The 66633-nt window shown below is 35.9% G+C and overlaps 6 protein-coding genes and 1 long non-coding RNA gene across 8 annotated transcripts; 4 read left to right on the plus strand and 3 right to left on the minus strand.

The window, feature by feature from the left end:
- Positions 1–5946: 5946 nt before the first annotated feature.
- On the minus strand, positions 5947–6467 carry LOC137711341 (uncharacterized). The gene is made up of 3 exons (XR_011065049.1): positions 6329–6467; positions 6132–6236; positions 5947–6033 (listed from the first exon to the last, which is right to left on the minus strand). It is a non-coding gene; the product is annotated as an uncharacterized lncRNA (long non-coding RNA).
- A 3712-nt stretch (positions 6468–10179) lies between these two features.
- Positions 10180–11052, plus strand: LOC137710072 (putative pentatricopeptide repeat-containing protein At3g15130). The gene has a single exon (XM_068449028.1). The coding sequence runs from the start codon at positions 10180–10182 to the stop codon at positions 11050–11052; it is 873 nt and encodes a 290-aa protein (XP_068305129.1).
- A 588-nt stretch (positions 11053–11640) lies between these two features.
- On the plus strand, positions 11641–12102 carry LOC137710073 (pentatricopeptide repeat-containing protein At4g16470-like). Its single transcript, XM_068449029.1, has one exon. It carries the CDS (start codon positions 11641–11643, stop codon positions 12100–12102), a length of 462 nt encoding a protein of 153 aa, XP_068305130.1.
- A 5-nt stretch (positions 12103–12107) lies between these two features.
- LOC137710074 (pentatricopeptide repeat-containing protein At3g49170, chloroplastic-like) lies at positions 12108–12578 on the plus strand. Its single transcript, XM_068449030.1, has one exon. The coding sequence runs from the start codon at positions 12108–12110 to the stop codon at positions 12576–12578; it is 471 nt and encodes a 156-aa protein (XP_068305131.1).
- A 20710-nt stretch (positions 12579–33288) lies between these two features.
- Positions 33289–35371, minus strand: LOC137711109 (beta-carotene hydroxylase 2, chloroplastic-like). 2 transcript variants are annotated; one of them, XM_068450315.1, is made up of 7 exons: positions 34792–35360; positions 34641–34700; positions 34473–34544; positions 34217–34351; positions 33906–34031; positions 33769–33825; positions 33289–33679 (listed from the first exon to the last, which is right to left on the minus strand). In XM_068450315.1, the coding sequence occupies exons 1-7, from the start codon at positions 35182–35184 to the stop codon at positions 33605–33607; spliced, it is 918 nt and encodes a 305-aa protein (XP_068306416.1). In that variant the 5' UTR covers positions 35185–35360; the 3' UTR covers positions 33289–33604. The 2 variants fall into 2 exon arrangements, with proteins under 2 accessions (XP_068306416.1, XP_068306417.1); XM_068450316.1 differs by lacking the exon at positions 34217–34351 and having other exon boundaries at positions 34792–35371.
- A 9801-nt stretch (positions 35372–45172) lies between these two features.
- Positions 45173–45975, plus strand: LOC137709802 (protein SPIRAL1-like 5). The gene is made up of 2 exons (XM_068448785.1): positions 45173–45457; positions 45618–45975. Exons 1-2 carry the CDS (start codon positions 45215–45217, stop codon positions 45690–45692), a joined length of 318 nt encoding a protein of 105 aa, XP_068304886.1. The 5' UTR covers positions 45173–45214; the 3' UTR covers positions 45693–45975.
- Positions 45976–50541: 4566 nt separating this feature from the next.
- LOC137710075 (uncharacterized) lies at positions 50542–59070 on the minus strand. Its single transcript, XM_068449031.1, has 2 exons — positions 58833–59070; positions 50542–50858 (listed from the first exon to the last, which is right to left on the minus strand). The coding sequence occupies exons 1-2, from the start codon at positions 59068–59070 to the stop codon at positions 50542–50544; spliced, it is 555 nt and encodes a 184-aa protein (XP_068305132.1).
- Positions 59071–66633: the final 7563 nt, after the last annotated feature.

The following is a 66633-nucleotide window of genomic DNA, read 5'->3' on the forward strand; positions in this document are numbered from 1 at the left end:
ACGCCTACTCAATTCAATTTACTTCATGGTGAATCACAATATAGGTATTCCACATAAATTCTTCATTAGTCGTAGAACTTATGAAATAATGCAATATTAATGCAATTCATAATTTACATCCACAACTCAATAATATCGCATTATAAGGTAGGATCATTTGCTCTGATACCATTTGTAACGACCCAATTTCTTAATTCGGAAGATAATTACTATCGTAAACCCAAAGAAATTAAACCCTAAGATTTATTTTTAAATTAATCACCCAATTTCTTTTCTTAGACAAATTTTCAATAAAAGATTAATATCAGTTATTTTATGGTTGCATCTAACTTCTCGTTAGACTACCTGCGTACACTCAATAGGAATCAAGTCATTCGTAGTTCACCCTTCATTTTTAATCCATTTCCTAAAATATTCAAGTGGAGGAAATATTCAATACCATATTTAGCAATTGAAACACATCAAATGGATACCCAAAAATCACAAAATATTACAGACTTGTAGAACACAACAATGGAACAACTTTCATACCTGAGCTGAAGTCCAATTCGGCCGGGAAGACATCGGAAATTGCCTTGACTTATCAGAAATCCAGTTTTTCGGACTAACTCTAAAATTACCAAATTTTACAGGAAATTAGAGCTCAATGAAGGGAACAACTTTCATACCTAGGCCAAAGTTCAATTCGGCCGGGAAGTACCTGAAATTGGCCTCCCACCATCGGAAACCTTAGAAAGGGGTGTTCTTGATTCAACGCCAAAACGAACTTTGATGCTACAACCAATGCTTGGGCCTTTCTCCTGGGATTGAGGGGAGTCTATTGGTGGAGGGGATTGACAGTAATCATTGTCGGAATCACCAGAAAAGGGTGAAACCAGCTTGACAAATCGGAACTTTGTGGCTTCAATTTGTAAAATTGGGTTAGAAATTTAGAAATCTAACACTAGAAGGACGTTGGGCTCACCGAGAGCTTTCTATGGACACCAAGATCACCCAAAATGGAAGCTGGATGAGGGAGATACGGCCGAGTCAAGTCGGAAGTTCAAAAGGAAATCTGGTTCCATATTCCTCTTCTCCTTCATTTCCCCTCCTTTACTCCCTTCCTAATTGGCCATCCCCTCTCCTTTTCTCTCCTGCAACTCTCTTTTACCCTCTCTCCTGCTGCCATATGGCAGCTTCTTTTTTTTTTTTTTTTTTTTTCTCTCTTTTTCAACTAAAACATCTCTAACTTATTCATTATAACTCCAAATTACATTTTGTTTGCGCCCACTCATTTGTATTGACAAGTACTACCCAATTATATAAAGAAATCTGAAAAACCATGAAAGGATCAAATATGTCCATGAAGAATCTCGCTTAATACAATAAGGCCATTTTCATCTTTTTCACTCATCGATAAATTTTACGACATAAATTATAATAATTTCCATTAACAAAATTTTAAAATTTCTCGATTAAATTTTCATAACCATAAATTGATCTATTATCGATTTTCTCCGCATATTCATATATTTTAAAATTTCAAGGTATTACAATAAAGCTCCCTTCAGTTGGTTACCGGATACGAACCCAACATATCGCATCTGCGCATTTTTGGTTGTGTTGTTTATGTTCCGATTTTGCTGCCCTTATGTACAAAAATGGGGCCTCAGTGAAGGATAAGAATCTATGTCGGATATGATTCTCCTTCAATTATTCATTACTTAGAACCTTTGATAGGCAATATTTTCATCGCTCGTTTCGCTAATTGTCACTTCTATGAGACAGTCATCTTGTCGTTAAAGGGAGATAAGAACATCACCATTCCTAAGGAACAATGCAAATTATCATGGACGACTCCCACTTTGTCTCATTTAGATCCATACACAGCTCAGTTTGAAATTGAAGTGCAGCGATATTACATCTTCAGAGTGTAGCTCAGAATATGCCAAATGCTTTCACCGATTTAGCGCGAGTGACAATATCACATATTCTATATGCAAATGTGCCTATACAAATGGATGTACTAAATATACGATGGACTTCCCTCTTGGAGATTTGGGACGCCATTTTAGCCGATCCACGTAAAGGCTAGCCAATCTTTTGCCCCTACACATAAGTGTGGCATACCATTTGGTTCAAATGATTCACACCCTCGGAAGAGGAAACCCACAACACAGGCTCTTGTTGAGCCTATCATGAATCCGACTGTCGCTTACTCATTCTATCTAACTCATGAGAAAACTCTAAATTACGGAAGTGTCCTTGAAGAGACGAATCCACTTCCCGAGAATCAAGAGATTTCAATCCGTTATGTTAACTTGGATGATATTTGGTGTCGAAATGAGATGATCATCGACGATGCATCAGCATATGCAGTAGCTACTAAGATCATGTTGAGCGATGACATTGAACCATGTTCCGTTGATGAATGTTAATGTAGAACCGATTGGTCAAACTGCAAACAAGTAATCCAAGTCAAACTCGATTCGCTTGCGCAACGTAAGGTGTTTGGACCTGTAGCTCCTACTCCTCCACATGTGAAGCCCGTTGGCTACAAGTGGGTTTTCATTCGGAAGCGTAATGAGAACAAAGAAATTGTGCGTTACAAAGATCGTTTTATTACGCAAGGCTTCTCTCAACGCCCTGAGATTGACTATAATGAAACTTATTCACTCGTTATGGTTATGATTACTTTTCGCTACCTTCTCAGTTTGGTAGTTTTCGAAAAACTGATCAAATATTTCCAAACCCCCGAACATGCTCTTAATTTGGCTGAGGTGTTCACTCTACAGTTTGAAGTAATCTGGAAGAATGTGGTATAACCATTTGAGTAAGTATTTTACTAGTCAAGGATATGTGAACAATGAACTATGCCCTTGCGTGTTCATTAAGAAGTCACATTTCGGTTTTGTGATTATTGCAGTTTATGTCGATGACATGAACCTCATCGCAACTCTTGAAGAGATCGAGAAAACTATTGCGCACCCGAAGTCGGAATTTAAGATGAAAGATCTAGGAAAGACTCGATACTGTCTTGGTCTCGAGATATAGCATCGTTTAGATGTAATCTTAGTACATCAATCAAACTACACCCAGAAGGTGTTGCGCTGTTTTAGTGAGGATAAAGCGAAACCTTCGAGTACTCCCATGGTCGTTCAATCACTAGATGCAAAATGAGATCCCTTCCGTCTGAATGAGGATGATGAAGAGATTTTGAAACCAGAAGTTTGTGATATGCGCTTTATTGTACTTAACCGTTAATCTTTTGGCAAGATACAGTAATGCACCAACATGTAAACACTGGACTGGTGTTAATGACATCTTTCATTACCTTAAGAGTACCACGGATCTGGGCTTGTCTTATTACTATGGATCCTCGAGTGATCCCACACCCCCTTGTTTCGAGTCGACTTTCGCCTTATTGGTTATGATGACACATGATACTTATCTGATCCACATAAGGCGCGCTCTTAAATGGATTATGTCTATACCGTTGGAGGCACCGCAATCTCTTGGAGGTCAACTAAACAAACCTTAGTTGCCACTTCGTCTAACCATGCCGAAATTCTTAACCTACACAAAGCAACTCGAGAGTGCTTCTGGTTGAGAGCAGTTGTGGGCCATATTTAAAGCTCGTGTGATCTTTACCCCTTCGTTGACGTCCCAACGATGATCTATGAAGACAACGTAGAATGTATTGAACAGCTCAAGAAGGGTTACATCAAAGGAGACAACACCTAACACATTGCGCCGAAGTTCTTCTTTTCACATCAACAACAAAAACATCATAAGATTGAAGTCACGCAAATCCGTTCACAAGAAAATCTGGCCAGTCTCTTCACCAAATCACTACCAAAGGCGACGTTTTAAAAGCTTGTTCAAGGAATAAGTATGTGTAAACTTTCTGAGTTGTAACATAGTTAGTTATCCTTGGAATTACGTCAAACTCAGGGGAAGTATCTTCAAGTATACTTGCTTGATCTTAATGTACTCTTTTTCCCTATGATTAGGAGTATTTTTTCCACTGGGTTTTTGCTACCTAACGAGGTTTTGATGAGGCACCCACCTTGGGTTGATCATATCTTTGATGACGTCCTGTAGATGTTTCATTTGACTTTGCGTTTCTCATGCATTTTTCCTTAGACTATGGATTTTGTCCTTACTTGTGTTTTACCGTAGCCATTGGCTTTCTTTTGTGAGACTCAGTTCCATATGCAAGTTCTTACTTTACTTTGAAACTAGTGTGTTCCCAGAATTAATCCCGACAAGTCGACTTTCTCAATTCTACATGACACCGAATTTACTTGAGTATGTGTTGAACAACAAAAATATACAACATAAAAAAATAGAGTCCATACCAATTGGGTCAAACTACAAGGCAAAACAAAAATGTAATCCAGCCCAAAAGATGAGGATGGGCTTTTACATACAAATCAACATCCATAAATAAATAAAATAAAATAAATAAATGTGAATTTCTTCCTACAAAAAGGGGGAAGAAACGTGCAAAACAGGGTCTCCTATTTTTCTGCAAGCGTGGAAAAAAACTGCACAGTTGGTGGGAGAGGTTAAGAGAAAGTGATAGGAGGTCATGGCCTCCATCTCCCCAACGTAACAAACTCTAGAGCCTTCCTAGGATGCCCATAAATAGGCATCAGCTACAGCAAGAGAGAAAGACAAAAAAAAAGGGGATACTCTGCAGAAAATAAGAGAAACTTTGAGAGAAAATACCAAAAGCAACGAAGTGCTGCCAGAAAAGAGAACAAGGAATTCAACCATTCGTGCTTTCAAGTCAAGAACCAAAGAAGAATATCCATCACCAGGTATGAAACAGGTTCTGCTTAAATTAATCTTTTTCTCTTGTTTGATGTTATGTTGCAGAAAGAACAAAAGGAGAGCAACACAAAAAGCATGGCAGCAGAGACCACCGCAGAGAAACAAATAAAAAAAAAAGTAAAGAAAAGGGATCACAAGCAAAGGTCCACGACAAATTTTTCTCTAATCTTTCTTTTAGCCTTTTTGGCTTTTGTCTCTTTGCTTGGCATTCTCCTGCACCAAACAAATTGAGGTGGAGACTCTAAACAATCCACCGACTCCCCACTAACTGCAGCAGAAATAATCTCCAGAGCTTAGACCACCCCGTGAAGTTCCAACCAAGTCTAAATGGTCTATACCCCCTCGCTAGATTGTCAAGTGCAGTTTTAAAGTTCTAAGCTTAAGTCTATGAGAAGTAAGACAGCAAGGAAGCAATATATACAAAGATGCAACTCAAGAGGAAATAAATTATTCCGTTTGGTGTTTTCATTGCTACTCACGGGTACAAGATATGGAGGATGCCTTTGGCTAAAAATTCTACGAAAACCTATTGGGGATAAGAGTCCAAGGAAAAGGAGAAATTGGAAAAGAGGAAGTCTCCCTTTATACTCGTAAAGCTCCAGCAAAGTTGATGATGTTTGTACAAGTATTTCGAAGAAGGACCAAAATCAAAGAATGGGACTTTACAAAAAAAAGAAAGTTAAAGCATGGGTCAAAAATATTGACCAAAGGACATTGGATTGACAGATGCTACAAGACAAGAAGAAAGAAAGGAAATTTGCCAATAAATAGCTAGAAGATATATGTTTCTCTGCCATGGGAAGTTCTATTTGGACTTAAAAGAGTACAAGTTGTCACAAGTTCACAGAGAAGGAAAATCTTGCTGTCAAACTTCCCAAACTGATTGGGAAACTCATTCACATGGCAACCCTTGTATTAACACCCAAAGAACTAAAAGAAGTATCACTTTGTACAAGTGTTAATGAGAGAGGATGGGAAACATTGAAGACAAAACATGAATGGGAACACAAAAAGGGTGTCCAAATGCCCACTGTCAAGGCCAATCAAATAAATCTTTATGTGAAAACAGAAATGCCAGAGTGATAATTACACACTAACGCACCAAAAACTCAATCAAGTATGGCAGACATGAAGAGTGCATCAACACTTGTTTTCAAAGTACTGCAAAATAGTTTGTTCAACAACCAATCGAAGAGATATTGCTGCCAGAAACTCCTGCACGAAAGAATTGATAAGTTCATCGCAGTTAGAGTTTCATTCCACTCCAAATACATAAGCAAACCCGGAACATAAAGAAAACGAAAATCGGTAACCTGTTTGATTTCCCCCTCTCTTCGTTTTGAGTTTTCGATCCACAAAGGAAGCACACGAGCAAAAGAACAAGGCAGCAGAAAAAAAAAAAAAAGGGCTTTCGTGACCTGCATAAAAAAATAAAAAAACCTTTGTGATTTAGGAGGAAAAAAGGATAAGTGGGAACAATTCAAAAGAGTTTGAACTCCACCAATCTTACCCATCTTCGTTTGGAATTCAACGGCTAATAAACCCAAAAGGAATTTGCGAAATCAACGGGGAGCTCGAGTATATCGACATCGCTATTTGGAGGAATGAATACTGGAGCAGGGAAGATCTCTAAATGGGTTTTTGAGCTGTGCATCTCATGTGGGACTTGGAGTCCCGTTTTGTCTTCAAGTCTCAGCTACTGAAGGAAAAGAATTGTGCATCTCACGTGGGGCTGAGAGTCCCACTTTATGTCTTCAAATCCTAAGCCCCTTAAGGAAAAGACAAAATCAAAACTCCTATTTCACAAAGCCTATTAGGCAATTACCAAAGGTCATATATGGGCTTTAAATAAATCAAAATGGCTTCTCATTTTGCCAAAGTACTGAACACAAATTCAAATCAAATATTTCACGAACTACGCTGATTTGATTCCGTTAAAAATACTTAGGCAGTTTGATATCAAATTTTAGACACAACGATGATGCCAGAATGAATCATTAGTTTATATAAACTAAATTCACTTCTGCCATTTTGACCAAGTTATTACAAATTCTACAAAAAGTAAAAGAGAAGTCTGCATCTCACGTGGGATTGTTGCTCACGTGGAGAAGGAGAGAGGTTGCTGACGGTAAGAGGAATTTGGAAGCCAAAGTCCTATTTGAACACGGGACCCTAATCTCACAAAAACCATGTTTGAGATAAAAAAGGGAGGAGATAATGAAGCTCACTGTCAGATTAGAACGAAGCTTGGGTCTTGGGTCAAACGGGTTCAAAGTCCCACGTCAAATGGGTTTGAAAGTTCAAAAGAAAATTATAAAAAAAGGGGAGCTGCTTCTTTGGAATTCCATCAAAAGCCTTTTGTGCTAGGACTTCGACGCCACGTGACGTCCTATTTGGACTTGGAAAATTCAAGTGTACAAGGGAAAGAAATAAGAAGTTTGCCGTAAACAAAGTTCTCAAATTAATTGGGAATGTCGCTCGTGTGGGACCCTCGTGGAAAATGCATCAGAAGAAGTTGTGTCGATCAACCTTTCCCAAACTGTGTAGGATGAGTCTCGCCATATGAAAAACTCTTAAAACATGCCCGTCACTAAATCAACAGGCATGATCACTCACTTGTGCCCAATTACAAGCATACTAGAGGAAGGAAGGTATAGACAAAAAAAAAATGGTGAATTAAAATCCAACCATGGAAAATGGCTCTACAAAAAAATAGGCTCAATGCATTGATCCAAACTCACTCTTCAAGTTTTGATTGGTTATTTAAAAAATGTCCATCAAATTTTATTTAACGGCATGAAGCCACATCAAGATTCAAAAGGCATGAAGCCGTATATAAAAAAAATCAAATGGCACAAAGTCGCATCAAATTTCAAATGGCACGAAGCCGTATCAAATCTCAAATGGCATGAAGCCGAAGAAAAGTCTCAAATAGCATGAAGTCATGTCAAAATTCAAACGGCACAAAGCCGCTTCAAATAGCACGAAGCCATATCGAATATCAAATTGCATGAAGCCACATATTGCTCCAACGGCTTAAAGTCCTCATCCGCATGAGCTAAAACTGCACAAGGCATCAAACGCTCCAACGGTTTAAAGTCCTTGCCCGTACGAACTAAAACTGCAGAAGGCATCAAAGGCTCCAACGACTTAAAGTCTTCGTCTGCATGATCTAAAACTGCATAAGGCATCAAATACTCCAACGGCTCAAAGTCCTCGCCCGCAGGAGTTAAAACTACATAAGGCATCAAATGCTCCTTGTCTGCACGAGTTGAAACTGCACAAGGCATCAAATCCCAACAAATACATAAGGAATTTTGAGTGACTTGATCCCTCAACAAGGGTACGTAGGCAACCGATGGCTCTACCTACGTGCAGTCACAAAATCAAATAAACACCTAAATCCCCAAGTTACGATTTATTCATATTGGAGTATTCCTTTCCCAAAAGAAGGGTTGTAATTAATAGGTGTGTAGCCTAGAATGGGTTGAACTCAAGTTAATAAAACCCTCTTTGAAAAATGAACGAGGGTAAAATTGTGTCGAGTAAAATTATTTGTTTACATATTATGTACAATTTTTGCTCAACAGTATGTACACACTCAAGGGGGAGTGTTATAAACTTTGTATTTAAGTATGATTGTATAAATCCCAAATTAGATTTGATTCTAGTTATTGTTCTCTATTAGGATTTGTATTCCTTGGAGGAGAAAAATTCTTCTCTCCCTTATTACTATAAATAAAGACATTGCGCAAGAGGAATAAGACATCTTTTACACAGCCCTATAAACCCATCTCTCTCTACTCTCTCTCTACCGTGCCCCCTCACTCTCCCTGTCATATTAAAATAAGCCACAATACTATCATTTGTATTGGGGAAATATGTTGCAACCCCAACACGATGAAACGATGAAGCTCGAATTGCCGACAAAAGCCATGATTGATTTGATTAATTTGATTTAATGGTAAAGTCTAGAGATGATGGGGATTCATTTGATTAATTCGGTGAAAAAAAAATTGTCGGAGAAGATTGGAATTCTAGCAAAGCCATTGCTGAGAAGGCGGTCCATTTGAGGAGAGGACATTGGAGCTTGTCATGTGTCATTATTTAAATGAAGTGACATTTGAAAAATTGAATTTTTTTATCTATTTATATTAGGAGGTGAATTGCCAATTTAGACTCTGAATTATTACCTGAGTGAAAATTAGGTCTCTAAATTATTTTTTCAAAAAAAATCAATCATTGAATTATAAAAATTTGCCAATTACATCCCTAATGTTAGATTCGAAGTTACTATATTCAATTTTCTGTCAATTTAGATCATGTAACTTGCATTTAATACACATTAGAGAGTAGATTAATAATTTTTTATAAAAAAAATAGTGTATAGAGTTAATTTTGGAGGATAAATTAGACGTTAGGGGCTTATAGGCAAAAAAAAAAAAAAAAAAATTGATGATATTACACTATAAAGTATGTCAAGTAATTTAAGATAATGAAAAATTGAATAAAATAACTTTTATAATAGTATAGACGAAATTAAAATTGAATAAAATAACTTTGAATATAATAGTAGAGACGAAATTAACACTTTTTAATGAATTGAGGGACCTATTTCATTGAAAAAATAATTCAGGGACCTAATTTTCACTAAGGTAGTTCATGAACTAAATCAGCATTTCACCCTTTATATTATAGCATTTGATGTACCACCTGTATTCTTGGAAAAATTAAAATTTTCTAGAGTTCTATATTTGGGTGTTTCTTTGGCCCGATTTTAACATAATTTTTATCACGTCCGGTCATTCAATCTGACAGTTCTTATTTAGATATATAAATATGGTAATGCTAGGAGAATAATTTTGTAAACTAAATGACATGAAAGTTGATGATTGAATTAATACTTAAGCATTAATAAATGTGTTCATTCTGATTAACGACACATTATTTAATTTACAAATTTTCCTCAAATTTAATTTTTCTAACATTATCTATATAAATATCTGAATAATATTGTTTTTTTATTTATTATTTATTATTTTTTTGTATTTAAGGGAAAATGATTGCTCTTTTTTCTAGAGATGAGGGATCCTGTGATCATGACCGTTTACGATACATTTGTGCGATTAATTTCATTAGGTACTATTTATATTTAATTTAAAATTTAAAAATTTAAAATAATTTCTGATTGCATGAACAGTTACGAATCCTTACGAACCAGCAAAAAGATCTGGCGATATTCTTTTCCGTATTTAAGCAGCACTATAAAAATATGCCAGCAACGACTGACGATCTTACGAACACTTTTTCGCGCCAAAGTTTGGCCGCAAAACCAAAAGCTGGCTCCGTTTACAGCAAACCATGAATGAAGAGGTTAGCACAACAACCTATCAAAGCCTTAGCGCGTATATGTCTCTTCCAGAAACCCTAAAAGCCTCCACATCAAACTTCTCTCTCAGCCCCAACCTCACAGACCAAACCTACGCCCTTTTTCTCAGGTCCGGCCACCGCCTGGACCCCTTCCTCGCCTCCGTTCTCATTTCGAAAATTTCCAAGTCGGGTTACTTCTCCCACGCCCTCCGGTTCCTAAACGACGCTCCAGAACCCGATACAGTCTCCTACAACGCCCTCATTGCTGGATTGGCCCAGTTTGGACCACCCGGACCCATTTTTGGGCTATTCGATTGGTTGAGGCACGTGGGCTTAAGGCCTGATGGGTTTACAGTGAGTGCTCTGGTGAAAGCGTGTGATGGGTTGGAGGAGAATGAGGTTGCCCATGGGGTTTCTTTGAGATTGGGGTTTGGTTATGGGGGTTCTGTGGTTAGTGGGTTGGTGGAGAATTATATGAGGAATGGGGATGTTGGGTCGGCAGAGAATTGCTTTGGGGAGTGTTTGGTTGCGGACAATGTGGCTTGGACTGCTGTTATGATTTCTGGGTATGTTTGGGGCGGCGAGTTGGAGAAGAGTAAGGAGGTGTTTGGGGAGATGAGGAGGTTGGGTTTCGAGTTGAATGAGTTTAGCTTGACTGCTGTGCTGGGTGGATTGTGTGATGAGAAGGAAGGGGAACAGATTCATGGGGTTGCTGTAAAGATGGGATTTTTATGCGGGTTTTCGGTTCATTTGAGTAATGCAATTATGAATATGTACTCTGGGTGTGGGAGTACGCGGAGTGCGGTTAAGGTGTTTGATGAAATTACTGAACCAGATGTTGTTTCTTGGACTGAGAGGATATGAGCTGCTTATGATGATGTGGAAGCTTGGGAATTGTTTAGAGTTTTGCACTCTCGGGGTTTGGAGGTGAATGAGTATAGATTATTAATGTTTTGTCGGCTATTGGATGGCCGGGAATATTGACACCCGGTAAACAAATCCAAGCACTCTGTCAGAAACTGGGGTGCTTACAGGTGGTTTCTGTTGGCAATCTGTTGATATTCATGTATGGGAAATGTGGGCAAATTGGTGATGTTAGGCGTGTGTTTGATGATTTGCTTTGCTGAGATTCTGTTTCTTGGAATTCTTTGCTTGCTGGATATTCTGAGAACAGATTTGTCACACAGGCTTTTGAGGTTTTTTGGTGCATGCGTGATGTCTCATTACCACCTAATGGGTATACTCTGTCTAGCCTTCTTGAAGTTGCGTCCAACTTGAATTCTCCAAAGCTGGCAATGCAAATCCATTCACATGTAATCAAACTTGGGGTTCCTGTTGGATGATCTTGTGGTGTCTTGTTTGATGACAACGTATGGAAGATGCAATTGGATTGAAGAAGCAAAAAGGGCATTTTCTAATACTGACAAGATAAATTCGGTACTTCTTAATTCAATGGCAGCTAGTTTTGTCTGTGCCGGTTGTCATGCTGATGCTATCAATTTGTTCTATACTGCAAGGGGCTTGAAACTTGAAGTGGACTCTTCAACTTTCAGTACTGTCATTAAAGCTTGTGGTGCTATAACTGAGTTAGAACAGGGACTAGTGATTCACTCCCTAGCTCTCAAAACTGGATTGGATCAAGGGAGTTTTTTTGTTGAAAGTGCTATTGTTGACGTTTATTGCAAGTGCGGAAGCATAGGTGATGCAGAAAAGGCGTTTAAGAATGCTTCCACAAGTAATTTGGCTTCTTGGAATGCTATGGTGATGGGATACGCTCAACATGGTTTTCAACATGAACTGTCGGAACTATTCAACAAGATGTCTAAATTTGGAATAAAACCAGATCAGATAACAGATCTGGGACTTCTTACTTCATGTTGCCATGCAGGTCTTGTTAAAGAAGCTTTTACTTAAACTCAATGATTGAGCTTCATGAGCTAAAGCCACATATCGAACACTATTCTTGCTTGGTTGACCTACTTGGCCGACTTGGACTCTTAGAAGATGATGCTCATATATGGCAGATTCTTCTATCGGCCTGTAACATCCATAGAAACATTGATATGAGGAAAGTCGCAGCAAGGAAGCTTCTTGAACTGGAGCCTGAAAACAAAACTGCATATATTTTGCTTTCAAATCTCTATACCTCAGCTGGCACGTGGAGTGCTGTTGGAAAAGTGAGAAAGGAAATGAAGGAAAAAATCGTCTACAAGGAACCTGGTTCTAGTTGGCTTCAAGTTGGAGGATCGCTTCATTACTTTTTTGCTGATGACAAATTATATTCTGGGAATACAGAAATACATACTGAACTAATAAGGTTGTACCTGCAGATGTCGGTGACAACAAAATTGGAAAATGATGGTCCGAGTTTAATGATCTTTGACATATGACCACATCATTGTACATATTGAACCATTCACATTGTTTACTTGGCTACCGTCTAGGAACAGAAGTGGCATCCTTGCCATTGAGTGAAGACCTAGTCATCAGATGAGGTTCGTGTTCTATTTATGAAGTCCAGTCACATATGCTCTTGCATCAGTATTATACCATATTGCATTTGGAGGTTCTACTATAATATGACATTGGTCATCAACTTTTTATTTTGGTTTATGGACTGTTTAGATAATTATTTACCTGCTTTACAAGGTTATCTTCCATGGTCCAGTAGCTATGAGCATGACCGACAATATAACTGATAATATCGTTTTGTTCTGCTAAGTGCTAACATTGTGAGTTATGTTTAAAGCTATGACAGAAAGAATGTATGTTGGTTTCTATTGAATCATCTGCGAACTCATGAAGTTGAAAATTTCCTTGTTATTTTTATTTTTGACGTTCTGGGGTTTTTTCCTTTTCCAAGTCAACTGCTATGTGTGACTAGAAACTATCAATTGAGTTTGAAAGGAAAAAGAAAAACGATATGATAGAAGAAGAGCTAAATATATTAAGAAGGTAACGGTCATACATTTTATAAAAAAATTAATCTATAAACTTCTACTCTTCTAGCTCTCACTACAAGTGGGTCTTCCTGCAGTGACGTTTGCAATCTGAAGAGGTTTTGGAGAGGACAGAGACTATTGAATGAATGGCATTTGCAGCTATTCATGATTTTTATCTGTCCCCGCTTTGGCAGAGGCTTCCGGCTTCTGAAGTTGTTGCAAGTTTCAGTGGTAGAAGCAACAGAGATCTTGCTGATCATTTTGTAAGCTGAGGAAATATCCGTTCTTTTCTTATGCGGTTTTCTTGTTTGATGGGTGTGGATATAGTGGGATTGGCTGGGAGTTTATGCAGCTCAACCAACCCATTAAGCCTAGGACAGGGGAGGATTGATCCGGGAAGATAAGAGAAAGCTAGAAACAAGCCTTTTCAGAGAGTGGTGTTTGTTAGGGGCATGCCAGCTAGAATGTCCTGCTGTACAAGATTCCTTTCAGCTTAACTTGAGACATTTGAATATTTGTGATGATTTGGTGACGAATAAATCTGTTAATCCATAGTTTAATGCTAATGAGTAATGATTGGTTTGAGTTTGTCTTAACACGAATACATGAGGGTTATCTACAAGTTATTTTTGGCCTTTAGATGAATTTAATCAAATGGGAATCAAAGTAGCATCTGGAAATCATTTCACTGATTATAAGGTCGAGTAAAATTGGAATGCCTTGAGATGATGACAGATTTCTGTATCCCTTAAGGGATGCTAATTACATTTTAGTTTATCATCAAACTTTAGTTTCTATAGCTCTGACTCTTAACTAAAAATGGGCTTTCCTGCAGCGGTGTTTGCGATCTGAAAAGGTTTTGGAGAGCCTGGAGACCATGGAATGGATGGCATTTGCAGCTGTTCTTGATTTGGTCTGCCCCCTCTTTGGAAGAGGCCTTCTGCTTTGGAGATTTGAGTGGCGGGAACATCAAAGACCTTGCTGTTCATTTCGTAAGCTGATGAAATTTTGATGCTTCTCTCTACAACAAGTTTAATTGTTTGGTGGATGTGGATATTGTCGCATTGTGGGGTGTTCATTTCGTAAACCTTTCTTTATTTTTAGGTGTGAAAACGTACTCGGACAGTTATTGTTCATTAATGCAGTAATTGCCTTAACTCAATAACTCAAACAATAGTTGTCTTAGTAAGGTGAAGTTGCTCTAATGGCTTTGCTTTTCGATTAGGATTCTTGTTGATTGGATGAACCAATTTAATTGTGACGTCTTGCGAGATAATTGTACTTAGGGCTGGGCAAACGGGGCCTGGACCCGCGGGTAGGGGCGGGTCCAAGCGATTCGGGGCGGGTACGGGGCGGGTCCTGTTTTTAAAATTCTGAAACGGGGCGGGGCGGGTCGGGTCCATGTCATTTGCGGGGCGGGACGGGTCCTAATTGCTGAGAAACGGGTCCCCGACCCGAACCGTTTTCCACCTTCCAAAAATCTGTTGATTGAATCTGATCCGTTGATTTTATCTAATCACTCTGTCTGTCTCTGCCTGCCAGACTCCCACACCCACACCACACCCACAGTCGACTGACTCGACTCGACACCCCCACTCCCCAAATCTCCTCTCCTCTCTCGTCTCAGACCTCGTTCGATCGTCTCAGAGTCAGACCTCACTCCCCAAATCTCCTCTCCTCTCTCGTCTCAGAGTCTCAGACCCCTACTGAGTACTGACTCGACTCCCTGAGACTCATAGTGAGTCAGTGACTGTCGACATCACCATCGCAGGATTGTCTCCTGAGTCCTGACTCTCCTTCAATCCTCCCAATCGTGAGTTCCAACCACCACCACACGGTCGACACCAACCTCGCCGTCGAGAACACTACCATCATCCTGCAAATTCCTAGGTAATTTATGAATTAGGGTTTCTGATTTGGGAATTTAGGGTTTTTGGGGCTATGATTGCATAAGCTTTTCGATTGATTATATGGACTGCTGCGATTTGATTACTAGCAGAAACTTGTTTATTGGTTTTGAAGGCTGAAGCTGCGATTTGATTATATGGACTGCTGCGATTATATGGTCAGTCAGTGAACTAAAATTGGTAATTGAAGGCTGAAGCTGCAATCTTAATGCATGCAAGCTGCAATCTTAATGCATGTAAGCTAAAATTGTTAATAGCTTCTTCTGGGTTTAAACTTTAAAGAGGTTGTTTTAGACATTTAATTTATGGGTTTTGTTGCTTTGTTTGCCAGATCCTCATGGATGAAGCACACTAGTTACAGCATGATTATAGTTTTCTATTGAGTAGAATCATCATTTCTAGGTGTAGCGCCTCTTTTGAGCTTTGATTGTGAAAAGGAAAATTTCCTCTGTAACTTGTTAGAAATATTGTATCTAACACTTGTGGCTTTTACCTGTTCGTTCACGCCTCATTTTGTTATTTCGTTGTGTTGGATTGTCGGTCCATATTTTACTGGTACCATGCATGAAGAGGCTTCCTTATTGGTAATGTAGGTAGGAAATGGTATGCTATGTTGAGGTTGGGGTTCTTGTCTTGTTTCATTATGTATCTAAAATTCGTGAGTGAGTGTGAGATGAGTGAGTGGGACTGTGGGTGTGAAATGGTTGGCCATTCATGTCTGATCTTGGTTTTCAACACCCCTAGGCGTTTGAACTCAGATTTCTGTCTTTAAGTATATCCATTCTTCAGATGCTTACTTAAAGCCAAGTTAATAGTAGTTGTCAGTTCCACTAATATGGAACCTGCCAAGGCATAGTCTATGACTCGTGCGTATTTTTGACTAAATTTTGCAGTCAAATACCTGCTCTAGTTAACTTTTTGTTTAAATATTGAATTTGTAGAAAACAAAGCCTACACAGCACAGCGTTCGGGTACTCCGAGGACAGGGTTTAACACCTAATATTCTAGCTTGTAGGAGTACAAAGGTCTTGTCTTCTGCTTTCCACTGCTGATCTCTTTCTCTAGTAGTTTGTGGTTGCAGAATCTCAAGTTTGCTTCCAGTAACAATTTTGTGCTGCTTCAAACTACCTTTTAACCTTCCCTTAATTAACAGTGTTGCTAGAGAGCCAAATTTGAGGGAATGGACAGCCAGGACAGAAATTTCTGCCAATTTACATGATCCTGTGAGTTTTCAAGACTTCCTCAATTTTGGATTTTGATTTCTTTTATGTATGTAATACCAGTATCTTGATCTTAACTGTTTATATGCATTACAGGTCAGAATTGCTATGGTTGGAAAATACACAGGTCTTTCAGATGCTTACCTCTCTGTTTTAAAGGTAAATCATTTTGTAATCTCATTTTTATTTTATTTCAGATTGCTATGTTGCTGCATTGGATGGTTATTTTATTTTTGTTTACAGATTCAATGAAGATTGTTGTTGGAACTTGGGCGTTGGAACTTGGATTTTCGGATATTTTGTATGTTGATTTAATTTTTAGATGTTGGAAGATGTAATATTATTATTTTGAATGTATTGTTAATCTATGAACTTGGATGTTGGACTTTGTATTTAGATTGGATGTTGGACTTTGTATTTAGTTCTGTACAATTTTTTATTTATTTCAAACAACCAAAAAAAAAAAAAAAAAAAAATTGGACCCGTGGACCCGGCCCGAACCGGCCCGTTTCAACCGGGCCGGGTAATGTCCGGTTCTTAATTTAAAAAATGTAATCCCCGGCCCGGCCCGGCCCGTTCCCTTTGAACTTAGGTCCGGTCCGGTTCCTTCAAAATTGGGCCCGGCCCGGCCCGTGCCCAGCCCTAATTGTACTTCTCTTTAATTGAAAGAAATAAAAATCTCTTCGTACTAACAAATTCCTAACCAAAACATGAACTTTTCTTTGAAAGAACCTCAGAAAGACAGTATTCCTTACCTAAATATGCTTGACATCCATCACCCTTAGAATTGTTGTATAAAACATTTTGAAACGTATAAGCATTGAGTTGAGGACACCCATATAGCAAACCAAATTCCATCGTTTTGAAGCAAGAAAATCTGTGTCGGAAGTTATTCATTATTTGTGGTGCAAAACTTGCACGCTGCACAAATCAATTGATCATGTGTTGTCGAGAAAATATCACAGAGAAGAAACATGGATATGCAACTCGCAAGCTGCATCGGTTGCCTTGTCCTACAAGTTTCCTACATGCATGTTTCCGATTCCGATAACGTAGAGAATGGGGAAGACCGTCCATTTGTAACATATCTCATTATTTTCCTTGATGTGGTGATACTTGGATTTCATAGCAAGGCACAATCAAATGGAACTATAAGCATCTGGATTCCTTAACTAAAGCAATGGTGCAAATGTGCCCTTATTCTTTCCTCTATTCTGTCACACTAGTCCCTTGTGTCAAATTCTCTACCCCTACATACTACATCATTCTTTCTCCAACTTTCCACTATCTTGTTCCAATTTCTTCACAACACAATGGCTACCGTTGTCAATTTCTCTGGCAAAACCACGAGTCAGAGAATTTGCCTCAAACCAATGGCAGGACCAGGACCAGGACCAGCCATTGGTTCGTTGGCTATCAAAAGAACATGCCAATTTCCCCTCAGCAGAACAAATACCGTGCAACATTGCATCTATATGACAAGGAAGGCACAAGATAGACTATTGAATGAGCACAGGGTGTTTCCTGCATTAGCAGCAACGAGAAACTCGGACATTTTTCCGGGATCTCCTTCTCCATCGGACACAATCAAGCAATTTTACAGATGCATCAATCAGAAAAACTTAAAGCAACTACGTGATTACATCTCAGAAGACTGCTACATTGAAGAGTGCTCTTTCCACACACCATTACAAGGCAAAAAGGTCAATACTCTTTGTTCTTCCTCATGACAATAAAGCAATAGTTTTCCCTTTCTACTGACAAAACCTAAACTTCATTTATGCAGGAGGTTATGAGTTTTTTTGAGCAGCTAACTGCAGGCATGGGCCAAAATGTTAAGTTCATTTTACGACACGTATGCGAAGGAGATGAACTAACAGCAGCAGCAAACTGGCATATGGGTATATCTATAAACGATTATCGCTTCCGCATAAATACCTAAATATAAATCTAGTTCTATGAAATAACTTATGTTTGGCTTTGCAGAATGGAAAAACAAACAGATCCCCTTCACCAGAGGCTGTAGCTTCTTCGAATGCTCCAAAGAAGGAGAAAAAATAATAATCAAGTACAGAATTTTAGATTTACTACTTTAGCCTCTGATTCAATTGAGATTGAAGATGAAGAAAACCTTACTGATTTTAATTGTCTGCAGGAAAGCACAGATAGTTATTGAATCACCAATCAAACCAGGAACACTAGTGCTGGTAATTTCGCTTCGGAAATTATTTCTTCACACCCTTTCTCACCTCTTGCACACCCCTTTGTTTTTGAGCCATTGGATTGAACAAATCAAAGGCCATAATTAAAAAGGGCGTGCAGAAGGTGAAAAACGGTGTGCAGAAATCACTCCCCTTTTGCGTACTATTATCATGATATATAGTGCCTTAGCCTCTATCATCATGATAAGAAAACAAGAACGGTAAATTGCGTATTATTGACCCCTTGATTTTGTTCATTACGTGTTTGTTCCTTTGGCACAATTCAGAGCATGTTAAAGACGGTGACTTCACTATTTGATGGTTTCCCAAAAATTGCTGAATGTACGTTAGCTTTCACCATATATTTCAAAACCTCAGCATATCGTACATGTCACAGATATTACTTAACATAAGATATCTCTGATGCAGGGTTCCTAAAAAGTCCTCGTATTGTTTTGCGATGGTTATGGAAGATGTACGCATTACTTATCGCACCACTTCTAGAAAGCTACTTAAGGCTTTGGAACCTCGCAGCTCGTATACTTGGCCATGCATACTACATTTTGCTTTACATTGCAAAGCTTTTCTTCAACGAGGAATAACATTAGAAGGACAACTAAATCACCTCTCAGTCATCATTGCTGTCACGAGTTGACCACGTTTCTAGTAGCGAGAGAAGAAGCAATGGGCCGAAAACTGGTGGAAGTGGCGGAGGCCTGCTGAAGGCGACCATTGGTTGGGTTTTCTCTTTCGTAACAATTCCTCCTTCCCCATTATCGTTGTTCCCTAGTTTCTTAGGTGTTGAACCGGCCAAAGTACCTAATTATAATCCACTACATTAGTCAGACAGAGAAGTTGTTATACCATACAATTCTAACTAGAAAAGCCTCAAATGAGAGAACATATATTACCCCATGACCCTTTCATAGGGTAGAGTTGTTTGAATTTGATCTTTGCGGGTGATAACGCAGCTATTCCACACATGTAAGATCTCTTTTTGCTGATCGTTTCACAATGAAGTAGTTAACACTAGAAACTGACAATCCTGGAGCAAAGTGATAACATGGAAAATGTGTTAGAAAAGCCTGTTTTCTTTCTCGATTTTCTTCCCAATTCTCCTACAAGGAGCGACGCACTCCATGATCACTCAATGTGAGGGGGTTGGAAAAGAAATGGATAGTAGATAACGTCATCATATCAACAATCATCATTCGCAATGCAGGGAAGCATATGAATAAAATGTTGGAAACGGTTCTCAGATTCCCTGAAATTAATACTTCATATCGGAAGCATATTTAAAGCACGCCACAGGACAATGCATAGCAATCCCTTGTTCAATAAACCGAAACAAGAACAATGCTTCCATGAAATTCATTGGTAATTAATCAGATGGCTAGCAATTTTCGCATTCCTTTGTTCATTCACACTCCTCCCCTCGTTTTTACGCTTCCATTCTCCTTTTATGCATTCAACTATCAAAGCGTAATAACGAAAGGGAGAGAGTGCAAACCGATAAAATGAGAGTGAAAATCGCTACCTGATTGCATTAACACAACATGTAAACACAAAATAAAAGGATATATATATTCAAGCTTCAATTGCAACAAAGGAATAGGCCAAATATTCTGGCAGCCCCTAGTTCAGTTTTACTGCAAATTTTTTTTTTTTTTTTTTTTTTTTTGGCCTAATATTTTGACAGCAAAGTGTAACTAAAAGAAAGTGAACCTTGATAGTAAGTACCCAGTTCAACGAGTTAATAACTGAACAATAAACACTAAAAGCATAATAAAATTAGACGAGTCCCAGTGACTCTAAGAACTTATAGTTGAGTGAAAATTACGGAAAACTTCGGATTGATCGGTGAAAAATATTAAAGTTTGTTTTTGTGATTAGTTAACCAAAGTAACCCAACAAACTGATACAGTAGAGATACTAATTAAGATTAGAGTTGGATCTCATACCTGCCTGCTGTGCTTGTCTTCCTGCATCAGCGACACAAACGCTGAGGATGTGGTTCAAGTTCCAGAAGATGTGGGGGGCCAAATGAAGCTTTGGGAGTTTTCAAGTTTCCAGTTGACACGTGTGGAAACGAATGTCACATAATTACATTGAACGAAAATGACACGTTTTTATGCATGTCCTTGCACCATAGGCCTGCGCCATCTTATTTTTCTTTTCTGGGGCCAACAGAATAACTCTCGTTTTTTCTTTTCCGGGGCCGACACAATAACTATCATTTTGGCCTCTGCTTTCACTTTTGTAACTTGCTGGTGGTTTGCAAAAAATTAGCTTACAATGAGGTTTTTGGGGACTAAGAAAACTGGTGAGAAATGAAACAAAGTAGGATAGAATCAGGATAAAGTTTTGTTGTTATTGTAACAAAAATTAATTAGCCGTTATGGAACAAAAATTAATTAGCCGTTATGGAACAAAATTTGAAAGTATATATTGAAATGAATTTTCTTTGCACTGTTCAACACAAAGAATTTGAGGGTGGCTTAATTACAAAGTCCAACAGCTATTCCATAGTTTTGATGTACCAAAGAACAAAATTAATCTTAATGTGAATTTTTATTTAAGGAGTTGATGTAATTATAATCTAATTGTGGATTTTTTCCCTAAAGAAGAAAAAAAAAAAAAAATGTTCTTGCTTATTGCGTGAGGGCGTTTGATCGGCCAAATAGTTGAAAATGACAATAATGCACATATTCTGGTGGTGTCATGTGGGTTTTAATTTGCCAATCGTTCACTAAATGAATATTAAAAACAATTTATATTTAAACAATTTCTTAATAATTATTGAACAAAAAGTTAAAAAAGGTATTTGAAATTCTGAAATTTAAAAGATAAAGCAAGAAAACTAAAATAAATGAAGTTGGGTTTTTGTAAAACTAAGCAGCAAAGAAGAAAAAGAAAGAGAATTGTTATTAGCACTAAAAAAATCTCATTCTAGACTCCAAACTTTATATATTAGAAAAGAAAAATACACTTGTGAGGAGTGTAGAATGAGATTTTTGGAGTGCCAATAATACTTCTCAAAAGAAATAGTTTTTGGAGAAAAAGTCAAAATGTGAAAGGCAATAGATTCTGCTATCACTTTAACAATCTTATGTAGTTCTCTAAATTAATTATGACTTATACATGCATATTTTTTGAAGGTTAAGTTTTCCTTATACATATTCTCCTCGTGATTTTCAAGCGGGAACGTATACCTAACAAACAATCCATCTATGATGTTTAAATCAAGTATAAACATGCAAGACTCGTTAAACTTTATGATATTTTTTTTTTCGAAAAACCATGCAACCTTTAAAAGCATGATATTCGCCTTAAGTGAAATTACAATTACCAATCTGTCACACCCCAAACTCGGGGTCGGTGGAAAAATAAGATCCCGCACCCGGAACGCGAATAAAAGTAAAAATAAATAAAAGGAAATTGACATGGGTTGGAAAATGAACTCCTCTTATAACTCCAAAACCTTACAGGGTGTACAAAAGTAATAAATTAAAAATCGTTAAACTTCTCCTCAATCACAACCTCAGCTCTTCCAACACTTGTCTTGCCAAATAACACATGTTTTGCCAAATAACTCATCTATAAAATAATAGGTGAGGGGTGAGCAACAACCGTCATCGCTCAGTGAGTAGAATATATAATATGCCAGTCAAGCTTGCCATTTTAATCACACTATAAAATAGGATAATAATATCAAATCATTATACACATAATGCCATATCACATCATCCCTTCATGTGTTCATTATATCCTTCATAAATTGTAACTCACGACGTGACCCCTAATGATCATCTGCCTAAATGTCCCCGTGCGCAGTTTACATTTATCCCTCGGATTAATGCAACACTAAGGTTCTCATGCTCCATGAACAATTCCAAATACCCACATATCACTATATTAATAATTTTGAAAGCATTTCCACAAATTCAACATGCTTGACTTGAAGCTTTGGCAAGATAACCCAACTAACATCTCCACAAACCTCAAACCCTAGCTCGTTATCTCTCTCTATACACACACACACACACACACACACACACACACACACACACACACACACACACACACACACACACACACACACACACACACACACGTACATACATATATATACATGGATATATACTATATATACATCATCTCTAATGCACGCATTGCATGCTTCTATGGTTTTAAAAGAATGGAGCCTTTGCTCATATTTATAGTGAAATAGAACGGCTCCAAGACTTCAGGTCCAAGGAAAATATACAATAAAATATATGAAGTCCTATCCTTAAACTCCTACGTGTGTATGAAGGTGATACTTTCCTTGTGACACCTATTGTAGTATCAAGATCTTAGTCACTAGTTATGCAAGGTGTCAATTGAATGTGTGCAAAAGATAACACATCCAAGAAAATAGCCTTGCAAAATCAGCACACTAGAGTGCTTACTAATCACCCATTTCTCTCTCCCAAGATAATTAAGACTAGTACTGATAAGAGCTAGGCACGTGGTATATAATAATAATAACAAATATTTATTTTTAAAATATGGGGTCTTACACAATCACAAGAAGCCCTCCTTAATTTCAGGGTGATGTTTCACCAGAAATTGCATCAAATTACTTGTCTAAACATCCTAATGGTCGTGAATCATTAAGACAATTAGATAGTTTCAAACATGGTGATTAATAATTTAAAACATGCATGATAATATCATGGGAAATACCCAAAAATAGGACAGTTTCCTAATCTCGGGATATAAATAGGACATTTCAAATATGCACACAACATGCACAAAAATCGGACAGAGATAGGATTTTCCTACACCTTGAAATGACTTAATTGCCCTTGTATATAAATGGGTTATTTGCTCCCATTTTCTGATTTCTCTATCTCTCTATCTCTCTATCTCTCTATCATTGGGATCGAAACTTAAGCAGACCGTGAGTTTTCCGGCCATTTTCTGGTAACATGACAAACAACCGAGGTTCGAGACCACCACTACTGGACTCGCATCTAGGGTGGGAACAAAGCCCAGTCATTAAATGTTAGTGTTTTGGTTGATAAATTTTTCAGGATTTGCCCACTGTATGTACACGACATGCATATGATGTACTCATAGATTTGAGCCAACCCAAAAATCCAGATGAATTAATACTTAGAAGTTAAATTAGGGATTGTGTTTCATGTTGGGGCCTATGGGTTGTGGAATAAATTTCAAGTTTCGATGTGCTACAAAACAAGGATGGAACAATTTATGGTTCAAGTGTCCAATTGCAGAAATTTGTGAAATTTATTTAATAATATGCATGTGGTGTGCATATGGTGTGCATGTCTAACTTCATAATAATATTCCAAACTCCAAAAACCCAGAGCTCACAGCTCTCTTTTCGAAATCAGAAAAATGACGTTATCACCTGCGACGTCACCACCATATGTAGTTTCTTTTCACATAATCATGGCTAAGGCTCGTGGCCTCACCCTGGAAAAAGGGACTAGTTGCACATAATCATGATTATAAACCAAAGAAAACATTATTAAGAAGAAAAGGTTTAAAAACACCTTGTAAATAAACTTGAATCGTCCAAAGTTCTTTAAGCCGAATGCTCAAAGTAGTGCATAGAGAACCCTAATGGCTACCTAGGTGCTTATAAACAACCCCTTATTCATAATCCTACCTAAATAAGGTATTGTAAACACTCGGAAACAAAATAACAAAAGGATAACTTAAAATCACAAATAACTAGGCAATCTGGACAACTGGTAATTAACCATGATCAGATACCTAGAGATAAAATTCTAAAACTTGGACACAACCTTCTTGACAGACTCATGAACCTATTCCACTTGGAATTACTAAAAATTTCCATCGTTTGATAACTTTACTCTAAAATAGATGCGTATGTCTTACATTGAAAATATAAATTAAAGCATCAAAATCTCACCAAAATATACTAAGAATAGGGTGAAATATATAATATAAAATCGACTCACCACAAATCCTAAACAACAAAAGCACAAAACAGTTAAAAAAAAAAAAAAAAAACCTTAAATCGTATCCCGCACTGGCAAAAATATGTTGCTGCCTTCGACACAACCACCTCGCCAATGGCTAGAAGCATAGCCGCTCAAAGAAAACCAACTCCGGGTTAAATTCGATGAAGGCATTGCATCACAAAACTTTCCAACCCACAACAGAGAGATCTTCCTAACCAAACTTTACCACCAAAAAACCACTACACTGAAGAAGAGTCATCATATTGTAACCATTAACAAAAGCCCCAACAAGTAGAACCAAAACCAAAACAAAAGGGAAGGGGATAGGGTTAAAGGGGCATCTAAAACACTCTCATTTTGGGCTAAAGCGCATCACATGTGGCCCCGATTTTCTGGCATTTTGGTTGGGAGTGAAGCCATGAAAAGAATGTTTAGATCTGACGACCAAAATAGGGGAGCTACTCCTAGCTTTGGGCAAAGGTTGTGGAAAGGATGGTATATACGTGAAAAAGAGGAGTAAATGAAGAAGATGGAAGAGAAAGAGTGTCTGGGGTTGAAAAAGGAAGACAATAGTGCAGGGAAAATGGTTGAAGAAGCCAAAAGGGTGAAGAACACTGGGAAATAGCGATGAATGCGGGGAACGGCGAAAAATGCTTGAAAAACCATCCGTGACCTCTCAAACCGATGGCCATAGGCAATTGAAGAGCAGGCCATGGGCATAACTACTAGAAAAGGAAGACAAAAACAAAGAGCAAAAATCCATAACAAGTGGGTTGCTGCTGACCCCAATCAAAGGGAGGAGCAGGCAGTGGTGAGAAGGAATTCTAGGTTTGTGTGTGAGAGAGAGAGAAAGAGAGAAGATAAATGTATCAATGAAAATACAGATTGATGGAAACTATCAATGAAAGTACAAATTGATGGAAAATCTACCTTTAAAAGCCCAATCACAAGCCCGGTGGTAGAGGGTTTTTTCTTGTTGTGTATACGAAGAGCTACATTTGGTAGTTCTATATAAACGACCTATTATCGATGGAGACAGGGAATGTGTAAAGAAAGATTTATGCTATTTCTCCATAGCTGCCAAATCAACTTTATTGGTAAAAATATAAAGGGAAAACTAACGAAAAGTCCTAAAAAACTTTAGTTTTAATGAAAAATGACAAATAAAGGTGTAAGTGAATAGTACCATGAAAGGTAAAATGTGATTTTTCGTTAAAAGTGAATAGTACCTGGAGTGTTTCGTTAAAACTTTCAAATTTTTATAACGTACAATGAATTATAGACATAGATATCCTAGTTCTATTCCAAATTTACACCTTTCCTCACCACTCTTTGTAGTCCCAAAAACCCTCCTTGTATGCCAATTTATTGCAAAACGCCTGGTAGGCATAAGGTAAGTAAAGTTTAATCAAACACTGAACTCCAAGGCAAATGGGTGGTTGATCTATGTGGATATCGAATGCCCCAGTTAATATTTAGGAAAACTAATGAAAAAGGCTTCAAAACTTTGAGTTTTAACCAAAAACCACCTACTAACTTTATTTAATGATAAGGACAAGAGAGAGAAAGAAAAAAAAAAAACCTAACAAAAGTTCGGTGTGGCCCTTACTTAGCCCATTATATCTTGTTAAGCAATGAACAAGGGCCCCTTTTTTCAGACAAGCAAGAGTTTTTTTGTTTTCGTGGAGGGTTTTGAGGCGGTGATCATTGATTGGCGGGTCGGAAGTTGAGAAATGGAGAGCATTGAAAATCTACGCGGAAGTTCTGAGATTGGTGAGGAGGTTGCCAAAGGACTCTCAACCTTACTACGCCAAGTACGCCCGCGAGAACTTCATCAATTACAGAGAGGTCAAGGCCAACGACGACCAAACCCTCCAGGAGCTCTTCCTCAGGGCCGACAATCACTCTCTCTGGGTCCTCAACAAGGTACACAAATTTGTCATTTTTTTGTGTGTGTTTTCGACGCTTTCCTATGATTTTCTGGTGAACCCAATTTGGGTTTCTTGCGATTGCAGTACTCAGTGGACGATTATGTGGCCCATAAGTTGAAGAAAATATGCTCCATTTAGCGCGCCTACCAAGTGTTCGATGTAATGCCCAAAAGATCACGAAGATATCCAGGTTGCAAAATGTGACTAAAGTTATAGTAATGGAAAAACTTGAATTAACCGAGTCATCATCTGTGCCAATATATGTGGAATACTTTTGAAAAGCTTTCACAAAACCTAATGCCAACATTGATAAAGGGAAGAAATAGAGATTTCTTTAGAGTTCAAATTGATTTTGCATTTAAAATGTAAGAGGGAAAGGAACACGTGTGCATAACCGTAGTGGTTGAAAGGATGTGCAACACAATAGAACATCCACCATCGAAAAGGTGAGGCCCTTGAAGGCTTCGATGGTGCCCTCTTCTCCATTGGGAGTGAATAATTCGCCACAGTTAGCATGTACAATAAATAATAAGTTTCATAAACAGTATAGTAAGTTTCATAAACAATGTCATAAGTTTTCATAAACAATATAGTAAGTTTTATAAATAGTGTAGTAAGTTTCATAAACAGTGTACCGTTAAGTTCCATATATAGTGTAGAAAGTTTCATAAACAATTTGTGTGAGGACCCGTGGGTCTGCACGTCAAAATTTTTTTTTTTTTAAATATTAAAATTATGTCTTTTTCATTAAAATTTAAGTTCTTTTGTCATTTTTATTAAAATTTAAGTCTTTTTAATTAAATAAAGTTATAGCATGATTTTTTATTATTAAAATAAACTTATTAATTCAAGCCATTTTCATGAAAATTCCCTTAAAAATTAGCTTGCGGCCATCACCTACCCTTCAACCCCGCGTTGTATTAATTCCTCATCATGTCACCAGTTGCTGATGAGAAAACTGTATACAATAGTTCTCTTGAAAATTTTGACTTCGCATTTCAGTCGTCACTTGCTCGGCACAAATAAATTACAAATAGATGATGATGGCAGGAAAATTGGTTTTGACTTTTGAGGTATGCCGTATGCCTCATGCTCATGAGTGACTCGTGTGACTAGTTGACGATGAAAAAAATTGTATACGGCAATTGTACGTAAGAATTTTTCACGACAATCTTGTTTTATATCTAAGTCTTCACTTGCTTACACAAGAAAATAAATAGATGACGATGACTGAAAAATTGATTTTGAGTTATACGTCATGTTCTTGAGTAGCTATGAAAATATTACTCCATTAATTAATCAATATGTACAAAGTCTTTGTATAGGATTGCATCAAACTGTACACAATGACTATATAGGGTGATTGTAAGTAAGAATTTCTCTTGATGATCTTGACTACGTACTTAAGTCACACTTGCTCAGTGCAAACAAATAATTAAATGATGACAAGATGAAAATCATTTTTGAGGTCATCTCCTAGATACAGAAGCTTAATTTATGTGACCATGTACATGAACCAGCTGTGGCTCTTGGTCACCAATTCCCTAGAGAAGGTTCGCATATGTGACTATGTACACGAACAAGCTCGCTGTTTTCTAACTACGATATACAAATATTGATGTATTAAATTTAGAGTTGAGTCATGCATCAGTCACTAGAGCTGGCGCACTTACTGGTATTGTGGCCAATTTCAAAGAGAGAATAGGAAACATGAATCGTGACGAAAGAGTTAAGGGCATAGAAAGCTGGTCAAATAACGGCAATGCCAGTTAAAAGCAGCAAACTTCCCAGCACATATATACGATACAACCACAAATATGTTTCCATGAAAGCAAATATTAATATAATTCCAAACTCCATGCATGAACTATCAAATCTATAATATACTTCATGAAATATCAAATCTATAATATACTCCATGAAATATCAAATCTATATATGCTCCACATCTACACACATTATAACATATGTTTATGGTGTGACTATGGCACCAAATTGTATAATTAACTAGAAAAATGACATGTACACTGAAAATTAAACTGTAGACAAAAGAAATAAAACATGTGAAATAAGCGGATTGATTGAAAAAGAAAAATATTAGTAAGGCGAGAACCAATTAGAAAGTGAGACCTTACTACCTAGAAACATTAAATTTTGAGATTTAAAATAGAATAAAGGGTAATTTTATAAGTTAACAATGAGGCTAAATGCTTAACAAAGAGAAACTACAATAAAAGATCACGAGACCTAAAGATCCCAACAACTTTGGATGCTAGGAGATGCCGACAATAGGCGCAGGTGCTTAGGTTTGCAAGGAGAGCTACATAGAGTATTACTTTTTACTATCAACATGTTTGTTTACACATTTTAAAGAACGAGTAGTACTTGTGCCTCCTTTATTTTTCTCGAATTTCATTGGATTATTGACATGCTTGCTTACATAAATGAGAAAAAGTTATGGATTAAAAAAGGAGAAGAATGAATTAGAATGAGAATTACATCGGTTGAATTATTGACTGGGAAAATCCAAACCAAATCCGATTTGCTAAAATATTGAGCAGCAGCACCGTCTGATCCGTTTCACTTGTTTGGCAAATATTACCTGAAACTTCATTTTAAAGGAGCAATGCCGAACAACAATAAACGAGAGCAAAATATCCAGTCATAATCTATTAACCATGCACTTTAGAACTCGTCTTTTCGATATTTAAAAATCAATGCTGTGGTTTGTCCGAATGATTTTGAGATATTTACCCAAATTGAAGTAAAATATTTACCCAAAATTGAAGTAAAAATATATTCCATTGAACTAAAAAAGGTAGCACCAGATTGTTGTCTGTATAGAGTTAAAAAAAAAAAAAAAAAAAAAAATTCAGGATAGAACAAGTTGCAATACGAATACCATGGAGATGCTCGATATCTATGGAATATAGTGATCAGTAAATATAGATATTTAAGCAAGATCTAGGTTTAATTTTGTTTCAATCCAAATAAGTTAAGGCAATTCAGACATTGTTGAATTTTTCGTTTCATGCTAACTAGGCCTGGCAAACGGGTCGTGTCTATCGTGTTAGTGTCGTTTTCGTGTAACACCTGTTATCTTAACGGGTCGTGTCGTGTCACACCCGTTGACCCGTTATGACCCGTTAAGAAAAAAAAATATTTTTTTAAAATTTGCACATATCACACATTGCCACATAAATATTACTTCAAAACATTAAAACATTTCTCGTTCAAGTATTATATCTACACTCGAAAATAAAAGCCTAATAAAAAAAATAATACATACACTACTAATCTATTACAAATATTAAATGTGCAAGGATAAAGAGTTTTTGTTTTTAAGATTGTAAGTCTTTCTCAAAAGTTTACACCTCCATTTACAAAATCTTCAATATATATATATATATAATTATGAAATGGACGGCTGAGATTTAATCTCAGCCGATCCAATGGTCATCAATTTTTAAATTTAATTTAACATATATAATTATTATAGTTTTTACTTTTTAGGGATATAAAAATTTTAAATTAATGTATATAATTATTAATATTATAGTTGACTCATACTTTTATTAAGTATATAAATTATAACATAAGATTTTGTGATATCCACATCCACTAGTGTAAATATTTTAAATTGAAGATCAAATTCATTCTTTGTATTCATATAGGGTCAAGGAGTGTAGCTGTAAAAATTCATCAAAATCAGAGTTCAAATAACCGTTAAATCTTGATTTTTCATTTATAACCGTCGAAAAGCTTTGTCCCGTTACTTGATCTCTGAATGTTTTTTTTTTGTGATTTTTTGCTGATGTGATCTCCAAGCATATACAAACAATTTTGCCGGTTTGGATCGTTGAAATTAGTTTTGGAGAATTCGTATCCCATCAAAACGATAGATTGACTAACACTTAGAGTTTATTTTATACTTTCATTAAGTATAACATAAGATTTTGTGGTATCCACTTGTGTAAATATTTTAAATTGAAGATCGAATTCATTCATTGTATTCATAGAGGGTTAAGGAGTGTAGCTGTAAAAAATCATCAAAATCGGAGTTAAAATAACCGTTAAATCTTGATTTTTCGTTTATAACCGTTGAAAAGCTTTGTCCCGTTACTTGATCTTTGAATGTTTGTTTTTTGTGATTTTTTGCTGATGTGATCTCCAAGCATATACAAACAAGTTTGATGGTTTGGATCGTTGAAATTAGTTTTGGAGAATTCGTATCCCTTCAAAATGATAGATTGACTAACACTTAAGAGTTTATTTATATTTTCATTAAGTATAACATAAGATTTTGTGGTATACACTTGTGTAAATATTTTAAATTGAAGATCTAATTCATTCATTATATTCATATAGGGTTAAGGAGTGTAGCTGTAAAAAATCATCAAAATCGGAGTTAAAATAACCGTTAAATCGTGATTTTTCGTTTATAACCGTTGAAAAGCTTTGTCCCGTTACTTGATCTCTGAATGTTTGTTTTTTGTGATTTTTTGCTGATGTGATCTCAAAGCATATACAAACAAGTTTGACGGTTTGGATCGTTGAAATTAGTTTAAGAGAATTCGTATCCCATAAAAACAATAGATTAACTAACACTTCTTAGAGTTTATTTATACTTTCATCAAGTATAACATAAGATTTGTGGTATCCACTTGTGTAAATATTTTAAATTGAAGATCAAATTCATTCATTGTATTCATATAGGGTCAAGGAGTGTAGCTATAAAAAATCATCAAAATCAGAGTTAAAATAACCGTTAAATCTTGATTTTTCATTTATAACCGTTGAAAAGCTTTGTCCCGTTACTTGATCTCTGAATGTTTGTTTTTTGTGATTTTTTACTGATGTGATCTCCAAGAATATACAAACAAGTTTGACAGTTTGGATCGTTGAAATTAGTTTTGGAGAATTCGTATCCCATCAAAACGATAGATTGACTAACACTTAGAGTTTATTTATACTTTCATTAAGTATAACATAAGATTTTGTGGTATCCACTTGTGTAAATATTTTAAATTGAAGATCGAATTCATTCTTTGTATTCATATAGGGTCAAGGAGTGTAGTTATGAAAAATCATCAAAATTGTAGTTAAAATAACCTTTAAATTGTGATTTTTCGTTTATAACTGTTGAAAAACTTTGTCCCGTTACTTGATCTCTGAATGTTTGTTTTTTGTGATTTTTTGCTGATGTGATCTCCAAGCATATACAAACAAGTTTAACGGTTTGGATCATTGAAATTAGTTTTGGAGAATTCGTATCCCATCAAAATGATAGATTGACTAACACTTAAGAGTTTATTTATATTTTCATTAAGTATAACATAAAATTTTGTGGTATACACTTGTGTAAATATTTTAAATTGAAGATCTAATTCATTCATTATATTCATATAGGGTTAAGGAGTGTAGCTGTAAAAAATCATCAAAATCGGAGTTAAAATAACCGTTAAATCGTGATTTTTCGTTTATAACCGTTGAAAAGTTTTGTCCCGTTACTTGATCTCTGAATGTTTTTTTTTTTGTGATTTTTTGCTGATGTGATCTCAAAGCATATACAAACAAGTTTGACGGTTTGGATCGTTGAAATTAGTTTAAGAGAATTCGTATCCCATAAAAACAATAGATTAACTAACACTTCTTAGAGTTTATTTATACTTTCATCAAGTATAACATAAGATTTTGTGGTATCCACTTGTGTAAATATTTTAAATTGAAGATCGAATTCATTCATTGTATTCATATAGGGTCAAGGAGTGTAGCTATAAAAAATCATCAAAATCGAAGTTAAAATAACCGTTAAGTCGTGATTTTTCGTTTATAACCGTCGAAAAGCTTTGTCCCGTTACTTGATCTCTAAATGTTTATTTTTTACGATTTTTTTTTGATGTGATCTCAAAGTATATACAAACAAGTTTGACGGTTGGGATCGTTGAAATTAGTTTTGGAGAATTCATATGCCATCAATCAAGTTCCGTGTGTGTGTGTATATATATTTATTAAGTAGATTTAAATCTATTTATTTTGTACGTATAAATTATAATTGACTGGTACACGGAATAGCACATACATCACTTGTGTCATTATAAAAATAGTGAGATATGTCATGTGTGTGATAAAAAGTTAATAACTTAAAAAAAATATATATATTTCTCACCACTTCTATTAATTTTCATTTTTCCCTCTCTTTTTTGTTTCATTTTCAACTTTTTCTTATCATTTTCACTTTTCCCTCCAACATCTTTCCCTAATTCCCTCACTTTTTTGTTTTATTTTCAACTTTTCTTAACATTTTCATTTTCCCTCCATTTTTTTTTTCAAAAAGGGCGGCAACGGCAAGAAATTGAATGGAAAGAAATCACATCAATGGATGTAAAATCATGCAATGCATCATGCATATTAAATTATTAATTAATAATTATTATAGTTTTTATAAAATTTAATATATATATATATATAATTATTATAGATAGTTAATATTTTGGGGGTATAATTATTATAGTATATATAATTATTATAATTATTATAAACTTTATAGTTAATTTAATATATATATATATATATATTTATTATAATTTTTAGGGGTATAAAATTGTAAAATTAATGTATATAATTATTACAGTATTTTTTTAGGGTTATAAAATTATAAAAATAATATTATGCTTCTCGTGTATCGTGTTACTCACGTGTATACCCGAATCAACCCGTTATCTTAACAAGTGCTTATCGGGTTACCCGATAACGACCCGATTCGTTATCGTGTCGACCCAAACACCTGTTAATTTCGTGTCGTGTCGTGTCGGGTTATCGGGTCGTGTCAGAAATTGCCAGGCCTAATGCTAACAAGTTGTTGCCAGGTCTAGCAGAGCATTAGAAAGGTCAAAACAATGCATGTAACCAATTTGATGGCATAGATGAAGTTTAAGAGGCACTTGAGTCCCAACCAAGCTAGTTCCATATAAATGGATAGTGATTACAGTTTAAGGAGTTGTAGACAATTTGATGGCAGGGGTGAAGTTTCCTAAATTCCTATTTTGCTTGTCTCACTATAATACCTCAACATTGTCCTTAAGCCATAAGCACTTGCTTGCACGTCTGCTCTTTGTGATTTTTGAAGAAGTCCCTCACTCTTCCCTCTCTTAATTTTTCTCAAGGACTTTGACAAATTGAAGCAATAAGCAAGCAGAAAGAAACAATATTATCATCAACTGTTGGATTTCCTAGCCATGCGCTGGACTTCCTTTTCCAATTCTTCCATGCCCCCAACTTCCTTTATTTCCTGCAACACAATTCGCATATTTAATTGAAATTTAACAGAAATTAAGAACCTTAATTAGTTTGTTTAAAAGCATTAGGGCTGAGTATTACCTTAGGTCCCAAGAACAACCCATATGGGACTCCATTGAAGATGCATGAGTGATGAAGCTATTAAAATTTACAGGAAAATACATTAAGGAAAAAAAAAACACAATGACAATTTGAACCACAAAATCAACGTAATTTACCTGGTGGGCTGCAGCAACTTTTCGTAAATAAGGAACATCTGCGATTGGCCCTACCAGAAATCGACGGTGGACAAGTCCATCGTGCACAAACATGTAGGCCATCCCAAATGTTGTGATTCCTAAACCCTATATAAAAAATAAAAATTAGTCACCCCTTTAATTGACCAATCTAACATCGGATAATCAATATATAGCACCTACAAGTTATCGACCAAATACGGACAAAGTACCTGTAGAGATCCGAAATTGAATAACCTTTAAACCCCTTCAATATTAATATTAGGGTTTGACTAGAAAAAAAAAGTACTTACAGCACCAAAACAGAGTCCTGGAAATAGACCCTTGTTAAACAAACCATAAGAAAGAAGGGCAATAGCAGGAACAGCATTGGTTATTGCAAATACATCGTTCAACTCAAAAGGACCATCCCGGGGCCGGTGGTGAGACTGCCGTAGTAAAAAATAAAAAAACATAAAAAATTAAAAATTAAAATCGGGGTCACTACAGTAACAAATCTTGCATGGGAAAAATTTAGATTATTAGAGTTGGGAGTTGTGTAGGGCTTACCTCATGCATCTGCCACAGTGAAGCATGCCACAGAGCTCTATGAGCCCACCTTGCCCAAAACTCCATCCCCACCTTTGGAGTTACACAAAACGTGTTTAAATTAATTTCATTGCAAAAATAAAGAATTTGATCAATGAAATTTTCATGATTTTTAATTGCATTACGTACAGCAGATCCCACAGAGAGAGCAAATGTTCCAAACATTTCAGGAAGAAGATATTCACCAACCTGTTTCATAAAAATTAATCAAAATTTAAAACCCATGTCAAGAAAATGAAAGTTAATCCAATTTTAAATATAAAAATGAAATTAGTTTTACCTCTGTTTGCCAATAAAATCTATAGTAAACAGCCATGGCAGCAGCTGAAGTGACTCCAAGGCTGGACATGATTGCAGCAACAAGGTAAGTATACCTCTCTGATCTCTTCCTCTCCAATCTCTCCGACGCACGCAGTGTTATAATATTCAACTTCTCCGTGTCTTCCAAGGCTTTAGTCACAGTCATGTCGTCCTTAACTTTTGCATGATCATTCTCCGCTTTCTTCTCCATGACTGAGCGCATGCTCTTCCATCTCTTCCTGTTGAAGTGAATTGATGAAGAAGCTAAAAGCAAAAAGGGGCTCGTTTCTGAGATGGGTTTTCCAGAAAACGGAGTTTTTCGTTCGAAACTGTTAGTTAAGGTGACTGAAGACAACGAAACTCCGGTCGCCATGCCCTTAAAGCTTCGAGCTTTGACTTTAGAAAACAGCTTGAAACTGAGAGAGAAGTAGAAGCTGGAAATTAAAAGTGCTTTTGAGGAAAAGATGGGATGGGACAGAGTGTAGTTTTAGGTGCAGAGGGGGCGTATAATTAAGGCTTTCAGCTTCAGCCATTATAATTAGTTGAGTGTTTACTTATAAGAGGACTTTCTGTTTCTGGGCAACCATGGGGGTTAGGGTGGCATGTTACTAGTTGCTTTGGGTACAAAACTTTCTTTTCTTATTTAAATTCAATTTTTTGCGATTACATATTTGGTACTACTTGAATTTTCACCAGCCAATACCCTTACACATCCCTTTTAGTCTAGTATGCATAGAGCCCAAACACTTGTAATATCGTTTTTTTGTTTCTCTCTCAAATTGAGCACATATTCACATCAAGAAGTTACGAACACATTTTTGTTTCGTTCTGTTTTTTGTTTTCATACTTTTTGGAAACTTTAAAATTTATCTAGTGAGCAAACATGTATGTAACAACTCTAAGTATTATTGATTGAGGATTATTGAAATGATGAATGGTAATGAAAGGAAGTACTGGTGGTATAAGTTTATCTTAGTTGTTACCGATAACAACTTTAATAATGTAAGTGATGTTTACTTGTACACTCCTGTTTAGTTTTGTCTTTTGGAGGCAACTATTTTGTACAATTAAAGAGGCGCTTGAGTTAACCGCTGATGATCAACTGTATCATGATCCCTATCCAATTTTTGGGTACTACAAAAAAATATGACTCGTTGAATTTGAGTCACTGCTCAAATCATTCCACCTTGTCAGTTTGGTAAGGGGAAGTGATTTTCACGTATCATTTTTTTTTCTTACACACTCCTGTTTAATCCTGCTCATTGATTTTGTTTGATTTATTTAATCTAATGACTGTACATAAAGACGAGTGTGTGAGAAGCTAAAAATGGTGTGTGAAAGTAACTTTCCTTTGGTAAATTTGAGAGTAAGGTGAGGTTTGTAAGCAAAATACAGTGATCATGTCAAGGAAACCCTCTTTATATCCAGAAAATGGTTTTAATTTTTGAGATTTGGTTACAATACGTACATGTATTTAATACAATTATTATCTCTATGGTCAAATAATGATTATATTAATTACATATATTCACATAATTATATTAAACAGTCAAATAAAGATTGTATTAAATATATATCGTCGCATGAATTATATCTGTTTTATACCTTAGTGAATCAATCGGCGACACACACAACTGTTGCAGCCGCAGGGCTTGTGTTAGAATTAGGGCTTTACTATCTCTGTTTTATGGGCCTTCGTTTCTCATGGGCAAAAGTCTAATAAAATGTTGGGCTATACCCATCAGATAATTTCCATACTTTTGTTGTACATTGGATATGTTGTGTGTTTATCATCAAAGAAGGAGATATAGGTTTAGGGTTTACCACCACAAACTCTAAATCAAAAACTCTAAACCTTATATTATAAGATGTTTAAGTTAACATCCTCCAAATATCAAATGGTAATTGACAGATGACAGGTAAGTAGTTCAATGTATACTTACATACATACATACATACATACATATCATGTTGTATTGTGCTAAATGTCTAATTACGTACGAAAAGGTTCTTGTGCCAATTATGTCCGTAGATGTTTGTTTGAGTATGTAATTTTTAGGACAGATATTATATTCAGTCTAAGACCAATGTTTAAAATATCAGTATCGGTGGAAATATCGATATACAAATTTGTGAAAATATCGACGGATATATCGAATATTGATATCGATATCGGTTGCTTTCGGTGGTAATGATGAAAATTTAAATTGAAACTTTAGGGATTGTCAAACACTAGTTTGGACAAAATATAAGAGTTTTAGATATTTAACAGATGTGATAGAAATGTCGACAATATCTGTTAATCTTAACTTGAACTTAAAAGTTTCTCCTAAGTCACCCCCATTTTCATATCTTTCTCAACAGGATGTCACCGGTTTGTTCATTTTTACATGAATCCAACATATTTGTCTCATATATTTTTGCATATAGATATCTGGGCGATCTTCATGTATCCCCATCATGTGATTATCAATAAGGGATATTCCGCCTTTTTACAATTTGGGACCCAATACTTCACACTTTTACGTGTAATGTTCAGTAAAGAGCATACAGGTGGAGCTCCTTTGTTTCTCAGTCAGCTTGGTCAGTAGGTCTCTGTCATACCTTCACTTCCTTTTTCCAGTTCTAAACTTCTAACAAACTTCCTAGGTCGACTCAAATTTTCATCATTATTTCATTACCTTAATCTCTTTTCATCACTCACTCATGAGGTTCCACAGTATCCATATCCAACCGCATCAATTCCTTAATGCTTAAGGCGTAAAAGAAAACAAAAAACAGTTCCTAAATTCTAATTAACGCCTAATGGGATCTTGGAAATGAACCAACTTAATGCCTGTTATGTGGTGAGGCCAACATGCAGATAATGTTTCTGTGAATGGACATCTCTACAATTTGCTTGCATTAGTTTGAAAATATTACAATGGAAAATAACATGATAAATGCTGCAAGGAAATAACCAAAGCCATTACTAGCGGCAGTAAATATTATATAGCATCAAGTATATTCATCAAAGTTAGTTTCTAATTGTATAGTTTGTTATAACTGTGTATGTAATAAGCTTATATAGCTAAGGGTAAAACTTTCAATTGTCATCATAGCTCAATGCTATAAATAACAAATGTAACTTCTAATTATTGTTAATGAAAGTATGAGGTATATTCAACAAAGTTGCTTTCTCTCTAAGCTTCCTCTCTAAGCTTCTATATGGTATCTCTCTCTCGCCTTTTGCCTATAGGCATCTTGGACCTCTCAAGCTTTCGCTCACTTTTTCTAATCTTCGAAGATTGTTGTTCTTCAACTCTTTAATTGTCCTGCTAAGTTCTTGAATTTCATCTCTTAATTCTTGAATGTCATGGTGTCTCTATCGAAATCTTCATCTCCAATTGAGTCGGTGTCACTTCCGCACCAAAATTCATCTTCGTGAAACCCTAACTTCTCAAATTCATATACTTCTCTTACGATTTAGAATTTTGGCGGCATGGTTCCGATAAAGCTCAAGCGCTACAATTATCTTCCATGGCGTGCTTTGTTTGCTAAGATTCTCAGATGCTACAAGTTGATTGGTATCATTGATGGAACTGAACTGTGTCTTTCCCGGTGCTTCCAGATCATTCGCTCAATCCAGCTTTTGAGCTTTGATATGAAAATATCATAATCTCCTCATCTGATTAAGCTTTGCCTTATCTGAAGAAGTAATTCCATTCAATGTTGGTGTTTCATCTTCTCGAGATCTGTGGCTCAAATTTGAACAACAATTTGGTGGTGTATCTGATGTACATATTCATCCACTACGATCTCACCTTCAATCTCTTCAGAAAGGCTCTCTGTGAATTTCTAAGTATCTGTAGCAAATCAAAGAGATCTATGATTCTTTAACTACAGATGAAGCATTGGTTACTGATCGTGATTTGATCGATGCTACTCTTGGTTCCTCTGATACCAAGTTAACCTTGGAGGGGGTGTAAAGAGCATCAAGTATAGTCATCACAGTTAGTTTATAATTGTGTAGTTTGTTATAATTGTATATGTAATAAGCTAGGATAGGTAAGGGTAAAACTGTGAATTGCTATCTTAGCTCAATGCTATAAATACCAAATGTAACTTCTGATTATTGTTAATGAAAGTATGAGGTATATTCAATAAAGTTGCTTTCTCTCTAAACTTCCTCTCTAAGCTTCTATAAATATTCAAGTTATTTAGGCATATGTTTCATAAGCATTTTGTTTCTTGTTTTTTGTTTTCACATTTGTTGTTTGAAATATAAGGAAAGTATATAGGAGAAATGACGATGAACAAGCGTGTTTTTTTTTTTTGTTGGGTGGAGGGGTGTGGGGAAGGAATAAAGAAGAGTGAGTGAAAGTGAAAACAATTCAAAATGATTGATCTACCCTTACTCCAGCTCAACTATATGATTGAGGCGCTCCCTTTCAACTACCTATAAAAAGAGTCAGAAGCCTTCAAGCTTAGGACCTTCGTGAAATCAATCAAAGCTTTCCTTCGAAGTGAACAGTGCCCACAATCCCTGAGATCTAAAACTCTTACAGCTCTACCACCCTGTGCATGGTATGATTTCGTTGATATGTCATTCCAACCACCACGATTTCCTCTTAGAAGCATATGTGTGGTACTAAGCCCAATCTAATGTTAGTGGTCTCGGTGGGCTCCTTTAGCATTAAATTGTCCTTCATGGCCTGAATCTTGTAGATTTTTACTGCTTTCTTTAAATTTTCAGTCAATTCACATTTTAAGTCATATAGCTCGGCCCATCAGCCTACATTTTTGCTTTTGAAAATGTTGACAATCTTGACCCATCATAAAATGATTACATTTTTTCATTTTTTTTTCCTAGTTAAAGTAGGGAAAAAAATTACCAAACAATTATTTCAGTTTTCAACCATAGTAGTGATCCAGTGGAAATGTGGTAGAATTTCAAGTCAAGTTTGCTCCTTGGTCTGGGTTTGAGGCACGAAATTGGCAAAAGCACTTCTCTGGTTAAAAGTTTTGAGGAGACATGTGTTGTTTGACTATGACTAGTGCTGGGCTAGAATTAAAGCATTTAGCCTTTGTCAAATGGTTCGGTTTGGGGATGGAAATACTGTATTCATCCTATAACCAAGAAAATTAACCATATCCATAATTGCAAATTACCATTGGGAATTATCTATAACCATAATGGATTCCCCATAGGTTAACAGTTATATCCATCTTCGTCAATAAAAAAAATATACTCGTTCAGTTGATGCATTATAATTTAGTAGATATTAATTTAGTCATTAAATATTTGATGTATAAAATGATTCAATGAATGGGTCTTGTGGAGTATTAAAATTAAAGCATTGAATTTAAAATGGGAACTGTTATTGGTACGCTAGAAATCTCATTTTGCACTCCTTACAAATGTATTTTTCTTTCTAAATGTAGAAAGTTTGGAGTGCTAATGAAAATTGATGTTGTCTGATCTTTGATATCTCCCTAAGAACCATTGAATTCTCATTGATTTTGATTCAAAACTTTTGAAGTTTCCCACAAAATGCAACTAAAACAATGCAACTTTTGTATTATCAAGGTAATGGGTTCAGCAAATAACGAATATACATACATACATACATATATATATATATATGATTCGGGTACGAACACAGATCGGGACCCCTATAACTATATCCAAAACCATAACCGAATAATATGCATAGTTTTTCCCCATATCCAAAATATACCCGAAAGTTCATACCTAAATTTGTTCCATTCAGATAGTTATCCACGGTTATCGGGTTTAAAAGTTAGAATTTCCATCCCTACTCTATTAGGGATTAGTCTTACTCTTCGGGGTGTAATCTTAGGTTTCGACAAAGAAAAAAGTGTTTCAGTTTTCAGAAAAGTAAAATGGTTATCAAATGGACAATTTTTGATTTTGTGTCTTTCCTTATACATTTCCTCGACATCGATCTCTACCACAATCCTTCTTTCATCTCTCATTCACTTTTGAATTTCCCTCGATCACAGGTACGAAGTGAAAACCAAAAATTAAAAATAAAACAGTTATCAACTAGGTTTCTTTTATTATCTGCAATTTTCACACTGGTTGATTTTCCAAGCATAGCACAGCACAAAATCATCTCGAGTCCTTCACTCATGCATTTCAATTCACATGCACTCAGCGCCTCCATACATACAAAAAGTTTCAGTTCATTAATTCCTGGTAAACGACCTGATTCCATTTCTCCTTTCGTCCTTGACTCAAGTACTTGTAGTTTTCATGCTTATTTATACCTCAATAGTCCATACTTATTATAGTATTGAAAGCACTTGCTAGCTAGGTCAGTAGCTATCATCAAATATGGAAACTGTCTGCCCTAATTCTGTACTGATCTCATTTGTTCTATCAGGAAGGGAGAATATATATATATATGTATAGCATGTGTGTGTGTGTGTGCGGAGAGAGAGAGAGAGAGAGAGAGAGAGAGAGAGAGAGAGAGAGAGAGTATAGCTGATGAAGAAATGATCTTGATGACATTTCACTCAAAATAATTGATGTCCAAGACTAAAACAGATGACAGATACTGCTCACTTTGAGGGCCATAGGGTGTCATATCTTTCTCCATCAACTCTCCCTGTCAAAGGTTCAAACAAACACTACTCGATGGTTGACAAGACCTCAACACATTGATTCATCACCACTATAAATATCTGCCAACTTTCATGAATGAACTTATTTGCAAACTATATACTTATACTTAAGAACAAGAAGTTAGTTTTGTTATTGATGAATTTGTTTGAAGTTTAAATAAATTAAACATCAAAGTATAATCCTAATTAATGTTTTCTGTTGTTGTAACTTCTAAGAGTGCTAACACTAGCTGCTTAAGTGCTCATTTCAAAGAAAACCCTACCATCACTATCTTTTTGTTTTCTTTTAATAATTTATCTGAATTTAACTGATTTTTTCTTCTTTTCCTTTGAATTACTACTGTGAGCTAGAAAATACAACTATTACTCTATGTCTATTCCGGCTTTTCTTTTTTCCAGCTCTAATGTACTGATATGTAACACACACACCCCCCTTTATAGATGCCGATAGACTAATCCGTGTACTATCGTACTGATTTTACCCCAGTAAGCAGTTCTTTAGTACGTAAAATAATGTGGGTTTTTGCAATTAGGCCCAAGAATCACATGAACCTGTCGAGTGGGTGACAGTTAATTATATCATATGATATAATTTTTACCTGCTTTGACAGTAATGAGGTAACTTATAACACTTTTGTACGATTCCAGACATGGTTTTATTAGATTAATTGAGAGTTGCATATGATCTCTAAGTCCATGACTAGATTCTTAATTAATATATCGCTCTATGGACATTGATCCACATCGGTCGCTTTATTGTAGTAGTGATGTAGCTCTTCTTGTATGATTCATATATACATGGTTTATTGGTTTTATTAAAATTGATTTTATTTTTTTTGTTGTATTTTTGTATACAACGATATATTTATACTAAGAGGTAGATGAATGAATTGGATTCGAACTTGACAATGTTAACATCCACAAGGTTCAAACTTAAGATCTCTCACTTATAAGTGAAAAGTAATATCACTAAATCGTAATACTAATTGTCATTTTTAACCTGTTAAGTAAACGCTTATCTCTCAATTTCAATCAAATGAGAGGGAAATTAAGATAATCTCTACGGGCTAAGAATCTGATTAATAACTAAACAATGGTTGCTAGACATGTAAGTCATCAACTTTCTACGTAATCATATACCACTAGTTCATGGTTAAGGTTGCTTTCAAAGGCTAATCAAGACCACTTGATTTTGACATTCAACCAACTTATAATTCTGTCTACCTTGCGAAGCAACTGTTTTAGAGCAATTTTTCTTTCTTTTCAATATGTTAAACTAGTTTACTATTTAAAGGAATATTACAAATAAACAACAAAATTTATGTCGTGCTTGCACATATATATCAACTTCGTTGAATGTGGTTTAGAAGCACAACATTTCATTTTATTTCATGCTAAATTATATGTCTCTATTGGTGGGAAAATGGGGTTACCCTCAAATAATCATGTAATTAAATATTAAATTTAATCACATAAAAAATTGAACAAATAATCATGCAATTAAACAAACAAAAAATTTGTTCAATTGCTATATTTAATCACATAAAATTTTGAACAAATAATCATGCAATTAAATATTAAATTTAATGCATGCACATGAGAAAAACCAATGCCAAAATGAGGAATTAAGTTACTTTGGTTTTGGAATGTCATCTTAGTCCTTTGAGTTTGGGTGTAGATGATTTCAAGATTTGGATGTGTTACCCTCAAATCGCCAGTACGGTAGCAACGAATTTGGCTAAAACCTCGACCGTTTCATCTCAAAAACAAAAATACTCAAGGCAAATGTTCCACATTATGTACCCTTAAGACAATTTACATCTCTCTACGTTGTTCATGGTTGATCGGCACCCTTCTCCCAAAATACACCGACCACATCCTTACGATGTTAACACTACAAAGATAAGGCTTTAATGGACTACAATTTGTTGACCACTCTCTCGTATCTATAGACTATGCAAATATCAAACAATGATTCATGACTACGGGGGGACTTGCCTATTTATAAAGGCTAAGATACATTTTTAAAAAGTAGTGACTATTCATGAAGAGTAAAAAATTGTAACTATTGATTTAAATTCAAGTGTGGACAGACAAATCTTTCTATCAAAAGACACCGCTTTTAAGTTCCAATCAATTTATATAAGATCAGTATTAGTTTTCCAATAGTATTAATGACCTGCATCAGCGAGTAGTTGTATAATTATAATCGATTTGTATTCTTCTTTTTATTTGCATTTTCTAGGCCAGTAAAATGTTTTTAAAAACTTGTAGGATGCTTGTAACTCAGTTAGTTAAAGAACATTCATCCTTATATTTGTTGTCGGGAATTTGAATCTTTCATCCCCATTATTTGATGTATAAAATAACATTACTTTCCAAAGCCTTCATAATTAAAGTAACAATTTGAGTATAGTTACAATTACATACTTCATCACTATTGTCCCTCAAATTAAATATTTTCTTTCCCACAACCCTTAACAAAACAAATACTAATAATTGTAAGGATATGAAGTTCAAAGTCCGTCACTGGAGAGTGAAGAAATTTGGCATGGTTACTCTCCTTATTGTCAATTAATTAGTTTCTAGAGTGGAATTAACTTCATTCATCATGGCAATTCATGGTGTTGAGTTTGCCCAATGTGACAACCAACATCCACATATGTTGCATGTCACTCAATTAAAACTATCCACGTGCTAGCTAGATTAAAAAATTCATCACACTTGAGAAAGCATGTCAGAATATAAAGTTTAAAGTCCCACATCAAAGAATTAAGAAATATTACATGAAGTTATATGGAGTTAAGTCATTCCCTATTGCATGAATGCTTGAACAATTGTCTTTTAATGATTGAGCATTTCAATAAAAGAACAAGAGTGATTTAACTATGGATGTAGAATTTTTCAGGTTGACGAACCAAGGGCCCACTCCAACAACATTGATATTGTCCCCACTTTACCACCTGCCCAATCCGTTAGGTGTGGGGTTTTATCACAAAAGGCCTCGGTGTTAGTTAGAGTGGGGTAATTCTATTCAAAGTGCTTCTCTCCTTTCCCTCTGGCCGATGTGGGATAAATGGGATTCCAACATGCCACCGCACATGAAACCCCATTTTGTGGGTCACACATGGAGGTCCACACAGCGGCAACCACGTGGAGCCAAGTCGGGGCTCACCCAACACGCGGGGCCAAATAGGGACCCACCAATCACGTGGCAGTACGAGCCCGTCTCCTGGCTTTGATACCATGTAGAAATTTTTAGGTCGATTGGCCGAGGGCCCACTCCAACAACATCGATACTGTCCCCACTTTACCATCTGTCCAATCTGTCAGGTGTGAGGTTTTATTACCAAAGGCCTCGATATTAGTTAGAGTGGGTTAATTCTATTCAAAGTGCTTCTCTCCTTTCCCTCTAGCCGATCTGGGATGAATGGGATTCCAACAATGGATGGATCATGGAACGTATTACATGTAGAGTCTATTAGACAATCACATACACATACATCACCACCATGCAACAAGGGCTATTACTCAATCCATCAGATGCCCTTTCTAACCTATATTATTATGCACCATACGATTAAAGTTGATATTATTAATCAATAAAGAAAATAATGACAAATTAGGTAAGATACATCGTCATCAACCCATCCAAAAATATGCACATAGATTTCACACATAATTTGTTTATATATATTAGGGTTCTCTTTGTTTCTCCTATACCTCTAACTTTGGACAAATAGATCTTGAAATTGTCAAATTAAGTTGCAGCCATGAGTAGAGGTGGGAGCTATGGTGGGGGACAAAGCTCATTGGGGTACTTGTTTGGCTCAGATGATCAGAAACAAAGTCCACCTCCAACAGCTAAGCCAGTAATACCCCCATATGGCATCGATAGATTTGATTCCAGCACTGAATTTAAGCCTCCAGATACTCCTACTAACTCTTCAGAAAAACAAAAAAATTCCAACAACTATCACAGAGCTGAGGGCCAAAATTCTGGGAACTTCTTAACTGTAAGCGCTCCTTATTTTTTTGTTTTTTATTTTTTATTTTGTATTTTTTTTATTTTTTATTTTTTGTATATGAACTAAATTTTGAGAATTCAACTTTGCAGCTACACCTTAATTATTATAAATTTATAATGTATTTTTCTACCGAATGATATTTATTCAGGATCGTCCGACAACAAAAGTTAAATCAGCTCCTGGTGGAGATTCATCACTTGGGTACTTGTTTGGAGCTAAGTGAGTACTTTAATTTCTCCCAAATTCTACCTAGCTAATATATATTTTGATTGTGATTTTGGGAGAAATTAAGAAAAACTTGTGTATAATAAGAGGGATTTATCAGTCCCCATAAGTGTGAGATTTGCAAGGGTACGTACTTCAATTTGTTTGCTTTATATTTGGAGGCTGGGAACACGAAGATGAAGATCAAAGACTGGGTATATAACTATAAAAAATGTACGTTTTAATATCTCCCCTTATGATGGAATTTATTAGCTAGGTTAGCATATATATATATATATATATTTGGGGTTTGCTAAGTTTGTAATATTACACTGCTATATATGAGTATATGATTTTAAGTTTTCTTTTGGTATTTGAATTATGTATGGTCCAATTATATGTAGAATTGTTTGTCTATCATACACACTGCCAGATTTGGAAACTCGAAAATGACCCCGTTTTGGGGTTCGTTTGAACTTTGAAGATTGCCAACTATGTTCTCACTAAATCGAACTGGTACTCGTTTTTTCTTTTCCTTAGCTTCTGTATTGATTTTTTCTTACCAACTAGTGGAAATTTAGTTCATGGTTTGGTCTTTCTACGTCTTCCAGTTGTGGCTCTGTATTCTCATGCTATATTCTCACATATGTTTTTTTTTTCCTTCATTTATTTTCCAATTAATTTAATGCTTACGATTTCCAGTAATTTCATTTGATATTGATTCTTCCAATGATGTGTTTTTTTTTTTTTGTTTAATTAATTCATGGCCATGGAAACAATACTATTCGTTTCCACGTACATTGAGTTAATCTCATGTCGATGATTAAAGCTTTCAACCTTCATGTATAGCTTGTGTAGTTATCGCAATTTATGTTTAATCATAAAACTTGAATAAACAATTACGTACGTACTTTTTCTTATCTCTCCCTAGCTTGATTATTTTTCTGTTTCTTATTGTTATCGCGGAAACTGAAAATTTGTTCCTGGAACCAACTTTTCCTTATATTCTGCATGTCCTTTGAATGTTAGACATAAACCAACTCCACTTAGATAAGTAGCATTTTGTCGATTGGATCATCATCACCTTATATTATTCATATATATGTTTATATGTAGGTTATATAATGGTTGTTTCTTTGTCTATGTGCTTCTCACCCTCTCCATACGATTGAAGAAGACTGATAATTAACCATATTAAGAAGGTTGAAAACAGTATGAAAATTGTGCATTAATTTGCCACATCGTGGAGCCTGGTTTTCACTGCCTTCATATTAATAAGTCTGCAATCACTTGCTGAAGTAAATTAGACTTACTGGTACTGCTGTTATTTGCCTGACTAATTAAGCGAAGAACATACATGCAACTGATGAAACATTGCATTATTTAAGGAGGCCTGTTTTGCAAGATATCTAGGTTTGCTAGGTAGCTTGGTAAACATGAATTTCAACCAGATTTCAAGCTGTTATTGCATGAATATATAATATATGTGGCCTCAAGAATATCATTAAAAAATAACATGTGCAAATGCAATTGCTTTTTGTTCTTGTTTAACAAAAAATAACATGTGCAAATGCAATTGCTTTTTGCTCTTGTTTAACCCTTGATAACCTAATCTTAACTCATATTGGCGCGGAGCCACACCAAGGCTACGGCAGGCTGTAGCCGTGAAAGGGTTTGCGGCAATGTATGTACTTTGGTGTATAGCCTAGTATAATAGACAAAATAAATGCAAGAAAAATGATTGTTTAAAAAAAACTAGCTCAGTGAGTATTTAGCACAACTAAAAATATAAAAATTACTATGGAAATTTTGATGTCATTTTGTTCAAGATTATTCTGTTTTGATTGCCTTTACTTCTACTTTCATTGTTTTGTTTTGTGCTAGTTGTGTGGTTGTAATTGAGATAGTCCATATACGATAGTTTTCTCTCTTCTTCTTGTGTTTGGATCTAAAAACATATAAAACTAGATGATTTATTGTAATTTTTGCAGTTTGCAGTTGCTAAGCTTATTAAGTTCATGGCAAACAAATTTTAAAGTATACAAATAGAAAAGTTAAACTTAAATTTTTGCATCAGTACTTATATAGAAAAAAATATATATAATTTAATTTTAGAGTATTTTTTAGCTAGCCAACCACTAAAAAATTTCCTGGCTCTACCCTTACTCATATTCCCAACACCCCTCGCCACTATATACGCAGTTGTTGTTCTCTTTGCATGCTTAAGTTACAGGAATTCTGGCAGCAGATTATGCCATGCATCCTGACATAACTAAAGCTCTCCATTATTCAAATGCTTAAGGCAACAACTCCTGGGATCATCAGCTACATGAAGATTTTTTTTATCCATTTTCATATTTCTTATATTTGAAACTTCTATAACAAAAATAGAGTGTGTTTTATCTTGAAATATCTTCAATTCATTAAAAAAAAATAAAACTAGATTACTCATATATACAACCTATCACTTCAATATCATACTTAAATACAAACTCACATTACAAGGCTCAACAGTACTGATCTCTGATTGTAAAATACCCTCAATTATATGCTCACCATTGTAGCACTGTTTACTATGCCTCATTTTGCCTTGTTAATTCGTTTGACTTCGTTAGTAAATGTCATGCCTGATTGGTTTCTAAAACAATATTACTTAGTTACTTTTTACAGGTTTCGTTGTTTTATTGTCTTAAATCAATGGGGAAAATCACTAAATAACACATAATTATTTCATTATTCTTTTTATGATATAAGCAATATTTTACATCAAATTCATCTAAACTACAAACAGAAATTCGCATTGTTTTACTAAACATAGTTAAAGCTCATATCTGCAAAATTATTCTATTAATTATAGAATTAATAATCGATTGCCTTTTGCCTTATTCAAAAAGATCACTAGAATTTAATTTTCTAAACATTAAATTTTAATACTTTAAAATCGTATTAATTTATATTTTTCTGTATATTTAATTAATAACGTGGCAAACGTTGAACCGATTTCTGCATTGCAAAAAAGCCTATCCACACTTTCCACATGTCTTGTTATTTGGGAATACGGCCCAACTTGGTCTCTTAATTGAGCTTACTTTGACCACTGGGTTTGTCAAGTCTCTTCACAAAATTAGCCCAATATTTTCTTCTCACAGCACCTTAATTTTATTCTTAGGAGTTTTAATGAAAAGCCCGTGGTACTATTCACTTTAACGAAAAATTACATTTTTACACTAAAAAGTCAAACATGGTACTATTCATTTTACCCTTTATTTTTTTCTTATCGTTAAAATTCAAAGTTTTCAAGCTATTTTCATTAGTTTTCCTTTTAATCTTTCGCATGTGGACTTACACATATAATGCAACAGCAACGTGGATGAAATTTAATTTGATATAAATTTAATTTTGTGAATTATTATTCGGTTTGGTCTAATTTATCGGATTAGGTCCCATAATTCAGCTTTATTTATTTATTTATTGAATTGTGATAAATATCATCCCTTATTATTGTTGTAGCTTGTTTTATCTGACAGGGAGATAGAGGGTCCGGCGGCACAGAGAGATGTGTTTGTAGGGTTGTGTAAAGGATGTATTATTCCCCTTACGCAATGCCTTTATTTATGGTAATAAGGAAGGGAATAATCCTTCTTCTCCAAGGAATACAAGTCCTAATAGAGAAGAATAACTAGTATCAAATCTAATCTACGATTTACACAATCACACTTAAATAAGAAGTTTATAACACTCCCCCTAAAGTGTGTAAATACTCAAGTAGATTCCGTATCATGTATAGTTGAGGAAGTCGACTAGTTGGCACTGATTCTGGGAACACGTTAGTCTCAAAGTAAAGTAGGAACTTGCATAAGGAACTAAGTCTCACAAAAAAACCCAATGGCTATGGTAAAACCCAAGTAGGGACAAAAACCCATAGTAAAAGGAAAAATGCATAAGAAATGCAAAGTCAAATGAAATGTCTACGGGACGTCATCAGGGATATGATTAACCCAAGGTGGGTGCCTCATCAAAACTTTGTTAGGTAGCAAAAATCCAAAGGGAAAAATGCTCCTAATCATAGGGGAAATGAGTACATCAAGATCAAGCAAGTATACTTCAGGATATTCCCCCTAAGTTTGACATAATTCAAAAGAGAACTAACAATGTTACAACTCAGAAAGCTTACGCATACCAATTCCTTGAACAAGCTTTTGAAATGTCGCATTTGGTAGTGATTTAGTGAAGAGGTCGACTAGATTGTCTTGTGTATGGATTTGCGTGACTTCAATCTTTTGATGCTCTTGCTATTGATATGAGAAGAAGAATTTCGACGCAATGTGCTTGGTGTTGTCTCCTTTAATATAACCCTTCTTGAGTTGTTCAATGCATGCTGCATTGTCTTCATAAATCGTCGTCGAGACGTCAACAACGAGGTAAAGATCACAGAAGCTTCGAATATAACCCACAACTGCTCTTAACCAGAAGCATTCCCGAGTTGCTTTGTGTAAGGCCAAAATTTCAGCATGGTTAAACAAAGTGGCAACGAAGGCCTATTTAGTTAACCTCCAAGAGATTGCGGTGCCTTCAACGATAAAGACATAACCCGTTTTAGAACGCGCCTTGTGTGGATCAGATAAGTATCATATGTCAGTGTAACCAACAAGAAAAGAATCGACTCGAGATAAGGGGGTGCGGCATTACTTGAGGATCTGTAGAGATAAAACAAGCCCAAATCTGTAGTACCCTTAAGGTAATAGAAGATGTTTTTAACACAAGTCCATTGTCTGCATGATGGTGCATTATTGTATCTTGCCAAAAGATTAATAGTGAAGGAGATGTTGGGTCTAGTGCATTGAGCTAAGTACAATAAAGTGCCTATATCACTTAGATAAAACTTCAGGCTCCAAAATCTCTTCACCATCCTCCCTTGGACGAAAAGGATCTCGTTTTGCATCTAGTGATCGAATGACTATAAGAGTACTCGAAGGCTTCGCTTTATCCTTATTAAAACGGCAAAACACCTTCTGGGTGTAGTTCGATTGATGTACTAAGATTCCATCCGAACAATGCTCTATCTCGAGACCGAGGCAGTATCGAGTCTTTCCTAGATCTTTCATCTCAAATTCTAACTTCAGGTGTGCAGCAGTTCTCTCGAGCTCTTTAGGAATTTCGATGAGGTTCATGTCGTCGACATAAACTGCAACAATCGAAAAACCAGAATGTGACTTTTTAATGAACACGCAAGGGCATAGTTCGTTGTTCACATATCCTTGACTAGTCAAATGCTCGCTTAGACGGTTATATCACATTCTTCCGGATTGCTTCAAACCGTATATACGCCTCAACCGAATTGAGAACATGTTCCAGGGTTTGGAAATATTTGATCCAGTCAATGTAAGTCATTCGGAAACCTTCATATAAATTTTCATATCAAGATCCCTATAGAGATACGCAGTTACTACATCCATCAGCTGCATACTTAGTTTTTTGGAAACTACCATACTAATAAGGTAACGAAAAGTAATCACATCCATAACAGGTGAATAAGTTTCGTGTAATACCCTAAAATTTTAAATACATGAATTAGATATTCATAATTATGAATATGTGGAGAAAATAAAAAATAAATCAATTTATAGTTATGAAAATTGAATTGAGAAATTTTAAAGTTTTATTTCCGGGAATTTTATAAGTGAAATGATGAAAATGCCCTAGTTGGCTAAATTAAACTATACGAGGACGTCTTTTATCCTCACATATTATATATTTTTCTTGGTATACTTGGATAGAGTTCGATCTCATGAGCGTGTGTGCGAAAACCGTTTGTGAAACGGAATTATAACGAAAAAGTTATTAACGATTGAAGTGGAGGGCAAAATAGGCATTTTACCATTAATTTGGAAGACTCCATAAATCTGGAGCAATGGGATGATGCCACATGTGTGGCTGTGAGGAGGAGAATATTACAAGAGAGAAAATGAGGGAAAGGGTGGACTAATAGAATGGGAGAGAATCAGGGAACACCGGATCACCTAAACCCAGCGACCTGACTCGGTTCCTTTCACCTTCTTTGGCAGTTTTCGTCGATTTTTCTAGCGAACCACGTCAAACAACCCTTGGGAAAACACTTCATGGCCTTCCCTCTACCTATTCTACCCCAAAATTTTATGGAATTTGGCCTTGTAAATTGTGAAACCGCACTTGGAGAGGGGTATGATCGAGTTCGTGGTGGCGATCCACTAAACCTAAATAAAACTTCCACCACCACTACCATGAATGCACTTCCCTCAATCTTAGGAACAAAGCCTAGGCATTGGTCTGGGTGGCGGAGCCCCGAAGTGGATAGATTGAAGCCACCCATTTCTAGGGTTTTCGGTGGGTTTGAGTGAAACTGGGGCTTTTCCTGGCTGAATTGGACCTCAGGCCAGGTATGAAAAATGTTCCTCTCCTTGAGTTGTACATTCCTGCAAAATTTGGTAATTTTTGGAAATAGTTAAATTTTTCAGTGAGTTGGGGCAGTCGACCGCCACCTGCGGCGGCGCGTGGCCAGTGGGCCGACACTGTCTTTTCATGCAGATTTTGATATTTTAAATCCGTAATTGGTACCCATTTGGTGTGATTCAATTGTGAAAACTAATGTTAAATATTTCCGTTATTAGAGTATTTTCGGAAATGGATAAAAGGTTGAATGGTGAACTACGAAAGGCTTGATCCCGCTTAAGGGTATGTAGGCAGTCTAACAGGGTTAGATGCAACCTTAAATAATTAAGATTAATCTTTTGTTGAGAATTTGAATAAAGAAAATAAATTTGGTGATTAATTGTAAAATTAAATCTTATGTTTTGGTAATTAAATTTTCGTTATAGATTTGGTTAGTGGTTAATAAATTTAAATAAAGAATTGTGATTAATGGTAGTTAAATAAACAAGAGTTTAATTTGGCCTATCAAGGAAATTATATTCCGAAACAAATGTTTTGGGGCAGGGCTTTACAAATGGTATCAGAGCAAATGATCCTACTTTACAATATGCGATATTATTGATAGTTGTGGAAGAGAATTGTGAATTGTATTGACATTACACTATTTCATAAGTTCTTTGACTAATGATGAATTTATGTGCAATGCCTATATTGTGAATCATTATGAAGTAAATTGAATTGAGTTGGAGTAGGAAACTTTAAAAATGTCATATTTTATGTATAGCTTTGAATATGAGCGTTTGACTAAAGTCTCAGATTAATCTTGGATTGGATATGTGTTATGAAAAGTTTGAACGATAAGGTGATTGTGAAATCGTGACAAGTAGATGGGAAAAGTCATATTGTACCTATGCAATTGAGAAATGTTGAATTGGGCAAAAAAGGCCCGTGGATGTTGAATTGGGCGAAAAAGTCCCGTGGATGTGGAAAATGGTGGAAAAAGACCCGTGGAGGTTGAAAAGGACCATGGATGTTGATTCGAGTGAAAAGACCATGGAATGTGGAGGAATGGTGGAATGGGGACAAAGACCCAGTGTTTCCGGGGAGAAGCTCCATGTGTGGGTTGTGAGAATGAATTGTTGAAGTGATAAAAAAATGTGTGATGTGTATTGGCCAGGTATATTACGATCTTTTCTAGTCTACTAGTTACTGATTGGGATAAAAGAAAAAGGTGATGAAATCATTGATTTGTCAATGCTAATTATGGCTAGAAATTTTAAAATATTATGGCCAATGATAATAATTGTTGGAAATTTTAATATTTATGAAAGTCATGATGATTTATTGAACGAGAATGAAATTATAAACGGAGGTTATGGTTTGTTCATTATAATTGGAATGGTCGAAAGACCATGAAGATTTCTTCATTTATTATTGGTGGATATGAATAAAATTATGGAATGAGATTTTGAGTTCGTTTAATATAAATGATTTCCCAATTGTGTTTTTTTTTTTTTTTTTTTTTTTTTTTTTGGGTTTGTTGAAAAGAATTGATGAGGAAAGCATGTAATTACAAATTTGATTGAATTTAATATTGCAAATAGAACCAATGAAGAGCACATATTCTCATGGCTATGAGATTAATAAGGTTTAGTTTTGTTGGCCAATAGAGTTGTGACATATATATAAATTCTCTTCTTTGGCTAATGAAATGTGAATGATGCTCTAGACGTGTGAGTCACTAATTTATGTGATATGTGGCTACACTTAGAAGTAATTTAAAAAAGAAAGATTTAAAAGGATTTTATATTTACTATGTGTAATTTAGTTTATTTGCGGATATGAAGGAAATCAGAGAATGAGGTTTTGATTTTGTTCAATGTTAACGGTAATGCGGATTGGCTTTAAATCAAATTTTTTATATAGTGATTGTGGCTAGATGTTCTGGTATTTTTACCAATGAATGTGGTTCGAAATCTAAGAAAATGTGTGTGAATCATGATGATTCTTCGTTGATCTATTTATTTTGAAGTTGAATAATGATTTTATTCACTATAAATGAAAGGGTGGGATGAGTTCTAATTTCCTTTCAATTATTCGATGATTGAAATCTCAGGGACGAGATTTATTTTAATGGGATCGAATGTAATACCCTGAAAATTTAAATACATGAATTAGATATTCATAATTATGAATATCTGGAGAAAATCGAAAATAAATTGATTTATAGTTATGAATATTGAATTGAGAAATTTAAAAGTTTTCTTTCCCGGAATTTTATAAGTGAAATGACAAAAATGCCCTAACTGGCTAAATTGAAATTTACGAGGACATATTTATCCTCGCATATTTTATTGTTTTTCTTGGCATAATTGGATAGAGTTCGATCTCACGAGCGTGTGGGCGAAAACCGTTCGTGAAACGAAATTATAACGAAGAAGTTATTAACGATTGAAGTGGAGGGCAAAATAGGCATTTTACCATTAATTTGGAAGGCTCCAGAAAATCTGGAGCAATGGGATGATGCCACGTGTGTGGTTATGAGGAAGAGAAGGTTGCATAAGAGAAAATGAGAGAGGGGGTAGACCAATAGGAGGGGAGAATCGGGAGAGAGAGGGAGATAAGAAGGGAACACCAGATCACCTAAACCCAGCGACCCGACCCGGTTCCTTTCGCCTTCTTCGGCTGTTTTTGTCAGTTTTTTGGCGAACCATGTCAAACAACCCATGGGAAAAAACTCCACGGCCTTTTCTCTACCTATTCCACCCCAAATTTTGATAGAATTTGGCCTTAGAAATTGTGAAACCGCACATGGGAGGGGGTGGTGCGACGAAGTTCGTGGTGGCAATCCACCAAACCTGAATAAAACATCCACCACCACCACCATGAATAGACTCCCCTCAACCTCAGGAACAAAGCCCAGGCATTGGTTGGGACGATGGAGCACCAAAGGTGACAGATCGAAACCACCCATTTCTAGGGTTTCTAGCGGGTTTGAGTGAAATTGGGGCTTTTCTCGGCCGAATTGGACCTCGTCCCATGTATGAAAAATGTTCCTCTCCTTGAGTTGTACATTCCTGCAAAAATTTGGTAATTTTTGGAAATAGTTAAATTTTCCGATGAGTCAGGGCAATCGACCGCCACCCACGGCGGCACATGGCCAGTAGGCCGACGCTGTCTTTTCATGAAAATTTTGATATTTTAAATCCTTAATTGGTACCCATTTTGTGTGATTCTATTGTGAAAACTAATGTTAAATATTTCCGTTATTAGAGTATTTTTGGAAATAGATAAAAGGTTGAATGGTGAACTACGAAAGACTTGATCCCACTCAAGGGTACGTAGGCAGTCTAACAGGGTTAGATGCAGCCTTAAATAATTGAGATTAATCTTTTGTTGGGAATTTGAATAAAGAAAAGAAATTTGGTGATTAATTGTAAAATTAAATCTTATGTTTTGGTAATTAAATTTTGGTTATAGATTTGGTTAGTGATTAATAAATTTAAATAAAGAATTGTGATTAATGGTAGTTAAATAAACAAGAGTTCTATCACGGAAATTATATTCTGAAACAAATGTTTGGGGACGGGGCGTTACATATTGTTATAGTCAATCTTGAGGCGTTGTGAAAAGCCTTGCACAACAAGACGAGCTTTGTACCGTATAATTTCATTATTCTTATTACACTTCTAAACGAAAACCTACTTGTAGCCAATGAGGTTCACATGTAGAGGAGTAGGAGCTACAGGTCCAAACACCTTATGTTTTGCGAGCAAATCAAGTTCGACTTAGATTGCTTGTTTCCAATTTGACCAATCAGTTCTATGTCGACATTTATCAACGGAAAGGGGTTCAATGTCATCGCTCAACATGATCTCAGTAGCTACTGTATATGTTAATGCATCATCGATGATCACCTAATTTCTACACCAAACATCATCCAAGCTAGCATAATGGATTGAAATTTCACGATTCTCGGGAGGTAGATTCGTCTCTTCAAGGACACTTATGAAATATAGAATTTCCTCATGAATTGAATAGAAAAAGTAGGCCACAGTCGGATTCACGGTAGGCTCAGGAGGAGCCTGTGTCATGGGTTTCCTCTTCTAGAGATGTGAATCCTTTAAACCAAGTGATCTGCCACGCTTTTGTGTAGGGGCAGAGGCTAGCTGCTAATGTACGTGGATCGACCAAAGTGGCGTTTTGGGCCTCCAGGAGGGAAGTATGTCGTACATTTGGTACATCCATCTTTGTAGGCACATTTGTAGCTAGAATATGCAATCTTGTCATCGCGCTAAATCGGTGAAAGCATCTGGCATGCTTTGAGCTACGCTCTGAAGATCTGATATGTGTTGCACTTCAGTTTTAGATTGAGCGATACGGGGATCTAATTAAGACAAAGTAGGAGTCGTCCACGATAATTTGCATTGTTCTTCAGAAATGTTGACGTTCTTATCTCCTCATAACAATGGGAATAATATCTCATAGAAGTGATAATTCACGAAACAAACGGTAAATAGATCGCCTGTCAAAGGTTCTAAGTAACGAATGATTGAAGGAGAATCATATCCGGCAAAGATTCCCATCTTTCGTTGAGGCCCTATTTTTGTACATACGATGGCGAAATCGGCAGATAGATTGCATAACCAAAAATGTGCAGATGCGATATGTCAGGTTCGTATCTGCTAACCAACTAAAGGGTGTTATATGGTTGAGTCACAACAGGCCTCAGGTGAACCAACATGGTTGCGTGCAATATTGCATGGCCCTAAGCAATGATCAGGAGCTTAGTACGTATGACCAATAATTGAGCAATCATTTGTAAGCGCTTGATAAATGTCTTTGCCAGGCCGTTCTGGGTGTGAACATGAGGTACTGGATGTTCAACTTCAACCCTAACCAACATGCAATAGTCATCAAAAGTTTTAGATGTGAATTTTCCAGCATTATCAAATCAAATAGATTTGATTGGATAATCAAGGTGGTGAGCCTTGAGCTTGATAACCTAAGCCAACAGTTTGGATAATGCAGCGTTCCTTGTGGATAACAAGAACACATGTGATGTGTGGAAGCATCAACCAAAACCATAAAATATCTAAATGGTCTGCAGGGAGGGTGAATCGATCCATAAATGTCCCCCTGAATCCTTTGTAGAAAAGTAGGAGGATTCGACAATCTTGTCATAAGAAGGCTTAATAGTAAGCTTTATCATGGAGTAGGTTTGACATGCGATTCCTTGAATCGAACCTAAACTTCGGGTAGTGGATGTCTAAGTGATGATTTAAGGATACGGCTCATCACTGTTCATCCAGGGTGTCCCAAACGATCATGCCAAAGGGGAATTTCGTGTGCGGCCCCAGAGGTAGGCTAGCCATATAGTGGCTTTCTATAGGGTATATGGTCGTAGTATTGATACGCTCCATTTATTCTAGAATACACTTCTGGCCATATTTGTAGGAAGTGTTGCATAGAAATTCAACTCCATTTTCTACATAGGTTTCAGCATGATAATTATTATCTCTAATGTGCTTGAAACTCATCAACGTTCTTCTGGAACCTGGGGAATAAAGTGCTTCAACAATGGTCAAGATTGTACCATTGGACAACATTATACATGTCTTACCGTATCCTTCGATCAGGTTGGGCCTAAGAGGGTTGTCAGAGGTGCATTCTTAGGTATGAAGTTAGTGAAATAGATGTGTACACGTAAAACGATGTGCGTGGTTATACTATCTGCCAGACAACTAACTTTCTCACTAGTCATACCTAAAAATAAAAATTAATTTGAATCGGTCATATGCATAAAAATTCTAATAAAAAATATCCATTCAAAATAATTTAAGTATTCAAGGATGGTAATTAAAAAACTTAATATCCAAAAACAAATTACCAACAAATAATCCAAACATAAAGGGAAACTGTTCAAACTTAAACCAAAATCAAAGAAGGGTTCTGCCATTATGTGTAATTCGGCCCCATTGTCCTAAAATTTAATTAAAATTGTTTGTCTAAGATTTTAATCTTCCATAGGGGTAATAGCCTCTTGAAAGTCAGAAACATCTTAGTACTCTCTAGTTCATCCACTTGCATAAAATTTGATTCAAACTTCTTACGACGAGAATGATATTTAGCTACAACCGGGTAGCACGGCAAAAATGAGACCAATGGTCCTTAGAACCACAACGGTAGCACATGTGTGCATCCATAGTTTTAGGTGCTTTGCCCTTATACTTGAAGTTTGGGGCCTTGAGAGCGAGGTTAGGGCGCTTCTAGGCTCAATTTCCTCCCTTGGATGGGCCTTGGCTCTGTTGACCTTGACGGGGTGGCTTCTGGCCGCCCCTACCACGCATATGTTGCCATTTTGGGTGTTGGTTTGTGCTATAGTGTGTTTTAGGCATAGCAGTCGTCCCAATACATCGAGCTTGATGATTTTTCATCAATAGTTGATTCTGCTTTTCAGCGAAAAGTAAAACAGAGCTCAAATATGAAAACTTAGTGAACTTTTGAGCCCTATATTGTTATTGCAGGAAAATATTAATCGTAGAGAAGGTTGAATAGGTCTTCTCTAGGAGATCATCTTCGATCAAATTCTCATTACAGAACTTGAGAAATGATCGAATTCGACAAACTTCATAATTATATTCATTTATAAACTTAAAGTCTTGGAAGCGCAGATGCTGCTAGTCATGTCTTGCTTCAGGCAAGAAGATGTCTTTTTGGTGATCAAAGTGATCAGCCAAAAATACCCAACGTGCTCGTGCATCTTCCTCAGCAAGGTACTCGGTTTTCAGTGCATCATGAATGTGTCTTCGGATGAAGATCATGGCAGTGGCTTTCTTAGCTTCACTAACCGGGTTGTCCGTCTCATCTTTAATACCAAGACGTAAATTCTTTATGGTGGGGTGGAGCTTCACATATTGGCCCCACTTGAGGTGGTTTCTTCCAAAGACCTCTAAAGTGGTGAAGTCGAGTTTGTTCAAATTCGACATGTCCCTGTCACAAAATAAATGGACAAGAATGTAGTTAGTATAATGGGGAAAAATCAATCCGTTCACATAGGAGTAGAAAATTCAGGTTCTAATAAACATTTATTGGTTTAAATTTACATGAAAAAAACTTCGGGTTTCATGGGTGATGTTTTCAAGGAAAACTTCAGGTTTCCAAAGAAATATGAACTTCAAGTTCATATGTTCCTGCAGACAAACAAAAATATATATACAAAAATATGCAACAAGAAAATATGCAAATAGATTTTCACGTCTAGAATTATAATTGAATTAATTATTTGAACTTCGGGCCAAATTAAAGTGCGGGTGAAAAATTATAAAACCCATAAGGCGTAAAAAAAAAAAGAAAAAAAAAAGGCATTTAAACTCAAGGCCCAAAAATAATAGGCCAAAAGTCCACGGGTGGGCTAAGTAAATTGAAACCGTGAGGTCCAAGCCTAGAAACTAGGCTAGGGGTTAGGCATAGACTGATCAGGCCCAAATAAAAAATTTGGGTCGGAGGCCCAAGGTAGAAGACGGGCAGCAAGGACGCTGGGTTAAAAAAAAAACATAGGCCCAGATAGGGCGTTGATCAGATGCGGCACAGTACAAATGCACGGATGCACTAGTTATAGGCTGGGATCACGTGCATGTGGGGACACGGATGCACCAGTGCAAGGCTGAGATCTAGTGCAACGCAGGCGCAGGGACACCATAGCCATATGGGATGGTGTCGCTTTTGGGGCAAGCGGCGGATTATGGGTTGCAAGCTTACTAGCCCAGATTAACAAATCTCTCCAGTGGGCTGAAAAAACACCAAAGCCCAAAGGGCTGGTGTTTGGACCAAAGGTTAGCCACGCCCAAATGGGCTCAGGTAAGGACCAAAGAATATCCTAACATTGTTGGGTAAGGTTGCAGTTGCCGGAGTTAAGGCCAACGCCGCCACTTTTGGCGGCCGTGTTTTGGGTTAGTTTTAGTCGGGGAAATATCGAGATAAAAACCATTGTTGAAAGAACCTGATTGCGTGATGATATTGATGAACTAGCTTGATGCAGAAAACTTACACGTCAGATTCCTAAGTGCAACGATAGAGCGTGCTGATAACATATTGTGGCTTGTTTTATCTGACAAAGAGAGAGAGGCCGGCGGCACAGAGAGAGAATAGAGAGATAGATGTGTTTGTAGGCTTGTGTAGAGGATGTGTTATTCCCCCTACACAATGCCTTTATTTATAGTAATAAGGGAGGGAAGAATCCTTCTCCTCCAAGGAATACAAGTCCTAATAGGGAAAAATAACTAGTATCAAATCTAATCTAGGATTTACACAATCACACTTAAATAAGAAGTTATAATAATTATATCTTTTACTCAATTTTAGAATTAAATGTTAAAATTAAATATTATTTCTCTTTTTTCTTCCTTCTAATTCGTATCTCAATTTTTTCTTCTATCTCACTAGGTTAATTGTGCTACCTAATCTATGAATTTATAAATGTGTGGGGGAGATATGGATTTATAAATGTATGGGAGATGCAATTTTTTTGTACTATTTTCATGGATGATCGGTAGATTATTATTTATTTTTGTAGATACATGTATCACAAGTTAAATGTATTTTATCAACTTATGATATAAGTATCGTATATGATGACATTTAAATTTTCTTCATGAAATTGGTCAGATTTTCATATTTAAATATTCAATTAAAATTTGAGTAAAAGTGCAAAAGTCAAGAAATTTAATTAAAGTTGAAAACAGGATAACTGGACTAAATCCAACAACTCAAAGTTTTGGGCTTAGATCTAGGGGAGGATCCATTCAAGGACCCGGGACCTCTTAGCTCCAAGAATTGCATGCGAAGACCTCGGAGGACCACCCAACGATTTGGGTAGCAAGTCGGATGGTGGAGGGAGCAGAGGTGTGTAGGCTAATTCAGCATGTTTTTTAATGAAGAAAACGAAGAAGAATTGTCTGTGAGGAGGAGGAGGAGGATGTCTTTTTGTTTAAAATGACTTGACCAAAACGATATTGTTTTGAGCCAAGTCAGTAAAAAAAAATAAAAACAAACTCTTTACCAAGCTCCACGTAAGGCTCTCCTGTCTCTTTCTCTACACGAGACTTAATATCACTCATTCCAAATTGTTCTTTACAGGCCCTAATTCCCAAATTTCAACTATTTACTTACCCCTAACCCCCACGGATCCCCACCAGACCACCACCACTGGTCCACCTCACTCCTCTTCACCAACACCACCTGGTACACCTATCTCCACAACTACTTAATCTTCAATTCCCAAATTAAAATTGATGTGTTTTTTTTTTTTGTATAGAAATTTTGAATTTAAAATAGATTATAATTGACGCTATGATTATTGGGATGTAATTTCTGATTTTTTTTTTATATTGATTTGATCATGTCTTGCTTAGTTCATATATATATTTTTTTTAACTTCATTGACATATATATATATATATATATATATATATATATATTTTATAATTGAAATGTAGAAATTAAAAATATGGAACAATATTAGAAACAAAAATCATCATCGATTAGTTTGGACAAATCTATTCTGGATAGTTTCACTTCAATCTTGGATAGTTCAAATCCGATGAAAGATTATCCTCCTAATATTCAAGATGAGATGTATATTGATGAAACCTTTTACATCTACAAATCAAGGTTTTTCATTCAAAATATATGAAACCTCGTCATGGACAAATATTGTTCTCTGTAATGTTGTTTGTACCATAATTATTAATGAATAGATTATAGTTTTATGTTATTTTCGACTAATATTTTAGAAAATTATATTGGGACTACCCGATGTTAATTCTGGATCTGCCATTGATTAGATCACAGTACCCCATAAATAAAAGGCTTATTTTCAGTTACGCCCCCCTCAAACTCTATTTTAATTTCACTTTACCTCTGTGACTTAAAAGTCACCACTTTACTCTCTGAAACTCAAAATTCATTCCACTTTAACTTGTGGACTCTCTTCTTCCCGAAAATTATAGGTCGCCTCCTAAAACATATATGAGACTTAATACCCAATAAGACTATGCCACATGTGCAATAAATTTGATTATAAATCTTCATTATCCGTCAACATTCAATAATCATAGAATATTACGTTTAAAAGAAATTGAAGAGGTGAAAAAGGTAAAAAGAAATTGATTAGTCTGGCTCATGCAAATTAAATCCACATAAGAAACTAACACAACGAAGACAATGTTGAGCAAATTTTGAGTTTTATTGAGATGACTTTCAAGTTTTAAATGGTAAATTGTGATCAAAATCGAACTTCAGAAGACAAAGTAAAGTGAATTTTGAATTTCAGAAAATAAAATGATAATAAGATTTTGGCTGCAATCAAGCCCAGGAACAGAGAAAAGTTGGTGCATATGCAGATAATTTATGATTACATAAAAGAGGGATTGGCTAAGTTTTGCTTCCCACCACTACTTAAGCAGTGCCCGTGAAGGGCTGGCCATTGATCAAGTCACGGGTAGATAATGCGTGCATATACTTACAATACAAGATATGAAAATTTTGAGTTTTAACGAAAATGACAAAAATGTGTTGTAAGTAAATAGTACAAGAAGTAACTTTTTAGAATAAAAATATGATTTTTCGTGTTAAAATAAATATTACCGGAAGCTTTTTATTAAAGTTCCATGTAAAATTATGGATCCCAATCAACCACGTCAAAATCAGCCAAGGATCCCCATGATCAAGTTCTTTTCGTTTTAGTTTTCCAATTGGTGGCCTTAAACCATAGTGGGTCTCATGTAACCCATTTGTTTTAGTGCCCCACCAAGCACTACCACTTTCATTTTGGGATACCCTATCCCTCACATTCAATCTTAAGATGGAATGCAACTGTGTTTGAATTGTTAGATTGAGACTGTTAAAATTCAGTCACGCAACGTAATGTTGCATCCTATACATTGTATAATATAGAATTTTCACTTTACATGGTATGAATACAAGGAATTATGAGAGAAGAAAAGAGTGTTTGATATTGAAATATTAATTTACATTATTTGACAAAATAATTTATAAAATTTGGTACATTATCAATATTTGATTTTTTTTTTCTTTTTTTTTTTTTTGTTTTTTGTAGAGAATATTTTATTAATCTTTTTTGTCAAATACTACTGTTGATATTCTATAATCTCAAAATCAATATTTGAAAGAAAAAAAAAACATTGACTAAATATATACAATGTATCAAATTCTTAGTTTTAGCAATCACATAATCAAATAGAAGTTGTGCTTCGATCAGTCATTCATGCGCAAGTAGGTGACTTCCAAGCTTGCATACATTTGATTAGAAGCTCACAACGTGTGTGAGTCATGCACTTATATATGAGCGATTACCTTTAACATTTTTCAAGCAAATGGAGGAAGTAGTGCACTACTTACTACCATCAATGACGTAGCTACATAGGGGCGAGGGGGGCCACTGCCCCTCCACTCTCCGGAAAACAAGCCCAGGAACGTCCCTTTGTTTTAGCCGGAAACTGGAAAATATGGTGGTTTCTGACCTTTGCTGCTGTGCAGCACCCCCTGCGCTGGTTTGATTCATAAAAAAATAATATTTATTTAAGCAAAGCGATACCGTTTTACAGCTTTATTAAAACAAAATAATAATAAAATATTGGAGGACACCCAAACCAACCTGTTTTACTGCAGCAGGGTTTGGTTTCTGGCCCTTGCTGCTGTGCAGCGTCCCCATTAACCATTACCCCATTTTCCATCAGAGCCCCAATTCCCAGCAATCACCAAAAGCCAACCCGTTCCGCTGGCCCTTCCATTCCAACCTCCATGCCAGCTTCCATTTCAGTCGCCATCCAGCCGCCACGTCATCCTTCCCAATTTTAGGTAAATTTTTTATTTTTCAAATCCTAATTAACTATTTAATACGATTTTTTTAATTAGTATTGAATCATAGGGTAATACATTAATATGGTTATTGATTATTGATTGATTAATTGAATTACTGAATAAGTTATATTATTATTCATATTGATTAGTCGAATTGAATTTTTATTTATTAAATCATTTGTAGTGATTATTAGTATTAATTAATTGAATTGTTGGTTTGATTAATTGTTAGTTATATTAGTATATTCTGAGAGTCAAAGAGTTTTTTTCCACTATACTGTTACGTAATAAAACGATACTACAAGAAAAAACAATGCTTAAATCCTTGCACGCTTTTATTTGTTTTAATAAATTATGGAAGACATTACTATATAAAAGGATTTGACTGTGCCATTTTTTTTAACCTTGGACATTTTAAGTTCGTCCCTCCCCCTGACATATCCTGCCTTCACCACTGACTACCATGTGCAATTATAATACCGCCAGTGATTTAGGGTTCTCTCCATTCTCAGGTCTATAAACAAGGTGGGGGATGAAGTGAACCAACTTTCTCGATAGGGAGGGAGAAGAGGATGAATCTCAGGCATAAATCACAATGAAAAAATTGGAATGCTTTCTATATGTGCGCACTGTGAGTTCTGTTTATACCCCCATTATTAGGTTATCATATTCATATCTCTTAGACCTCCGTATTGGCCCTGCTTCAACTTCCATTTTTAGAATTCTGTAACACAAATGTGCTTTAACTTTTTTCTATTTGGATGGAAACCGTTCATGTGAACAATGATGGCCTCAAACAATCTAAAACGTAGCACACTCATATTCTATGTATACTAGTAAAAAAAAAAAAATATATATATATATATATATATATATATGAAATCACGATTTTAAAATTGTTTATTTATTTGATACATATAGATGACTAAACGATCTTAATTTGATCATTTTTTTTTTTTTACATGTATGATCTTGAATCGTAATAAAAATGAACAATTTTGATTATTGTGTAAGTTACATATTCAAATCATAATACTGGACCCTAGCTGCTCTCTCGTTCCCCTATCAAAACCCTAGATCTATGGAATTCATAGCCAGCAACCCTTAATCCGGCTTGAGGCTGGCAGCCCGTGTTCCTCTTCTCGTTTTCCCCCATCCTCTTTTCATGGATTGTTGCAGATCTACTTTTTGTTTTAGTATTTTTGTCAATAAATGTTTCAATGGTCTATTTACTTATGAGTTTGAGTATTTTAGTTTTGTGTCGACTGTTATCGACTTCTCTTGAGTTTACTTCGCTGTTTCTAGTAGCCTTGTTAGTGTTGAGCAAAAAAAATTATGTTGGTATGTGTAATACCCTGGAAATTTTAAATATATGAATTGGATATTCATAATTATAAATATGCGAAAAGAATTGGGAATTTATATTAATTCATAAAAGTTTAGTTTTAAATTAAACTAGTTACAAGGTTTAAAGTTTGGACATTGATTATTTAAAATATGTACACCTTTCGAGGTCAAAATTTATATTTTTTAATAGAGCTCGATTTCACGAACGCGTAGGTGCAAACCGTTCGTGAAACGGTGTTTTAACGAAGAAGTTATTAACGTTTAAAGTCGGGGATAAATTGGTAATTTTAAACATCTTTAGAAGGCTCCAGAAAATCTAGAGCCATGTGACATGTCACATATGTGGCTGAGATGAAAGGAAGAAATAAAAATGGATGTTTGGGATTGAAAGAAAAGCATAGAAAGGAGAGAAGGGGGAAGGAATCAAGGGGGGAGGGATGGCCATTTTGGGGGGGGGGGGGGGGGGGGGGGGGGGGTGTAGGTGGGGTAGAGAGGAAGGAAAGGAAAGGAGAGAGGGGAGAATGAGGGAATCCTTCGACCCGGTTATACCCACGACCCGATCCGGTTGGATCTTTTGATTCCAACCACCTTAGACGACATGAAGGGTGTCAAATTGATCCTTACTTCAAACCCAATCGTTCCCTCTTCCTTGTACATCCCAAAAATAATAGATTTGGCCTTGAAATTAGGAAAAATGCACCCGGGGGGGGGGGGGGGGGGTTTGCTCGGGTTCCCCAAATTTTGAAATGTTTCCATCAAATTACTACCACCATTAGACTCCCTTTGAGGTGTGGAACAAATCCCAAACAAGTTTAGGGGCGTCTGAGTTACTTTGAGGTCAAATTGAACACACCCAAATTCAAGGGTTTCCGGCGGTTTGTGGCCGATTTGAGGTGTTTTCTGGCCAAATTAGGCTTAGCCTCAGGTATAAAAGTTGCTCCTCTTACTGACATCTACTTTCTTGTAAAATTTGGTAATTTTTGGAGATAGTTGATATTTTCCGACGAATCTGGGCGACCGACTGCCACCGGCGGCGGCGCGTGGCCAGGGAGCCAACGCCGTATTTTTAGGCTAATTTTGTTGTTCTAGAATTAAATTTATTAATCATTTAATGTAATACACTTGTTTAGCTAGATGGTGATTGTTAGTTATGTGTAGAAATATCAAAGTTTAATTGAATTGGAATTTGTGAACTACGAATGACTTGATCTCTGTTTAGGGTACATAGGCAGTCTAACGAGACGTTAGATGCAGCCATAATACCAGTAAGATTAAATATTCAAGAATTAATCTTTGAATTAGAGGTTGCTTGATAGAATAAT

The sequence above is a fragment of the Pyrus communis genome, chromosome 12 (assembly GCF_963583255.1).
Source record: "Pyrus communis chromosome 12, drPyrComm1.1, whole genome shotgun sequence".
Lineage (NCBI taxonomy): Eukaryota > Viridiplantae > Streptophyta > Magnoliopsida > Rosales > Rosaceae > Pyrus > Pyrus communis.

Excerpts from the sequence above, each read along its gene's own strand:
- LOC137710074 (XM_068449030.1), top strand. The coding sequence starts at position 12,108 with ATGATTGAGCTTCATGAGCTAAAGCCACATATCGAACACTATTCTTGC.
- LOC137710075 (XM_068449031.1), bottom strand. The coding sequence starts at position 59,070 with ATGTCGAATTTGAACAAACTCGACTTCACCACTTTAGAGGTCTTTGGA. Across the intron at positions 50,859-58,832 it reads TGAGGAAGATGCACGAGCAC|TTTATGTCGACGACATGAAC; the intron begins GTTGGGTATTTT and ends CGATTGTTGCAG.
- LOC137709802 (XM_068448785.1), top strand. The coding sequence starts at position 45,215 with ATGAGTAGAGGTGGGAGCTATGGTGGGGGACAAAGCTCATTGGGGTAC. Across the intron at positions 45,458-45,617 it reads ATTCTGGGAACTTCTTAACT|GATCGTCCGACAACAAAAGT; the intron begins GTAAGCGCTCCT and ends ATATTTATTCAG.
- LOC137710073 (XM_068449029.1), top strand. The coding sequence starts at position 11,641 with ATGGCAGCTAGTTTTGTCTGTGCCGGTTGTCATGCTGATGCTATCAAT.
- LOC137711109 (XM_068450315.1), bottom strand. The coding sequence starts at position 35,184 with ATGGCGACCGGAGTTTCGTTGTCTTCAGTCACCTTAACTAACAGTTTC. Across the intron at positions 34,701-34,791 it reads GATTTTATTGGCAAACAGAG|GTTGGTGAATATCTTCTTCC; the intron begins GTAAAACTAATT and ends TTTATGAAACAG. Across the intron at positions 34,032-34,216 it reads CAGGACTCTGTTTTGGTGCT|GGTTTAGGAATCACAACATT; the intron begins GTAAGTACTTTT and ends TTTTTTATATAG.
- LOC137710072 (XM_068449028.1), top strand. The coding sequence starts at position 10,180 with ATGAATGAAGAGGTTAGCACAACAACCTATCAAAGCCTTAGCGCGTAT.